This window comes from Gordionus sp. m RMFG-2023, chromosome 2 (genome assembly GCF_954871325.1).
Source record: "Gordionus sp. m RMFG-2023 chromosome 2, tfGorSpeb1-WG-v2, whole genome shotgun sequence".
NCBI lineage: Eukaryota > Metazoa > Nematomorpha > Gordioida > Chordodea > Parachordodidae > Gordionus > Gordionus sp. m RMFG-2023.
In genome coordinates this window covers 21107137-21161122 of record NC_088776.1, presented here as the reverse complement: position 1 = coordinate 21161122, position 53986 = coordinate 21107137, and the positions used below count along the sequence as shown (strand labels likewise).

Genomic DNA, 53986 nt, shown 5'->3' with positions numbered 1-53986 from the left:
AAATTGTATATATAGTCAAGGCAGACATGCAAGGAATGCAGCAATTAATTTATCTATTAGCCGTTCTCTTACCAGGGCCAGAATGCCAAGCATTCTGGAGCCTACTAATTTATCATTAGATGATGGCCTAAGACCAGATGGCTTAACTTCCGTGCCTTGATATTTAAGGAAATCCTTAATTTGGGACTTCACATTCGTATCTTCTTTTCCAAAAAATTTAAATTCTAATCCAGTTGATATAGCAGAGATAAAAAAACAATTATTCAAAATTAACAAATTATTATATTTTTATACCAATATTTATCTCTTCCCTTGGACATATCAAACGGAACTTTAAAATTTTTAAAAAATATAGCAAGATAAGAGCTTACATTACTAGAGAATATTATTTTTTAAAACAAAATCTACAAATTACTATTTTAAAATATAATTATTCATGTTTTTTGGGAACTTGTAGTCCCACTCCCACCTCCGTTTTTATAGAATAAGGTTTTATTTTATTTTATATTTGATATGTTAATTTTCATATAATTTTATTTGATAAATTATAATATAGAAGTTCATTAGAAGAAAAAAAATCGAATCTTTATGAATTTTCGAAATCAGAAACAATTCTTGGTATTCTCGCATGTAGATTTTGATATTTTTTTCTCGGGGTAGAGGGTGTTTGGCCAGAATTATACTGAGCAATTTTTAACTTTGCCAAACCCTGTTGTTTTTCTAAGCCTAAAACATAAATTATAAAGTTTTAATTAGTAATTTTTTGTGTTTTAAATCATTTTAAAATAATGGAGATATATAGATAACTTTTTATAAATTACCAGATGTTTGGGTGGGGATTTGGTAGGAGAGAACTGAAGCATCTATGCCACCTTTCGACGCTATTGTTTGTTTTCGCTTCCCCTTTCATAGTTAATTGGCAACAGTTCCATAGTTTAATATTAGACAGAGCAGGTAATCTGCCTCTTCCAAATGTTTTACCAATGTAATTTTTTCAAAAGCCTCAATAAGAGGCTGGAGTAGCAATTGATCGTTAGATTAAAAATCGTAGTTTAAAGTTTAATAGTAATTCAAATGTTTTAATTACATTTAATGATGGAACAAATGCCAAGCAATATTCTAAGTTGTAAATTAAATATCACTGGCCAAAATGGAAATAAAAACGTTTGCGTTGTGAACTGGGAAACACTTTATTGAAAGCTTTACACTGGCCATTTCGAAATCCGTCATGAAATTTTTTGGAGTACATATTAAGTTGTCACTTACAGCGTCTACATGACAGGATTTACACTGGATGCAAACCCCCTTTAAAAACCTTTGCCTACCCCCATAAAAAATCCTCGCCGCCTTTGGCGGCGGTGCCTCTTTATCATTATTTTTACCTATTTATTTATTGATACTCTTTTCAAAGAATTTATAAAGGATAACTTAAATTAATCTATCTCTACTACCAACTATCGATATTTTGTGAATATAAAGAATTTATTTTTTAGATAATAAATTCAATTAAAACCTCCATTATTTACAATGAATTAATTATTATGGCATTATGAGCTTGCTTAAATATCTAAACCTTTTAAATTACATTTAAAAGGATAGTTTATTTGGAAAACAATGTGTATTATTGTTTGCAATATATAGATTTGGTCGATGAATTGTATTATAATAATACTATATTAAAAGTATTAATTTTTACAGCAATAAATTTTGTCCTATTTCATCTCAAAATTTAATAGATAACCCCCCAAAAAATTTATCCTACCCCCATTAAAGCAGCTTACCCCATACCCCCTCAAAAAAAATAGGATGCGAATTGTTCCTACCCCTCCCGCTCATGTAGACGCTGGTCACTTATAATCGTAAATATTTTTTTTATATGTTTTATAATCCTATTTATTGAACAATATATATATATATATATAAGTGGTAAAACATTATTATATTTATTCCCATGGATTGTATAAATTTGCGTAAAATAAGGTAGCCACGATTTAAATGTGCCATCAGAGAACCAATGTTCACATGAAGCTAAAAAGTTCAAATTATTTTTTGTTCCGAATATGATAACAGGGTCGGGAACCTATTACATATGATAAATAAATAATCATGCTAAATAAGGTTTCTTATCGGGCAGCTTATCTTAATAAAAATTTCGGATTTAAATTATTCAAGAATATATAAAAAATCGTAATGAAGTATGAATACCTATCTGTGATTGAATATTCATGCGGAATTACTAACTCGATAGGGCTGCTAGGATTTTGAAGTGCATGGGGGGCGGGGCAACCCCCCCCCCCCCCAAGCCAAAAAATGCAGACCTTGTCCAACGAGATAGAGTCTCTGCCATCAAGCAGTAACAGCTTTTAAGGAGTTAGAAGAGCCAATTATTTGCTATTATTGAAATATCACAATGGCCTGAAAGAAATATTTCCTCAGAAGCAAGAAAATTATTGGATTCAATTCTTATTCCAAATTTTATTTCTCATTAGAATGTATTATTTAATTAACTATTCTAAGTATTACTTTTCAAAAACATGACATTGACTTGATTAAGAAGATGAGAATAGCGGAGAGCATTTTATCAGAACTCAAGGAAATTAGGGCTAATGTTGATGAAGAATTTCATATTTGAGTCAAAAGCAGAGTTATACGTGTTTAATATTTGTCTCCCTCGACCTGTAGCAAGGCAAGCTCATCGTTAAAACATTAATATAGGATAAGTAGAAGAGTATATCTTAAATACAGATACATTTATAACCCAAATAAATGAATTTTTAATTCATCATGCAGCACTTACTAATCTGCAAATATTACTACCACAAAAGCCTTCCCAACCTTTTTCAGATGGTGATAGAAAAATAATATTTGTTAGATTTTTATTATGAAGATGTTATAATATCTTATGATGCCTTACTAGCTGAATAACTATGTTTATAAGATTAACAATGGTGGATATAGTCCCAAAAAATGCTATGGATGCTCTGCATTATTTCAAACACATTTTAGATTAAATTCCCATAAAAGAGTTTATAAACTCTTCCCATTAGTAAACTAATGAGAGAACATTCTCTTTTTAAAAAGAATAACAGAGACCTGCAGAAGTACCATTTGCAGGGCACAGCCCGAATTTTTTTTAAAGATTTTTTACGGCCCGTGGGTTTTTTTAAAAATTTTCAGGCCCGGCCCGGCTTTTTTAAAAAAATTTTTAGGCCCGATTCGGCTTTTTTTAAAATAAAATTTTCGAGCCCGATTCGGCTTTTTTTAAAATAAAATTTTCGGGCCCGGCTTGGGTGTTTTTTTTTTTAAATTTTGATTTAAAAAAATAATAATACTGTCCAGCCCGGGGGCCGGGCCTGCAGGTCTCTGAAAAACATACCAAGAAGTACAACATCTGAAAGTAGATTGAAAGGTTTGGATCTTTTGAATATTCATAGGCATTTGACCACAAGCAAGGATGAGATAATTGAAAAATTAACTTAATCACAACGAAGATTGGATTTTACATTGTAAATATATAACATATAAAATGCAATTATTCCTAAGAAACTTTTTGTGCAAAGGCTCAAAAAATTCAAATTTCTATTTTGGGTCATTTAAGTGATTCTTTACATATAATTTTTTTATAATTTACATAAATTTAAAATTGTGTATTAAAAATAGTTATTAGTCCTAATAAATTTATGCTTGATATTTTTAAAAACAATAATATTTCTTAAAAAATTTTATTATCCCCCCCCCAGACCAAATTCCTGCGTACGGGCCTGTTGAGGTGTATAGCTATTTGAACTCCGTGTGGTGAATTATACGCTTCATAAGAAAGGTAGTGCCATATGGAATCAAATTGAGACACGTGTTTCGCAACAATAAAGTTTGAAGCTTCCATAGTATCATTCAAAGCTTCATTCTTAATTGAATTAATTATTTTCATGGTATTCAATTCGACTGGATTTTCAGTATAATTATGTATTTACTTATTCTTATCATATTTTTGTAAGTCGTAAAGGAACGTTTAAATATATCTTGGTCAAGGCATCTGTAATAATTTGTCTTTGGGACAACTTTATCCAGGCGGAATAAATAATTTTTAAAAGTTAGGATCTCATTTTTGCTTGATAACAGAATTTAAAAGCACCGAAATAAAGTTATAATATAATACATAGGAAATGACACCAGCCAGACGATTATAAATATTTTTTAAAAAATTTCAGTAATATTTAATAGTTATAATTTATCAAATATGTCAATTTCTAAATAATACTAAATTTATTAATTTCTAGTATAGCTATTTTTTTAATTATATTTTAAAATTATTTAAGCCTTAATAAGAACCCATATATTTATCTCGATATATTATGCTATAATTTTTATCACGCCCTCCACTTACTCTTTCCCCTTTTACCCTAAAAACAGTGACGAGTATAACGATACAAACCTATCCCTTTATTAGCTTTTATTTGAAACCCGATATTAACCTTTCCATCCCATTTTATCCCCCCAACCAGACTCAAACTTGAAACAAAGTGAATTAACTATGAATTAAATTTAAAATTTAATCAGCTTTAATTTATATCAAGATTTATTCTAGAGTAGGTTTTTACAACCCCAATGCCCCAATCTTTTTGTCAATTAGCTAGATCGAAGAACCTAGATGGTAGCATTCAAAAAATATTTTTATCCGCTTTCATTTGATGCCCTTGTCCGATATTTCTTGTAAAAAATATTTAAATCTCTCCAAATCTAGACCCGAGGGCATAAATAAAATGATGAGTAATTTTAATAGCACTCAAAATCATTTTATTGATTTTCATTTGATACCCTTGTCTAGATTTAAAAAAATAGTATCCCCCCCCTCCCCTTCATGACATAATCCTGCATAGAGTAACATTTAATTTTAAAACTGGAAAAATCATGCTTAGGCAATGAAAAAAAAATAGTTAAAATTTCTGAGCGATAAATTATTTTTTGTGATAAATTCAATTCTGTTAAATTTTTTGAAAATATAACTAATAATTTATATCTAAGTAAAGAGAAGAGGTAAAAAGATATCTATAAAGATCTTAAAATAATAAGATTCAAAAATATTTTGAATTGGGGAAATCCCTTATTTCACTTAGATATAATTTATTTTTGAATTGCCATTCAAAATTGACACTAAATAGTAATGTCGTAGTTTTTATTTAGCTACTCTGTTTTTAGTTAGGCTACCAAAACTAGGGCTGTGCATTTGACCGGTCAAATATGGCCTAATTCAATTAAATATTTTTTTTCATATTCAATATTATTATTTTATTTTATATTTTTTAAACAATTTTCTTATTGTAGAAATCTTCAATCAATTTCTGATTTAGTAAGACCAAATTGACCAATATCTTTGAAATTGTTAGTAAAATGCCACTTCTCTTAATAGCCCTGGGGGTCAAAGCTCATTTTTCCCTATAATTTTCTATAAAACTATTAAACGTGCAGCTTGTACTTCTGATTTAGGTATCAAAATATTTTGATCATCACCACCTTGTATGCCCAATTCTTATATTATTTATATTACATACTTTATTAAATTTACTATAAGTAAGATGCTCCCCTTAATGTTGGGAACTCTTTCAGAATATTTGACCGTATTTGACCAGGTGAAATATTCATTGGTTCATTTATCCGGTTAATCGATCGAACTTTCAACATTGGCCAAAACTCAATTATAAATAAATGGCCAAAACAGATTTATAAATTTATAAATATTAAGTCATCAGACAATAAATATTAATTCAACTCTGATAACAATTTTGCCAGTAAGTATCAATTTAACTAATAAATTTAATGATTAAGAAATCTTATTTCCTTGTGCGTGATATAAAATAAGAGCTTCGAAGAAAAGCATAGGACAGGATCGCAAAAAAGTATATTCCAATAACGAGTTTTATAAACCATATATAGATTCATTAATCATTATGTTATTAAGGTTTAAAGATAACCAACTATATCATTGTATCAATGAGTTGTACCTTTAAAAAATAATATTCATTTAAAATAATTATAAAAATATTCAAAATAAAATAGTCATTATTAGCAAATCGTTATATTAAATTCGATAGAATGTCTTCGCCATATATGTTTGAGAAATAATAGTCGCTATATTGTCTTCGCTGTAATAATTTGCTATATAATTTTCGCGATAGGGGTCTCGCTATATTTGTTCGCGGAATAGTATTCACTAATGAGGATTCGCGGAATAGTATTCGATAATGTGGATTCGCGATAGAAGTTTCGTTATATAATTAATTCGCGATAAAAGTTTTGTGAATTGACATGGAATCATATTTTCAAAGGGGGGAGGGGGGCTTTAAAAAATTGTCATGTAGACGTTGACCTCTACTGTTATTATTCATAGTTGCTAAAACAATTGATCCAAAGTAGATATCTACCAGAATAACAATTCTATAATTCGTTGGTTAAAAATATGTATTGTAATTGAAATGTATTAAAATAACCTAATTATTGAGCTTTCTCTTTATTTTTTTCCTGTTACTAAAATAAAATTATCTTTTAATTTATTCTATAGATGTTATTAAAATTTATTATCGATATCTGTAAGAATATATTTATAAAATAATTATTAGAAATATGGGCAATATTTTTAATATTTTGGATACACCATAAATATTAAGTAAAATAATATTTATAAATTACTTCTTATGCTTTTGTTTTTTTTAAAAATTATTATCATATCGTAAATATTAAGAAACATGTTATTCTATCTAAACTTCATGAATATTTAAATGAATAACATTTATAAAAAAAATGTTCACGTGGATTGTTATGCCTATTTGTTCATCCAATTAAAATTGCTATTTTTATTCACGTGTCTTAACAAAAAGAATATTCAGGAGGACATTTAATTCATTTATATAATTTTGATCAAAGATATCAGTTATCAATCATGAACATTCTGAATGTTAATTCAATCTATAGTCTGGATCCCCAACCACTTTTAAATTATATTTATAATTCTGAAGTTTCTCCAATTGATTCGAAGTTATATATTGTATTTTTATAAATAATATATATATATATAGAATGCCCTTGATAGCCTCTAGTAATAATTGTAGCACGAAGCATTTAACTGTACAGCTTGGTACAGGAAATTGGTATTTGTCCTGATGTTCCCCATGCCGTCAATGTCTCTAAAAACAAAACCCCAGAGGGCAACGGCGTGGGGGTTTTAAAAGAGCCCCCTGCTGGGTATAAGGTATATCTAATTTGTAAATATAAAATTTAATCGTAATTAGGATGATGCTAACAATGAACTATCTCCTTCTTCATTAGCTGCTAAATCTTTACCTTTTTTCATTACTTTTCAGCAAATTTTAACGAATTCTTTAACTGTCAAATGGCAAGCTTTGTTCTTTGATAAAAAACTTTATATAACAATCCCTGAAGGTGGTTTACCTGAAGGTTCTAAAGAAAGGTATTATTTTATTGCTAATATATATAACACTCAATTCTAGTTTTGTTAACTTGTTAGAATACACTGAGGAAATATTACATTGTAAGAATGCAATTGTCTGTTTTAATAAAAATAGAATGGATAAAGGTAATTGTTTTATATATACAATTTTATGATAAATTATTTATAGGTTGTTTGATAAAAACTTTTATGTTTTTGGGATTTTCTTTGCTACCACCAGGACATCAATTCACTTTAAAACATTCTGATAAAATATTTATGTCTTATGATATATAATTTTTTCTATAATTTTATTAAACTAATGAGGAAGGTTTTTATTTTATATTGTTAGCATAAAACTTATATTTCAGTAGCTACCCCATTAATTTTATCTTTATTTTAAAAAGTTTCATTATTTCAATATATCACTAATTAATTACTTAATTTGTAATAAGTATTGTTTAATTATAAATGTTTTAATGTTATTTTTTTTTTACATATTACAATGATATAATTGTATTTTCCATATATTATTAAATTTCATTACCAAATAAATATTTTAATCACTGGAACCAATATAGACGTCACAATATTATTTAATATAAATTTATTAGTATAATAAAAAATAAAACATATTGACAAAAGTTATAAAATCAGCAAATTTTCAAATATTTTTAATAAGTAGTTTAGACCAAATAAATAATTATCATCACGGAATTGGCTTTGTAGATTATTTTTTTGATCAAGGAAATCGTGATGCATAGATGTCACATGGGTAAAATCGATCATTTTTATATCACATTTTATGTTTTTAGATTTGATATTAGGGTTATAGCTTGTTAAATTATGTTGTGGGCTAGAATGGTAATCACCATTTCTATTAACTATGTCAAGAGTACCATTTGAATAGCATTCATGAGAATCGTAAACAAAAAGCAGGGAGGATGCATAAAAGCGGAATTTATTTTGCCTTGAAAACCAATCTTTGACATCAACCAATTGAGATAAAAAGCCATGTATGAGTTGTGTTTTTATGTCTGGATTATTGTCCACCGATGACACATATTTTTCAAGACCTTTTAAAATATTCTAAAAATTAGATAAAAATGAATATTTTACATTGCATAATTTGATCTTCAGTTAAACTTTTTCCATATTCTTTGTCATAAAATTCATAAGTTTTTGTCTTGTAATTGTATACCTAAATTTTTTTTATATACATTTTATGTTAGTTTGCAATACCCTCATACCCAGTATTCGAATACCTATACATTCTAACAATGGATATTTGGATTTTTCGTAGCATACTTTATGTGATGGAGCTCCAGGCTCATAACTTTCCTTTCCAATTTTAATGTCTAGAATACAGGGTTTTTCATAATTTGTTGTTATATCTTCCAATTTAATGAAGTTTACGGCTTTATTAATAAAAAACAAATATAAATTGTTTTATATATAAGTTGATTTTACACAAAATATTTTAAAAAATAACACTTACAAATTTTAAAAATTATTTTTTAATTTCTTACACCTAAATAAACATTTAATTTGTTTTCTAACATAATATTTTGTATGATTTTTTTTTTATTGTTAAGCTTGAACACTTATTTTTTTTTCTGAGATTCCTTAACTATACCATTCATTATACTTAATTTTTTGTCAATCATTCTAAACCCAATTCAATTTTGAACAAAAATGAAATTAAAACTAAAGTAATCAAATATTAGAATGTAACTTGACTTTAAATAAAATAGGATTATTTTAAAATTAAATTGGCGTGTAAAAAGAACTCTTATAACCAATCAATTGATAAAATTTCAAAACCTTTAATGAATTAAATATAAAATAAATTACTTCGACAATCTAGTAATTTCGATCAAAAATAGAAATAAAACCCTATAGTAAACAAATAGAGGGATGTAACTTGACCTTAAAAATATTGAAATGGTGTGCAAAAAAATATTTAACATTTAACAGGGTCGGATGATCTATATTGTTTTTTTAACATCAAATTTTAAAAAAATGACTAGCCTTTTCAAGTAAAAACTTAAGGAGATGTTAATTTGCCCCGAATCCATTTTAAAAATGTTTTTTAAAGTTTATTCAAATTGTTAAATCATTATTAAAACTCATCCTGTCTATTTCAATTTTCTCGACTCCAAAATACCGAGGGATAAATCTTCTTAAAGAGAGGATTATTTCATCATGATGCGATTTATCGTCAAAAACGGTGGCATAAAAATGATTTTCGTTTTCTCCTCTGGACGAAGTTTGAAATGGTTTTAACACCGGACCTTGGTCGTGTTTTAAAAGGCCTTGTTAATTTTTTTTTAAAATATTTATTTATATAAAATTTAAAACAAATAACCAATTCTTTAATATATTTTATAATTAAAAAGATTATAATTTAAACTCTTCTCTCGCTATTTACTATTTATTTGTTAATAGATAAAAACCAAGCTTCGACATCATTTCATCCTCATCTTATTTTAATAATAGTTTCCCAATGCTACACGGAAAACTTTTTAATATTTGTGATTTACTTATTTAAAAAGGTTATATATCGGTTTTTAATTCATATTTTAAGTAAATTTGGTTCTTTTTCTTGGGAAATGTCCAAAATCTTTTTAAAATTTTTCTAGAATTAGATTTTGGACATGTTTTCATTTTTATATTAAAAAATATTTATTTCTTTTTTCAAGAGTTTCAAGTTTGCGAATCAAATTTTTTTTATAGTTTGAAATTGAACACGGTCATGTAAAAAATTAAAATGTTATTTTTGAATGAGTATACTTACCAGACCTATATGTTAATTTTTTTAAACATACCCGGGTCGGCCCTAAAAATGCCGAAATCGCTACTAACATCTATAAAAATTGTTTAAAAAATCTAGGCCGATGTAGGATTGTGAATATAGATTCAATATCATAGTGATATTTTGGTATTGTAGAATCAATACCGTATTGATTTTTAAGAGATGTTTTTATCGCTTCAAATATATTGGCGGCCATTAAAATTGTAAAATATTTTAGTGATCTGCATCGGGCCTAATTTTTCAAGCCTGGCCCGAAATTTTTAAAAAAGGTTTGCAGGCCCGAACTTGAAATATTTTTCACGAATTTATTTAAATATATAAATTAGTTTTTATAATTACTCAAAATAAACGATATATGCTATAAAGGGTCTAGTTTCTATAAATAAAATCAAATTTTTTTATCTTACATAAAATTGATAAATTTAGATATATTTAATAAAAATTCTAAAGCCCGATTGGCCAGAATTTTCTTAAAAAATATTAAGCCCGAACCCGATTTTTTTAAAAAAATATATTTGCACATCTCGAAAATATTTATTATATATTTTTCATCGCTTAATAAATATTGGAGACCATTTTCGATTTGTAAAAAATTTATTTGAAATAGATTTAATAAATTTAAATGATTTTCTATTCTTTGTATTCAGGGAATTGATTTATTTTACAATTCTTGATATCCTATATAATTTTTATTTGTTTACTCATTATTTGTAATAATTTTTTCTTATGGTTTATTTATAAATTATATCTGATACTTATTACTACACATTTGAAATTGCCAAAAAACTCTTAAAAATCACTTCAGTGAAAATATTTATCCCGAATTTAATTTGGTTCTTTTTCTTATAAAAATAACTTCATGTAATGTTATTTAGTTTTATACATTTTATATTTCTTATTTAGTTTAAGTGCTATTTATTAATGTATCATATATATAATTATGAGAAAATAAAAGCATTTAAAAATTTTTTTAAATTCATTTAATAAAAATATTTATGCCCTAGGCAAAAAAATTATATTTTTATTATATAAGTTTTTTCTCAAAAAATAAATTTATCTTATTCATTGAAGCATAAGATTACAAAATACGTCATTAATGATATTGATAAAAAAAGTGCACAGGAAAATAATTTAAAAAAAATTTAAACACTTCTAAATATTCGTCGAAAAAATAACACGATGGCATTCATGATCGTGGAGTGAGTATAGACCTAAATTTTAAATTATGCCTATTTATCGTCATGATATTTATGAAATATATTTAAAACAATATCCATATTTGGTCAATCGGAATCGAGCCTATGATAATATTCCAAACAAATGTTTAAAAATTTTAGATCAGGTTGGGCTTGAAAAATATAAATAATTGAAAATAACGTTTTCTCTTCAAAATAAGATCACTAAAATTTATCTGCGAATATGATATGGAAAGTCAATTAGTAGTTTTTACTTCATTGCATTTAATTTATATTTGCTAATTAAAAATTTCGGACCAGGCTGAAATTCGGGTTCAGGCCTAAAAATGTAAAATATTTCAGACTGGACTCGGGGCGAAAAAATTGAAATTTCAGAGGGCTATAATATAATTATTTTAAAACTTTATCCATTAATAACAATTTTATAGGAATTATTTTAGAGTTAGTAAAAAAAATGAAAGATCATTAAATTATATTTGAAATTAATTTGACATAAAATAAATCACCCATTTATATTGAAATTATAGCATTTTAAATCAGGGATTCGAACCGAACCAAAACCCGGGTTTTTGGGGAAAAATCTGAACCCGAACCGAACCCCGTTTATAAAATTATCAAAACCCGGGAATTTTATTTGAACCCAGTTCAATGTATTGTTTAAAATCAGGGATGCGAACCCGGTAAATTTTTTGATAGGGTTCGGTTTAAGATTAAAAAAAAATTGGTGGGTTCGGTTCAGAGAAATATTTTTGAACCCGGGTTCAGTTCAGGTTTAAGAATTTTTGTTGATAAAAAAAATATTCTATATTTAAATCATAATTAAAAAACTAGACATAAATTTGGTATAAAAAATAAATTTTTTATTTTATTTATAGACAAAATATAGTTAAAAATACAAAGCATAGTTTAAATTTTTATTTAGACAATTTCTTTAAATTAACAATATCCAATATAATAATTTTTACTTTGACTTGTTCACTTTCATTTTCCTCTAATTAATAATCTTTGAGAATAAGTTAAAAATTAAAAATAAATGGCGTAAATGAATAAAATTTATTAACAATTTAATAGGAATCTTTGAGAATAAATTTAAAATCTAAAAAATAAAGTAAATGAATTAAGTTGTTTAAAATTTATTAACACTTCACTTAATTGGAAATTTGAAAATATTATAAAATGTCAAGTAAATTATTAATATTTGTTATACAATTATACAAATATCTTATATTAATTTAAGCAATAAACTCGGTTGAACCCGGGTTCAAATAAAATTCCCGGGTTCGTTTCGGGGTTTTGAAAATTTAATAAACGTGGTTCCGGTTCGGGTTTAATCTTTTTCACAAAAACCGGATTTTCTTCTCCATGTTCGGGTTCGGTTCGAACCTTGTTTAAAATCATAGAAGATATTTGTATAATTGTAAATATAAATATTAATAATTTAATTGAGATTTTACAATATTTTCAAATTTCCAACTAAGTGAAGTGTTAATAAATTTTAAACAACTTAATTCATTTACGCCATTTTTTAATTTTTTTAAATTTATTCAAAAAGATTCCTATTGGAGTGTTAATAAATTTTAAGCAATTTAATTCATTTAAGTCATTTATTTTTAATTTTTAACTTATTCTCAAAGATTATTAATTTAAGGAAAATGAAAGTGAACAAGTGAAAGTAAAAATTATTATATAGGATATTGTTAATTTAAAGAAATACGTCTAAATAAAATTTTTAAAATGACTATGCTTGGTATTTTTAACTATATTTTACCTATAAATAAAATAAAAAATTTATTAGTTTTTTAATTATGATTTAAATATAGAATATTTTTTAACAATTCAAAATTCTTAAACCCGAGCTGAATCCGGAACCAAATCCGAGTTCAAAAATATTTCCCTGAACAGAACCCGAACCAAACTCACCTATTTTTTTAACCTTAAATCGAACCCGAACCGAACCCGGGCAAAAATTTCGCCGAGTTTGCATTATTTTAAATAATTTGGGATCAAAATTGATTAAAAATTCTTAAAACTTCAAAAAGCTTTCATTAAAAGTAATCTCAATTTTGTATACATGTAATTCTAGCCAAAATTATTAAGCTACCGAAAAATCCATACCGTAATCCCCAAAATAGATTAACAAAGTTTTTAAAAAAATCACCCAATCATTTATTTGGACTGAAGGTTTGGTTCAGTGTATTATAGTTGGTCAAGATTAGGTAATTTAACATTTTTAAAAGTCTAAGATCTGTATTAACCCTTCGAGGGCTAAGCGAATATTTGTTGAGGCTTATCTATGACCATATTTGTCGGTCCAGCTCGGTTTAAAAAAATTGAGATCTTTTAATCCGGGTGTGGAAATAAAAATCATTGGTTGAAATCAATTTTTTTTATTTCAATTCAACTAAATACAATAATTATCAAAATTCATCACTTGCCATTTTATTAAAAATACTGTTTAAATATTATTTAAACTAATTTTAGTTTTCATCAATTTAATCAGTATTTCTTTTTAAAATTAAAATTCAACAATAAATTAAATATTAAGATTTTATAATCAAAATATATAAAATGATAAATAAATTTTCAAGCTTTTTCTCCAAATCTATTTCTAAATTTGGATTGGGCTAGGCCAAGAGGGGAAACATTCTTTCTGATGCCAGAGTAGCTACTAAACCAAAGAGTTGATTGAAGATTAAGATAAATTTTTTTTATTAATACCACGTGTGCCAATTATTGTTCGAACGAATCTGATTTGTTCGATAATTTTTTTGCAATATATCCAAGGATTTTATTACTGCAGTGGCAAAGCGCCCATTGAAGCAAGGGAGCATTGCTTTCCTTTAAATTTTTCTTACAAAATTCTTAAATAAACTAATTTTTATAAAGTTAAAAAGATTAATATTATTTTTACTACGTTAGGCTGCGTCCAAAATGTTTTTAAAAAATCGTTAAAATTTTAAAATTTTCGCAAATTAATAACAAAACACTTTGGACACATTTAAGTTTTAAAAAAATTAAAATATTTAAAATGCTTGATATGATTCAATTATTAATTATATAAAATTTGAAGATACGACTGATCATAGTAATTATATAATTTTTAAAGTACGATTAAACATAGTGATCATAATTCAGGTTCTATGTTTTTACAACTTCCTCTCAAATTTTCCTATTTTCTACAGAATCTCTTAATTTTAAGTCATTTTTGCACCAGAGGTTCCTGTACACTCTTACTTTCACACTAAAAAACATTTTAATGTAAAAGGCTATAATCGTTTGGGTTAGTAAATTAAAAATTAACAAGATTAAAAATTGTACTTACTAATTTTTTATAAAAATTTCAAAAATAAATAAATTCTGAAAAATGAAATTGGACACCATTTTATTTTTACTTTAAAAATAGCTTATGTTCTTTTTTTCTACAAAATTTATTTTTTTCTTTATTTATATTTTTAAGATTTTGGACGAAGCCTTAAGAAAAATTAATATTAATTTTACTACGTTAAAATAAATATACATTGAGAAGTAAAAATAAAAAAAAATGCATATTTTAATTTTTTTAATAAATAAAAGAGAATTAAATTTTTATAAATTATATTTTTTTCCTTACTTATTTTAAATAAAATATTTTTCCTTTTAAAAATTAATAATTAATGTTTAATAATTGCAATAATTTTATAGAAAATTTATTAATATTATCATTTAGCTCAAGAAATTTTGATGCGAATTGATTATTGAAAATGGAAGACCAAAACTAATTTTACAAAACTTAAAAAATGAAATCGAATTTCTATCGATAAATATAAATAGCTAAAAATTAAAAATAAATATTTTACAAAATAATTTTTCAGTAGCTCACTGGATGTGAATTTTTTAGTTTTCTATATTGTAGGTCATGCCTAGTATTCCAAAAATATGTTTGGAATGATAAAGGATTTTAGGATATGAATAATTTTTCAACGGCAATTAAACGTAAGGGAAAATAAAAGACGTCCTTCAGCACTTTATATTCATTGCTTTGCCCATAAGTTAAATCTTATATTTTCGAAATCTTGCAGCAAAATCGAATGTAAGGTTTTTTTGAAACTTTATTTGATTTAGCCAGTTTTTTTAGTATCATCTAAGCGAACATCGGAATTTGATAAATATGTCAAAATAAGATTACCACGAGTCCCCAACGAGATGGGAATACAATAATCGACTGGTTCAAACAGTTTTCAGTTATTTGAAGGCTAGTTTTTTTTTTTTGAAGTATGATTGATGGAGAATCTGATATTGTTTGAGATAATGATGTTCTAAAACATCTCGTGGCTATTTAGATATCTTAAATGATGCAAATTTCCTAACTTTTTTATATTGGTGGATATACATCTAGCTAAAATTTACGATATATCTTATTGTCTTAAAAGTATTAACGATCAGAAATACAGTTAAATCAAACATAGAAAACTTTGATGTTTTTTTAGAAATTTAAATGTAAAAGAAAGTATTGTTAACAATTTAGATAAAAAACATAATAGATTCGGATTGCTCAATATAAAAGAATTTTATAAAAATTTGATAATTAAAATAACAGATAATATAATCAATGAAATTGATTTTCGATTCGATACATTAAAAAATATAAAATTTCGAATTGTATATTAGTAAATTCCAAATATTTAATCAAAATTTTCCAAAATATTTATATTAGACAATTTAAATGACACTTATTCTCATTTTTTCGACTAACACAAGCTGGAAACCGAATTAAATGTGGTGTTTCTGGACGATGAATTTAGAAAGAAAAAGAATGTTAATGAAATACTTGAATTTTTAATATGTGATTTGATGAAAAGTTTTAAAGAGTTTTTAAATTTTCAAATTCTTCTCAACTTTGGCTCCAATAACAGCAAGTGCAGAACGGGGTTTTTCATCTATAAAAAGAATCAAATCTTATTGCAGAAACTGGATGAGTCCGATTATCGAATCTATCTTTGATTTTCGATTGAAAAAAATTATTAAAAAATTTAAAATCTAGCAATAACTTTTATAATTCAGTACTTGATAATTTTACCCAAAAACAAAGACGATTTCGATTTATTTATAAATCTTAATTTTTTATAGTTTGACTAATAAATAAAAATTTTTTTGATTACTTCCCTAGTAGTAAACTATACACTTCGTCACTGATATTTTGGTTAAAATCTTGATTTAGCCTTTTTATAAATCGGCCAAATGGAGCTGTTTAACATCACTACATTCACTCATAAACATTGCAATTATTTTAAATGAGAATATTAACTTTTGGAGAATAAAAAAACACAATATACTTGATCATTCGAGAAAGTTAGTTGGTTTTTTTAAAAAAACTGAAATATTGATATTTTTATGACATTTATTCAAAGATAGATGGTAAATAAAAATCAATATAAATATCGGATCGTTTTTAATAATTTCGGAAAATATAGGATCTGTGAAAAATTTGTGGATGGACACACTCCTAGAGAACACTACTTATTTCGCGTCTAGTTTACTACTAGGGAAGCAATCAAAAAAATTTTTCAAGTCAGACCATAAAAAAATTTAGATTTATAAATAAGTGGAATTCATCTTTCTTTTTGAGTAAAATGATCAAGTACTGAATTATAAAAGTTATAGATCCTTCAAATAATTCAGCCGACCATTGTATTCCCATCTCGTTAGGGCTACTCGTGGTAATCTTTTTGGACATATTTATCGAATTCCGCTGTTCGCTTAGATGATGTACTAAAAAAATGGCTAAACCAGATAAAGTTGCAAAAAAAACCTTATATTCTTTAATTTTGCTGCAAGATTTTGATAATATAGGATTTAACTTATGGGCAAAGCAATGAATATAAAGTGCCGAAGGATTGACGTCTCTTATTTTCGCTTGTAGTCCATGTGAATCGCCTGACAAAAGCTGCGTCATCGTAACTTTGATGTTTTAATTTTTTTATAATTCTTTTATCATAAAATTGTCTGTATTTTAAAAAATTCATATATTATTCAAATTACAACGTTAACATAGAAGATTCAATATTTAATGAAAACACATAATTTTAAATATCATGTATGCAATATTTAACATCATTCATCAAGGTTTCTTTTCTATATATTTCTTTTTAACATTTTGATCTTCAAACCGGGCAGGACTTTTTTAATTCTTTTTCCAGATTTTTTAAACTATATTTTCCCTTATAAAGATTATTTGTAATTTTTTGCACATGAATTTTGAATTCCCTTTATTTTCTGGTCATTCTTAAATTATCAAGAATATACTTTCATTTTTCAAAATCAAACTCGGATTTCAGCAAGAGCTTTCTTTATTTTACATTTACAATGATATTATAATTAGATACTATTATTTAACAATCATACATGCATGAAACAATAAATTCTGTTTTTGACAAACATATAATTTCACTTAAAATTTTTAACATTTTTATCTTATGAATTAATTAATTGTATTGTTTTCTTTATTAAAAAGGCCTTTATTTTGAAGCATCTTTTTTAGACAGAAGTCATCCTAGCTCATCTTTTATCACAGCTTTTTATAATGTACCGTATATTACTACTTTTTTAAAAAAATTCTGCTGAAAATATATATAATTCAATATTAAGTTCTTAATATATAATTGTATAAACTAAAAAGTATTACGTGAAGTTATATAAAAAACGAATAAAAAATTTTTTTAACAAAAATAATATTAAGAAAAACATAATTTGGTTCCTAAAAAGGAACAATATTTAAATTTAAATATGTTTATTTGTATGTTCTGCCTAAGGAATAAGAATTCCCTAGGTTCAAGTGTTGTAATTTAATTTACTGAGCTAAATTTTAAAAAACTAAAGGTGATAGCAGCAAACAGTCTATTGATAGAAGTTCTAATTGGTGAGTATCTAAAATTACAGGCCTTTGTATTTGTATGTTTTTTAGTCTCTACTAGAGTAAGCTGGTTGCTATTTATATAGGTAAGGAAGGATGAGATAGTAGTCTCAAAATATATAAAATGTCTAAACTCCTGTAGAAAAAGAGAGTTCCTTGCATTTTTAAATATTTGTATTAGTTTTCATAAAAAATCATGTTACATTTTTTTTAAATATTCGAATCCTGATTTTTGGGCCAGATGGGTGACCCTTGTTGAAAAAAATTGGGAGGACTCAGGATTAGATTAAAATTGGAACAGGGCTGAACCTAAGAAAATATGAAGGACATCATCTTATATTTGAAATCTTGTTTTTAATTTGATTCCTTATGGTATCTGGTAAAAGGTGACCCTATTATATCTTAAATTAGATATATTAAATCAACAAGGATTTGGAGATAGTATTTGTAATTTATATATTAAACTTTATAAAAAAAAGGTAAAGGTTTGGGTAGATTCTAGACTGAATTAAAATTTGATCAGTTCAGGTTTGGGCCTAAAAATAAATAAAACATTCAAGCTGGGCTAAAAAATTAAAATTTTGGTCCAGAATTAATTTGAACTGTGTTTTGGTTTATAATTAAAACTAAAAATCACCATTTAATTGTAAAATAATTCTAGCAAAAACACACCTGTGATGTATTTTGAAAATTTGTTTTGCAAAAATATAACAGAATTTTATAAATAAAAAATCATCAATTCCTTTTCATAATCCCAGAGAAATTATTATCATTGTTTTAATTGAATTAGAGAAAACATTATAATATATTTTTATATCAAACCCTGGCCCTATTTGCTTTCTTAAAATTTAAGCCAAAGCATGCCCCATTTAAATTTTTTTTATTATACCAGTGCTTGGATTCAGGCCCTTTGCAGGTTGGACGGTTTACATTACATAGATATCCATTAGACACTATTTGATTAGAAAATAGTCACAAAATAAAATATAAAATAACTAGCCTCTAATTTGGGATCAGGCAGACCAATAAATTTTTTTTGCTGAAACAAATTTCATATTAGTCCCTATTTAGTGTTGTTAATTTGCTTGGTCGTAAAATTTACGACCAAATTTTGTGCTCAGGCCGACCCGGAGTTCATATTAATTTTATATGTTAAATTTTTTATTCTGGAATCTAGACACGGGGTTCAGATAAATGTAAAGTAAGTTAAAATAAATCTCATATCGAATCTTAAATTAAATTATTATTATTATACCTTCTAAATTAATAATTTAAAGCTTTATTTTATTCTCATTTTTCTTACCATTTAAATATTTATAATTTTGGGTGCTTTTGATTGGAATTTGTTAAAACATTCACAATCCGGGTTTCCACCCCGTATTCAGGCTCAGAGCTAGCCTGAGCATAAAATTTGGTCTTAAATTTTACGACCTAGCATAGCTAATTAAAACAACACTAACTGGCTGACTGAGACTGACGCTAACATAACATTTAAACATAACCATATTAATATTATATATATTTAATATTTTATCATTAATTTATATTTGAATTTGTGTTTTAGAAATTGCCAATATTTTATAAATAGTCACTATTTTTCAGTGTTTTTCTTGTTTTGTTGTGCTGTCTTGCTTTTGACTTGCACTTGTGCGTGACGATTTAATAAATAAAGCCCATTGTTGAGATAAAAATTTTTGTTTGTAAAATTAATTATAATAAATAACACATTTATTTAAAAAGTTATTTAACTTTAATTAAATAAACTATATAAATTGATTTAATTTTTTTACTATGTTTAAGATAACACATTTGCATTTTATATATCCAGTAATAAATTTTTATTTCATTTTTTTAAAATTTTTAAATCAAAATATAAATCTTTTTTTTTTGTGAGTTTTAAAAATAATTTCCGGTATTGAAAAAAAGGAATCAAAAAAACAGACCGGTCTATGGGTCTTGGAAACTTTCTTAGAAAGTGTGTCAGCATACCCTGGCTTAATAAATTAGTATCGCTATGCCAATTCCCCTTACTAGTTCAGAATGAGGTGCTAACTTTCTTTTAATTTCATCGCTATTTTTTAATATTGATTTTTTAAATAATTTTAGAAATGTATCTATTGACATATATATTTGATAACATTAGTTCCTAAATTTGATTGAGATAATTAGAATATTTTTGGATATTCGTATTATTTAGGGGGGGGGGTGTGCCTATTCTAAAGTCAAATTATAGTATAATTTATAATATCAATTTATACTTTTTATCTTTTATTAATTAATAAAGTTTAATAATTATTATTAAGGATAATTTATCTTAATGAAGGTCTGAACCCCGGGTCTGTGCTCAGAGCTGGTTTGGTCAATTTTTTAGACCCAAACCCCGGGTCTGGTTTTATACAACCAACCAATTAACAACACTATCCCTATTCAAACAAAATTTAAATATGGTATGATATACCACAACCAGATTTTTGGTATGATTATGATTTCACTGGGGAACTTCATGTTGAATATAGTTCATTTTTGCAAAAAAATACTGATCTAAAAGACCAGAACTTAAGCTCATGTCTTGGATAACATTGACAAATGTCATAATATCTGAGCCAATTCAATTATTATTTAAATGTGATTAAAAATATTAAAAGCTTACTTTGAAATCCTTAGCATGCATACTTTTACTTACATAAATATAAGCAAGGTATATACCACATAGAAAGAAATTATTTATATTTAAATCTAAATATCAAAAAAATGAATGGCTTTAGGTTAAAATGCAAATTATTAACTAGATATTATCAAAAAAAATTATTATTTTTTAAATATAAAATCAGATGCTAAAAATGAATGGCTATAAATTTAAGTAAATTTTTCAAGTGTATATTATAGATTTAAATATATTAGATACATTTATATTAAAAAATTGAAGCATTCAAAATATTTTAACCTAATCCTGTTTTGCCTTTGCCATGAAAATGACCTGCTACTTGATGCAAGAGTGGAGACGTATTGGGAGGATATGGTGGAATTACTTTTTCTTTCTGAGATTTATCACAATCTTCATTATTTAATATTAAGTTATTTATATGATCCATAAATCATTTTTGACACTGACAACTAAGTCTCATCTCTATAGATTTATAAAAATAAATAACATAAACTTATAAATATGATTGGGTAATTGCTTTATTATTCCTCTGATTTTTAGCCAAAAATAAGATTCTTTTAACAATATAGCTGATTTTGACAAAAATACAGATAAAATATCAATTAAATTCTAAGCCAATTTCCCTATGAAGGCACCTGTAGATTTAGCCATTTCAAGAGTTTCTTAGAAACAATAGTAGTTGAAATATAAATAACCCTTCATTTATATAATTAAAAATATCCTGTCATATTAACCAAAAGCAGGACACATTTGAAAATATTGGAAAGAATAACTAATAAATTATGTTTTACATGGAGAAAAATATAAATTTTAGAAATCCTCGCTAAAATTATTAAAGGCTTTGATCATTTATTGAATTAGAATTAACAATTCAAAAAAATTAACATTCATTTATAGTGTAATGTAAACGATTTGCCTAACTTTGATCGTAAAGTCATTTGATCGTAAATTTGGTCCATTTTTTTCTGATTGGTCTATTTAATCGCAGTAAAATAAAATCATTTATAACCCTAACCCTAACATATAAATTGAAAAAATCGTCCATTTTGACCTAAAATGGACATAATGGACCATTTTACTATCAAAATAATACGATCAAAGGAGGCCCTCCCATATTTCCGTGCCTATGATCGTATGGACACTTCATCGTAAAGTTTCGTCCAATTCTGTGATTGGTCCATTAAAGTGCGGGAAATACAAAAGTGTAAACATATTTTTAATTTTAATCATAATAATGGAAATTAAAACGGTGTCAAACAATATCAAACTTCTTCTTGAGAGAAGAATTAATCCCACTATAATTCAAAGTTAGCAATCTAATTATATATAAATAATTTAGTTTTAATTTTAGAAAACAAAATTACTAATAAAAAATCCAAAAGAGGACGTGATATTTTATGTTTTAATGATTTAGAATATACCATCCATAGAGTAATAAATGCCACATCGTATTACAGGTGTAGACAAAGGAGTTGCTTAGGATGGGGTATTTTACAATCAGGTAGGTTCACAGAGATGCAGGATCATACCATAGAACAGTGTAAATCACATATTGGTAAATATTTTTATAAATAAATCACTAAATCAATTTATTTTTAGGCAATATGTTTACTCCATGTCAACCCTTAGTAACACAGAACATGCAACCTGTTAATGCCATATCAAGTTTCACAAATTAAAATTTCTATAATCAATTTAATTTTAGGCAATATATGTGCCCCATCTCAACTCTCTGTAGCAAACTACCAAACAACTATAACTAGTTTCATCAATTTTTATTTTTATAAACAGTTTATTTTTAGGCAATATGTTTACTCCATGTCAACCCTTAGTAACACAGAACATGGAACCTGCTAATGCCATATCAAGTTTCACAAATTAAAATTTCTATAGTCAATTTAATTTTAGGCAATATATGTGCCCCATCTCAACTCTCTGTAGCAAACTACCAAACAACTATAACTAGTTTCATCAATTATTTTATTTTTATAAACAGTTTATTTTTAGGCAATATGTTTACTCCATGTCAACCCTTAGTAACACAGAACATGCAACCTACTAATGCCAGATCAAGTTTCACAAATTAATAAATTTTATAATCAATTAATTATTATTAGGCATTATATTAACTCAATCTCAGCTATTACCAGCATTTAATATACAACCTACAATATCTAGTAATTTTTTATAACTTATTTTATTAAATTATTTTTTAAATAGGTACAGAAGATGTAAATAATGCCCAAATGCTATTAGAATAATTTATTTGATAATATATAATTTTTATTGTAAATAATTTATATTTGTTTTATACATGCTAAATAAATATTAGTTGTTTATATTTTTGTATTCGATTTATACATTTGAAATAATTAACATATGTCATATACATTATAAATTTGAATAATAAAATAAGCTTCTTAATTTGCTGTAAAAATTGTATCCTAGGTTGTTCTTTTGATATTGTATAAGAGCTAAGATAAATTGTTACCATTTGAAACCTGCTAAATATTCTATATTTGAATAATAATATATATTAAATTTTACCATTTTAACCCTATTAATCTTCTTAATTTGTTATAGAAATTGTATCCTAGGTTGTTCTTTTGATATTGTGTAAGAGCTAAGATAAATTGTTACCATTTGAAATCTGCTAAATATTCTATATTTGAATAATAATATATATTAAATTTTACCATTTTAAACCTATTAATCTTCTTAATTTGTTATAGAAATTATATCCTAGGTTATTCTTTTGATATTGTGTAAGAGCTAAGATAAATTGTTACCATTTGAAATCTGCTAAATATTCTATATTTGAATAATAATATATATTAAATTTTACCATTTTAAACCTATTAATCTTCTTAATTTGTTATAGAAATTATATCCTAGGTTGTTCTTTTGATATTGTGTAAGAGCTAAGATAAATTGTTACCATTTGAAATCTGCTAAATATTCTATATTTGAATAATAATATATATTAAATTTTACCATTTTAAACCTATTAATCTTCTTAATTTGCTGTAGAAATTATATTTTGCCATTTGAAACCTGCTAAATATTCTATATTTGAATAATATATATTAAATTTTACCATTCCAAAAGAAATATTAACATTCCAAAAGAATTATTAACATTTAACGTAAGATTATGGTAAAAAATTAAATTTTACCATTTCAAACTTATTAATCTCCATTTTGAACGAATTGGACGAGTTGGACGAAAAATACGATGAAGTGTCTTACGATCAAAGGCACCCCTACCATGTAAACTAGGTTATAGATAGATACTACCAAGTCAAAGTATAGAATTTTAAATACCAACCTAATTTGCTAAATACCGACCTAAAATTTATTAAGATGTAATAAAACCCCTATTATAAAACATATATTATAATGGAATCACGTGGTCGAGTCTGGCCTCCTATATATCACCCCCTCAAGGACAGATTCATCAAGTAAGAAAAAATGTGATCTTTGCTGGTATTCGAATCCAAAACTATCGGATAGGTAAGTGATGCTTGCCGACTAGGCCACAGACGCTTTCCAAAATTCACAATTTTTCAAATATAATTCGGTAGCTATCTAAATGAAGTTTTCTGGCCAGTGAGCTTCAAATATATATTATAATTAAATTTGGTAGTGCCTATCCAAATGATAAATAAACAAAAAAATTTGACAGGTGCTACCTTAAGGCAATACCTATCATTAACTCGTAAATTAAGAATTGACAGGTAAACTAAAAATGATTGGAATTTAATGGTTTAATTACATAATTCAAATTAATCCTAATTAAAATTTATCTGAATAAATAAAATAGTAAATAAATATTAATATTATTTAAACAAATAAAATAATATATATAACTATAATAATGGTAATAATGGTTTCATAAAATGATAGCAATCCCCGATAGAGGCATATTAGATTTTAAAATATAATATAAATCATATCATAGGCGCATAATTTTTGATTAGAATTTATATGATCCTAATTCCTAAGATATATATCTATATTATAATTTTCCAATGTCCTGGCTACGTCATATCATCGACGTCATATCATCGTGACGTCATATCATTGGTATGGTACGTATCTATTTATTTTTATTTAAAAATGCAAAAATTAATAATTAAAAAATAAAAATAAATATTTTATCATATGTTTTGTATGCACAGTATTTCTTCAAATCATTTTATTCTAAATTCAACTCGACAGTATTCAAGTAAAATGGGTCACATGAATTTTCAATTACAATGTTGTGCAGATTTGAAGTAAAATTAGAATTAATGGGTCACACATATTTCTAATTACAGTTTTGTGCAGTTTTCAAGTAAATTATATATTAAAGTATATTATATATATGAATTTTCAGGCGCGTACGCAGCGGGGGAAGCACCCCCCCCCCTCAACCAAAGATAAAAAATGCAGATGCCGGATTATATTTTACAAAAATATTATTGTTAATATTAATTTATATTTGTTAATATTTATTCCTATCTCATATATATATATTTAATTACATTTATTTATTTTATCATATTCATCTACTAAGTTATTTTATCAATTAATTACAAATTCAAGTTTTCCTTAGCATAATTTACTTTTTATTTTCAAATTTATTGACGTATTATTCATCTAAATTTCTAGTCAAATAATAATTATCTCTGAAACTCCTTGTCAAACAGGGAGAAAGAAATTGCAAGCCTGTCCTACGAGATCGAGCCACCGCCATCAAGCAGTAACAGCTTTTATGGAGTTAGAAGAGCCGATTATTAATGCTATTACTGAAATATCACAATGGCTTGAAAGAAATATTTCCTCAGAAGCAAGAAAATTAGTGGATTCAATACTTATTCCAAATTTTTTTTCTCATTAGAATGTGTTATTTAATTATACAACTATTTTATGTAATACTTTTCAAAACATGACATTGACTTGATTAAGAGATGAGAATAGCGGAGAGCATTTATTAGACCACAAGGTAATTAGAGCTAATGTTGATGAAGAATTTCATATTTTATATGTTATTGTTGAGTCAAAAGCAGAGCTATACGTGTTTAATATTTGTCCCCCTCGACTTGCAGCAAGCAAGCTCGATCAGTAGAAGAGTATTATAAAACAAATGTCCCCTCTCTTAGATACATTTATAACCCAAATAAATGAATGGTTTTTAATTCATCAAGCAGCACTTACAAATCCGCAAATATTACTTCCACAAAAGCCTTTCAATACTTTTTCAGATGGTGATAGGAAAAAAAATAAATATTTGTTAGATTTTTATCATGAAGATGTTAAAATATCTTATGATGCCTTATTAGCTGAATAACTATGAATAAAAGATTAACTATGGTTGATACGGTCCCAAAAAATATTATGTATGCCTTGCATTATTTCAAACACATTTTAGATTATATACCCAATGTATCAAAATGGTTATATAAATATATTAGCAACTCTTCCTATTAGTAAACTAATGAGAGAACATTCTCTTTTTTAAGAAAAATAACAGAGCCCTGCAAGAGGTACCATTTGCAGGGCACATCCAAGATTTTTTTAAAAAATTTTTTCGGCCCGGGTTTTTTTTTAAAAAAAAATTATATTTATTTTTGATTTTTATAGCTAATAATGGCGATTTCAAATATTTGGTTTTAAAATATAAAGCTCGGCCCGGATATTTTTTTTAAAAAAATTTTCAGGCCCAGCCTGGGTGTTTTTTTTTAAAAAATTTCGGGCCCGGCCCGGGTATGTTTAAAAAAAATTAAAATACGGTCCGGCTCTGTGGCCGGGCCGGCAAGTCTCTTAAAAACATACCTATGAAATACAACTTCTGAAAGTAGATAAAATGATTTGGATCTTTTGAATATTCATAGGCATTTAACGCCAAGCAAGGATAGATAATTGAAAAATTAGCTCAAAACTTATGTTACAATTCCTTATTTGAATTGTAATCAAATTGTCGAAGGCTCGTGGAAGAGACTTAATGAATTTAATGGAACCTAGTATTAATTAAAAATAAAAATTAAATAATTCGGTAAAATCTTACGAAACCAAATCTCGAAATTTATACCACAAAAATAAGTTTCTTGAATTATAGAACCATACACTGACTTTTATTTTAAAATTTTTTCATTTATATACATTTTTTTAATATGCAAAAAAAATTACAAGTATATTAAAAATTCATAAAAAATAATAAAAATTACAAGTATTCATAAAAAATAATTAAAATTACAAGTCTATTCAAGTTCATAAAAAAATAAATTCCTAGACTGCATATTCAATTTAATATTTAACAATCGTCGATCACATATACACAAACTAACAAATTATATAAAAATATAATTTATATTCAAATTAATACTTAACAATCGTCGATCACATATTCACAAAGCGAATATAACAACATACAAAATATAATTATTCCTAAGAAATATTTTATGTATTAATTTATATTCCCAACATTTAAATTTTTTATACTTTATATATTGTAAAGGCTCAAAAAATTCAAATTTCAATTTTGGGTCATTTAAGTGATTCATATCGTGGTTATATTCACTTTATATTTTATAATTCACATTTATTTTATAGTTTTTCAATGCCGGTTTATATGTAAATTTTTTTTGTAATTCACATTAATTTAAAATTGTGTATTAGAATAGTTTTTAGTCCTAATAAATTTATGCTTAGTATTTTTAATTAACAATAATATTTCTTAAAAAATTTTATTATCCCCCCCCCCCCCCAGACAAATTCCTGCGTACTCGCCTGTGAATTTTAGATATCATTTAAAAAGACAATGGTGACTCCGGGGTTCAGTACATTATTATTTTTTAAAATATATTTTGATTTTAGATAACAGGCTCTGTCTTAACCTCTCTTGATAATTTTACAGAAAACATAACAAGGGGCTTGTTGGGGCAAAAATTTACTTTTACTAGAATCTATCTTGAGATAAATGTATAAAATATTTAAACAAATTTATAAAGGTATAAATTTATGTAAGTGTTTGGGTTATCTCATGATATTTTATAAATTCATTTACAATTATTTTCGGACATATGATGAATTTGACAAATATAGCTCCGACTAACCCTGGCAAGATCGCCTTCGGTCGGATAACGAATTTCATATTACATGTTATATACCATTGAGATCTGCAAATCCTACCCAGGCATGTACCCGGCACGAGCAAGGGTCTATTTTTGAAAAATAATTTCGGTGGCTGGGTCGGGCCTATTTCTTAAAAAAGATCCGGGCAAGGCGTGATAAATTAGGCCCGATGCAAATTACTAATACACTACTTAGCTCAATCACATATTTTATAGATGTATATATCGTCGGTCTAGAATTGGAGTGCTTCACTTGAGCAAATGTTTAAAATGAGAAAATCAACATTAAAGTTTAAAATAAAATATATAAGAAATATTTATTGATCAATTTTAACAATAACTTTGGCAAAAATTAATATTTTTTAATCTAGTTTTTATTTTTATATATTTTGGGAATAAATAAGTTATTATCCACTTCTAACTCAAAAATTTTGAATGTTTAAAATGAGAAAATCAACATTAAAGTTTAAAATAAAATATAGGAAAATGTTTTGAACAATTTTGACAATAACTTTGACAAAAATTAATATTTTTTAATCTAGTTTTTATTATATATATATTGGAATAAATAAGTTATTATCCACTTCTAACTCAAAAATTTTAAAAATGTCTAGTGGAGCACTTCAATTCTAGACCGACGATATTTTTATTATTATTTTAACTTGTGTATTTTATATTTAATCAATAATTTTTATATAAATTTGAAATAAAGTTTAACTACATATTTTTTTATGTAATTTAAATAAGGAATTAAAATGAATTTAAAATTAAATTGATCATAGAAGACATTTAATAAATTGCATTTATATATAAATTACATTAAATCTTGCAAATAAAAGATTTGGTGAGAAGAATCTTTTATTCATCTTTAAGAATTGGTGAGATGTGTCTTTTATTTATCTTTTATTAAGTTCATAATTTTATAATTCTCTAATATTCAATGTGAATTAAAATATATAAATTACATTTATTTTTGTATCTCTTCTTATTTTTTATCAGGCATTCTATATCATCTAAAATAATAAAAAAAACCAATCATTTTACAATGTTAATCATTTTTAGTTAGTGTTAATAAAACAAAACTATTAAGTTAATGTGTATTATAATAATGTAAGAAAGAACCGATAATAAAATTTGTACATAAGTAATGCGTTACTTTATGTTAAAATTAAAGATTTTTTTATATTATTATTTATTTTCGTTTTTATCGTTGTTTTTTTTTCTTCCATATTTTTCACTTGCAGATATTTTTCATAATATATTTGGCCTTTTTCTAAAAATTTTAAAGAAATCTGGACAAAACCACTTAAAATGGTATTGCATGCATATGATGATTTAAATTCTACTATTCCCCTTTGTCCATTGACTATTGATTAAAGAAAAAAAATTTTCAACGTTAGCATTAGCTAGGAAAATTGAAACTTGCTATAATTGGCAGTTTACATATTCGAGTATTGAAATATCATTAAAATACTAGACCCATTGGTAAAGAGGAAGTTTTGTATATTCAACGCACCTCATTTTATTTAAAATAAACAATTTAAGGTTGCAATTGGTTATTTGACTCATTTATAGAAACATTTTTATTATTTAAAAAATCTATAGACTTTTATAAATGTGACTATTTGGCACTTTTAAAGATTCTGACCTAAGATCAACCCATTAAAATTAAATGCAATGTCTATCATATCTTTCAATGCATCTACCTTGATTTTTTATTCATTTTTATTATATTTATTTCAAATATTAACTTTTGCCTTTAAAAAAATATTTCATATTTCTTTCGGTTAACAAATATTTTAATGATTTTAAATGGTTTAACATTTCAATAACTGATTTAATTTTATTTTTCAACTGATTAATTTTTTAATGAAACATATACATCAAGGAAAAGGCAAATCACAGGTATGCATCTGATAATTGGTATATTGTTAATAGAAAGAAAGGAAGATTTTAAGGCTTCATATATTTTAAGAAATGACATAAGGAAATAAAAAATGCATCGTATTTTTGAGTGATAATAAGTTTTAAATCAAGCTGAACGAATTTAGATAAATATGATGGGGATACATGAAAAAAATGTTATAAAAAATATTTTTAAGAGGACATTAAAGTAAAATTAAAATAGATAAAACGGATATCTTTTTGGGGATTTATTATTATTTCTAAAAAATTGTACCCATTTCTCCAATGCTTTTAGACCATTTATATTGGAGTATTCTGGAGAATAAAAAAAAGTAGGGGGTATAACAATCTCCTCATTCAAGATATCGATATCTTTTCCTTCACTTTTTTTAAAAACTATTTATGTCGTATTTATTTTTATTTTGCTATAATTTTTTTGTTGATCATTCCTTTTCCTTATATGTTTTTTTTATTTTTACGTAAAAAATTAAAAAATAAAAATAACGAAAAATAATGGCTCACAATGTTCCCACTTACCGAAATTACAAATTATATTCTATATTATAAAGTAAAAGAAAAAATAAGGGTGGGGTGGGAGTGTTGTTAAAAAGTCCGATTCGGGTCGATTTTAAAAAAGGACCCATGATTATAGCCAAAACAACATTTTGTAAGTTAAAAATTTTGCACATAGCAGGCAGAAATATTTGGACATCTATTTGCCAAATCTCGATGCATACATAATATTATTTTAGCTAAAATCTTGCCGTTTTGAAAACACAAATCGGACTTTTTAACAACTCTATGTGGGATTGTGAAGAAATAAATAAATATTAAATTAAAATACTATTAATAAAGTTGAATAATATATTTTAAAAAATATAATTTTAATAATAATTATTATTTTCCAAAAAAATATAAAACCAGATATTACAGTGTTGTGCAAAATTATTTAACTTGTAAAAATTAATAAGAATATATAAATATGTTATTTTAACAATTTTTTGAGTCAAATAATTTTATTTTCAAAATAAATTATTCTACAGGACACACGATATCGACACACCGAACAACAAACAAGGAAGAGACTCATCATGCAAACTTAACTTAAACTCTCAATATTCACCAAGATATAAGAGTTATTATTTTTTGTTGCCTCACTAAATAACCATATCAGGATTCAGGAACATTATTACATGACATTATATTTCTTAACACTATTCTGCAGGTAACGAAACTAATACATCACCACTTTCGTACTTCTCCCTTCTTCACTTTGCTAGCTGGCTACATAGTGGTACCGTCCACTATAATAACGGGTAGACATCATGTATGGGATCTATATACTAGTGAAAATACATGATGCACGCGTCAACTCCTGGTGGGTGAGGAAATTGCATTTCGTGCAATTTCTGGCGTGGTAATGAATGAATGAATTATTAAATGTGGAAATGCTTTGAATTAAATCTGCACAACATTTTTCAAATAATATTTTATAAAAATGGGCTTAATTCATGTTTTTCCTTAAAGTTTTCGAATAAATATTATGCTATGAACAAATATAAAAAACCAGTTCTAAAGTTTAAATATAATGTTCAAATAATATTTTTATTTTTTATAGATCTTAATACAACTAAAATATGGTAAAAATCATATTGATTTCGGATAAAACTGTTACATATAGCTATAAAATCTAAATAATACAAATCATATTGCCGATAATAACATTTATTGTGCATATAAAATCAGGCATATTGCAAATATAAATTTCCAAAAAAAATTTAGATAAATTAAAAGAATGATATAATTTTTAAGCGATTAAATATCATTAATTTTGAACTTTAGCGCAAATAAACGAAAGTTTCTTCTAGTTAAATTTTCATAAATAATTCTCTTTCAAAGGAAATCATTAATAAGAAAAGCCTAGAATCCTAGAATTTATCGTTTCTCGTATATGTTCTAATTGAGTCGTTTTTTAAAAATGACTAACTCATTATTTTAGTAAGAAATTTCTAATGCCATTACTTTTTAACTACATGCGTAAAAAGTATAAATGTAGAATAAAATTATATATTTATGTTTTGAGCCCAGTAAAAAACTTTCAGCTTGATCGTTTGATGATAAACAGCTGGTATATAAATATAGATTGACGTTTAAATTTTTTTTATCTAATATACATCCCACAACTACCAAAAACATAATATTCGTGTTTAAGAATATTATCGGACAAAATTTTAAAAACATTTAGATCTTAAGAGATGCTATTAATTAGGAATTAAAATTTTTATATTTATGACCCCCACCCCCCACTCATTTTCTTTTTGGAAATGATAATAACTATTTTTAACTCTTCGTTGCACAGATGGGACTATGCAGACCCCTGACATTTTAAAAACATTATTTCTTAATATTCTTTCGATATTTGGTCTAAATCTTCTAATAGCTTATTAACATTTTTAGGTAAAGTATTAATGTGAAAAATTAATTTTGACTTTGTAGATTAGTTCATGAGTTATAAGGGTTTTTTTGGATCTTGGGGTCTGCATAAACACCACCTAATCATCCGTGTAACTTTTTTAAAATCTGTTTTGGCAATGATTTGTTATAATATTATAAAGCACACATATTATGCTTTTGACTGTTGTGGGATGCATTTTAGATAAAAAAAAAATTAAACCAATTTAGAATAAATATTGGCCCATCTAAATTTAAATATATAAGCTATAATGTTGTCAATCTCTCAAGTTGATTGCCTAATATAAAGTTATTCAAACAATCTAATGCGGTCATAAACCATATTTAAATTTATTATTAAATTACAATAAAACAAAATATATAAAAAAAATTAAAATAAAATTTCGAAAGTTTATAAATTAGGATAAATTATTATAGGTCCTTTGTAATTGTTGGTTATATCTTAAGTAATTTCGGATAAGTTATCCACACAATTACCAAAGATAAAATATAAATTTAAATAATAATTTAATTAGTGTTAGAAAGTATCTTGGGATTTAGCAAGCTTCACTAACACTCGCCTTACTAATCATGATTTAAATAATATCTAGACGTCAGAAATATTTGTAAAACACATTATAAATATTTGTAAAAAAAATAAGATAGTTCAAAATTTGTTAAAAATTATTTGTCCTACAAACATTTTCCAAATTTGATATTAGAATTTATAATAGTTAAATATTTCAAAATATTTTTAACATATAGATGGAAAATCTAAGATCTATTTTAGATTAAATTTATATATCGTAGTGTCTTAAATTTTAAAATGGGATCTAGAAGGCAGGTAAAGAAAAAGAAAAAAATTTATTTTAAATCTTTTATTTAATTTATCTTTATTTTTATTACTATTACTACTGAAGATATTGAAAATTTTACAATTATATATATTATTATTTTAATACTATTTACATATATATACAATTTACAATTTGTTTTAAGGTTACTTTAAGAAAAGTCACAATTTACAATTTGTTTTAAGGTTACTTTAAGAAAAGTTATTTTAACGTTTTACTTATACAAATTTTTTTAAAGGTCGCACAAAATATATTTCACAAAAGAAAAAAAGGTCATTAAATAAATTTAAAAAGAAATTTTTTTATATTCTAATTAACAGGATCCACTGATAATTTCTCTAGTCATTTCTTTTCCACTGCCAATTTCAAATGTTATACCACTCATTTCTAATAACAAAAATTTTAAACTAAACTCAAGTTAAAAAAAAGGAATAAAAAATATAGCAATTTTAATTTTTACTAGGTACTCGGATTTTATAGCCTTTATTTAATATCAAACCTATTATCTAGGCTCAAAACAAAGTTTATTAAAAATTTTCAAAATTTACTTACCTCGTGGATTAAAATAAAATGACAGTGAGAACTTATTACTAGAATTCCAACTTTCTACTGGGTTCAAAACATAAATATATATTTTTTTAATATTTCTACATTTAACGCAAGGAATTATAAAAATAATGGCAAAGAAATCTCTCTAAGAAACCAAAGGTCATAGAAAATCTTTGTAGTATCAAAAACTTTTTAACTAGCTTCATAACAAAGTAAAATTTTATATTTAATTTTCCTCGTGGAAATAAATTGAAAAGCTGTATCAATTTAATACTAGTCCCAATGGTTTTGGAACTTCTTTCCAATATGATGTACCTTTTAATGCGCAAACATAAATATATATAATTTTTTTTTATAATTCTAAATTTTACTCATGGGTTAAAAAATAATGGCACTAGAAATTTCTTTATGAACCCAATGTTTTAGAACATCTTTCTAGTATTAAAAACCCTTAACTAGGCTCGCAGAGTAAAATATAATGACAGTGATAATTTATTACTAGACCCAAAGGTTTTAGAAAATCTTTCTAATATCAAAAACTTTCGACCAGGCTTAAAACAAATATTTTTTAAATTTTCATAAATTTTTTTCCCTTATGGAGTAAAATATAATGGCAGTGCTAATTTATTACTAGACCCAAAGGTTTTAGAACATCTTTCTAGTATAAAAAAAACCTTTTAACTAGGCTTATAACAAATTTTTTTTAAATTTCATAATTTTTTTTCCCTTATGGAGTAAAATATGATGGCAATGTCTATTACTTAGACCCAAAGGTAACATCTTTCTAGTTAAAAAAAAACTTTTAACTTTGGCTTAAAACAAAGTTTAAAAAATTTTTTTTAATTTTTTTTCCTCGGGAATAAAATATGAGGGCAGTGCCAATTTATTGCTAAACACAAAGGTTTTAGAACATCTTTTTAGTACTAAAAATTTCAAACTAGGCTTAAAACAATGTTTAAAAATTTTTCTTTATTTCCTGTTGGAATAAAATATAATGGCAATGCCAGTGGCCTAATTGAAATAAAGTTTAGTGTCATTTTTTTTTATAAAATTTGCTTTAAAAACTAGCCTCAGCTTAAATTCTCATACAATATAAATAGAATAATTTTTTTTATTGAAATTACTAATTGTAGTGTGTATAAAATATTGACTAGAAAAATTTTGAAAAACAAGTTTTTGTAACTTCTTATCAATACAATATTTTATAAAAAATTTATTAAATACTATAATTATAATGCGACATATCAAGAATTTCGTTTGTCGTTGGAACAAAATCTCTCTGGTTATTTAACAGAGCTAACCCATTTAGCCGAGATTCGGAAGTAGTATTTCGTAAATAAGTTTTCAACCTTCTCAAGTTGGAAAAGGTCCTTTCATTCGTACATGTTATAATAGGCAAATATTCAAAATATTTGGAAATTGAGCCAAGATTTCCTTACACCGATTGAGCGCATCAATAGCATGTTTAGATATACGACTCGATTTGAGCCGATTTTTAAAAACGGCTAACTCAACATTATAGCCAGGAAAATATTTACTAAGCTTCGAGATTTCACCAATAGATGTTCAATCCTATATGCTCTTTATGAGCAAAATCTTTAGACTTGCATAATATTTTTCTGGATAAAATATTGAGTTAGCCGTTTTTAAAAATCGGCTCAAATTGAGCCGTTTAACAACACTAGATATAATAGGCAAACTTAGTAAATATTTATACCAAAATTCAAATTCACTGATTAAGTTGATTTCAGTATCAATATCATAGGAATACAATTTTCCTAAATATTTAATTTTACCAATAGTGGCATCAGAAAACGAAGAAGAATTTTAAGATAATAAAATTTAAAGATTGCTAAAGACTTGTGTTTTTATCTAAAAACCGTACTTTTTTGTGATAAAAAAATACCTAAGAATGGGATGAAAGTAGATATTTTATAAAATTCTTCAGTTGAGTCAACATTTATATTACATCAGTTGCCTAGGTGCTAGACGAGGTTAAATTAGTGTTATATCATAAGATTTAGCTTTCAATTCAACGTCTAGATAAATATTATGAAAATATTCATCTACATTCATTCTTATTTACCTGTTCATATAAATTTTCCGTCAAATTAATAATCTGAACCAAATCTAAATTTTGTTTTTTGTAAATTTCTACAAAGTAGCGAGCTATATGTAAATAATTAAACTCTGATAGATATTGCAAAATTTTAACTGGGGAGGGGGTGGTGAACGGGAGGGGGGGGTAAAATTTTTATTAGCTTAAAATGATAAAGAAAACAGTCAAATTTGCGATGGGGGTGAAATTTCTCCCTTTACCCCATTAGTTACGCGCCTGGGCAATGCCAATTTATTACTAGACCGAGGTTTTAGAACATCTTTTTAGCATCAAAATTTTTTAACTAGGCTTAAAACAAACTAGCTTAATTTTCAATAAATTTTGATGACCTAGCGAGCCGACCCATAAGATTGATCCAGCAAGCTACTCATAGTGAAGGCCACGCAATCCCACTCATCGGGGCGTCCCGATGGTTGGTTCGGGTCTTAAGTGGTTTTTTTTGGCTCAAACCTTGCTGGGTTTTCGGCCAAGCCGACCCGACCCAGCAATTTTACAACACTACTACTACTGATAACATTTTAATATTTACTTATCACTACATCTTTAGGAGAATTCTGATTTTCAAACATGGGTTATATCTAAGATTCCTGGATATTTAATTTTTTATTTAGCCAAAACCAGAAAGACCCAATACTGTATAAAATTAGGGTGTTTCAACCTTTAATTGATCAAATAATCAAAAGTTGCTGAGAGATTTTCTAAAAATAAAGGCCTCATTGGGGATAAATATACTATTTTTACCCCAAATTTTTTTTTGGATATTGATAATCAAGGAATCGCTAGATATAATCGCTGAATTAATCAAAGTCCTCAAGTAGCTGTGAGAGGAACTTTAACAAATTAAGACTGATAGAAAATAGCTTGCGTGCTAGCCTTAGACAGGAAAAATTAGAAAGTTTTTATAACTCATTCATTAGTATTGAACTCCACTAACTTATCTCCCCGAAATTAATATTATTTTTAAGACGAGTCGGGTCTAGATTAATATTAAAACCCAAATCCGTATTTTTATTTTTAGTTTCTAAATCAGTCTAGCTATAAATTTTAAAAGGGAATACATAATTTTCTATTTTTATTTACTTATTTTTCTTATATTTGCTTATTTACAAAATAGCTGCATTACAATTCACAAATACAATACCAATTTATATTCATTAATTGAAAGTCGTTTTTTTTATGAAAAACACTAAAATAAGATTAATATTATATCGCAATTCCAGCATGTATATTTAATTTCTAGAGTTGGGCTCACAGAAGCATTTCTATTGAATTGTTCTGGAAAGTTAATGCATGTGTTTAAAAGTAGCAGGTAGTGATCTGCATCGGGCCTAATTTTTCAAGCCCGGCCCGGTCCGAAATTTTTATAGAAAAGTTTTGCCGGCCCGGCCCTAACCCGAAATTTTTTTAAAAAGTTTTGCCGGCACGGCCCGAACCCGAAATTTTTTTTAAAAAAATTTACCGACCCAGCCCGGCCCGAATTTATTTAAATATAGAAATTAATCTTTATAATTACTCAAAATAAAAAACATATGTTATATGTCGTTTAGTTTCAATAAATAAAATCAAATATTTTTATTTTACATAAAAAATTCAATATAAAATTGAAAAATTTAGATATATTTAAAAAAAATTTCCAAAATCCGACCTGACTCGGCCCGATTTTTTTTAAATATTAGGCCCGTCCCCGCTCGAACCCGATTATTTTAAATAGACGGGCCAGGCCTAATTTGCAGATCTCTAGTAGCAGGTCTTTTGATTAATGATACTTTCAATAAATAAATGTCTCTTAAACATTTTAAAAAATGTTCTTTTTAATAAACCAAAACCATTTAAAAAGAAAACAGTTTTATAAAAAAAATAGGGGGCACCCGGGCTTGAACCAGGGACCTCTCGATCTGCAGTCGAATGCTCTACCACTGAGCTATACCCCCGATTATTTTGAATTGCATAAATATTTGTTTATGAACAAACGAATGAGCTAACTATTATATTGATAGCAGAATCATTTAAAAACTAAAATAATTAGATAAGGCAATAAAAATATAAACGATTTCCTTATAAGTTTATAAAAACAAACAAATAAATAAAAAAAACTGAGAGATGTAGTTTATCGATGATAACAATAATCTAAATATACAATAACATTACATAATCTTTTAAGGGCTCAAAATGTATTGATTCAATATTTCTAAATATATTTACACCTCATTTTATTTATTAATAAATGAGGATTCTTGGTTTTTTTTCTAGATCCACATTAAATAATGATAATATAAATAAAGTTTTTCAGATGTAAAAGTGATGATTTATTTTGCATGCTATAAATCTTAATATTTATATTAATAAGTTTATATTATACTACAAAGGCTATTATATTCAATTTTATTCTGAGAACTAGTGATAAGATAGAGAAAGTTTACCAGATGTAATGGTGATGATTTATTTTGCATCCTTTAAATCTTAATATTTATATAAATAAATCTATGTTATAAAAACTTATATTCAATAATAATCTAAGCATATTTTTTTTTCTATTTGTTTCAAGTGAAAATCATTTATTATATTCAATGGAATATGAAGAATTTATCCAAGCAAGCAATGACATGGTAATATATGATTTAAATTGTTAAATATTTAACTATATATTTATACTGCAACAGGAATTTTATTTAAAAAGATAGTTGGTTAAAGACTTGTATGATGAACATGATTTATTTTTTTTATAAAAACATAAACTGTAATACTAATATCAATAGTTTTTATTCATACAAATTTTCATTATATATATAAAATTATGGAACAACTTGACTTGTTTATATATTTCATTAATTTTTTTATTTTTTGACAACTTTAAATTTTTCCAAATTGTACAATGGACAGCAGTTTTCACCTATCATGTAAATATTTTAATAATTATTATTCCTTTTTGGTACATGTTTTTCTTAAAAAAATAATTCTTTTTAATTAGTCATATGGGTTATTTAATTTTATATACTTTAAATAAAATTTAAACAAAAAATTTGAATTTGTCAATGCCTCTTTGCCCTTGGGTGTCCAATGTCTTTTTGTCTGGGGCAATTTTGCCTGGATTATGTCCATGACATTTTTGTCAATGATTCAAAAAATTTATAAATATACAAACTTTTTAAAAAATGGGCCTATCTAACTATTTATTCTAAAAAATATTTTATAATCTTAGTAATGACTTATGGAGCAGAAAAGGTAGAAATAACGTCTATTAGCATTTTAAACAGAAAGATAAATTGGTATAGAAGTAAAACAATTCCATCATGACAGACGCTTTTCTATATCTTGAAGAGTTGCTAAAGTATCTAAATAGAAATGTGGCATCTGTATTTAGAAACACTTTTATAAAAAATATCTATATCTACATATTTTTTAGAGATATCTTTATCCAGAGGCGCCACACTTTACAATCTCAGGGAGCTCAAAATATACCTTTTTTTAGTTAACTCAAAATTAATTTTTTTTATCTAACATATCCAATATTACAAATTTTTTATAGCTAACATTTTCAAAATTACTTTTTTTTAGTTAACATGTAAATTACATTTGGTATAACCCCCTCCCCCGCTCTCTAGTGACGCTACTGTCTGTATCTATTAAATACATTTCGATATATTTTTATTTTACGAAAATAACCCTTTCCCTAAAAATTTTGATTAATATTTTTTAATTTCAAATGAATAAAAATGAGAAGATTTTTTGAAAGAACGAATGTAAAACAATAACGCGTCGCCAGGAACGCATTCCTGTTCAAAGTTTGTCAAAAATAAATGGAAAGCTCTTCATCATTTAAAATAAAAACGAACTTCGTTTAGAAAAATTAGATATAGATATATACATTTAAAATGCAATGGACAGAAAATTTATATAAGGAAATTTAACAGATCAAGCCGGATTTTCCATTTTGATGGGTCGGACTTAGAAATTAGTAAAAAATTATCGGACCCAAACATACAAATAACGGGCCAGGTTGGGAAACTTGTGCAAAAGATTTTAGGGGCCGGATAGTACTTTGTAGATTTCTATATATAGATATTATAATACATGTTAAAATAATTTATTCTTAAAAAGCATTTTGATATAAAATATAATATTTTATATAGAGGAAATATATATTATACTATTCTTATATATATATATACACACTCAATATATACACACAATATATACACACAATATATAACATTATATTTATTAAAGCTCTTATAATTCAATGTATTACATTTTTTATAATTTATTTGGGCACTCTTAGTTACAATATTGCCAATATGGTTATGAAATCATTTCCTGTCCCACCTATATAAATTTATGTGTTTTTATTTCTCCGAAATAGACTAAAGGACTGCCTTTTTATTCAGAGGAACCAGACATTAGAAATCTGCAAAGTTAGGCCCGGCCCGTACCTGTCGGGCCTAATTCTATTTAAAATAATTGGGTTCGGGTCGGGCGACCTTAGAAATTTTTTTAAATATATCTAAATTTATCAATTTTATATTGAATTTTTTATGTAAAATAAAAATATTTGATTTTATTTATCGAAATTAAACGACATATAACGTGTCTTTTATTTTGAGTAATTAAAAAATTAATTTCTATATTTAAATAAATTCGGGCCGGGTCGGGTCGGTAAATTTTTTTAAAAAAAAATTCGGGTTCGGGCCGGGCCAGGCCGGCAAAACTTTTTTAAAAAAAATTTCGGGCCGGGCTTGACAAATTAGGCCCGATGCAGATCATTACCAGACAACTTATCAATAACATTCTATCAATTTTATTAAAAGAATACAAAAAAATATTATGAAATAAATTTAAATAGATTATAATTGTCGCAAATAAATATACTTTGTCGAGATTGGTGGGCATAAGGAGATTCTTTTAGCATTGCGTATTAATCTAGCAATGGAAAGTATTCCTTCGCTAGGTGTATTGGTTGCCTGTATAAAAAGTCATTTCCTAGCTAAATTAGCAAGTCAGTTTCGGTCAGGGGCGGACTGGCCATAAGACCAGGTGGGCATTTAGACCACGAGGCCGCGAGAAATGCCGATTTTTGAGGCCGATCAGAGGAAAATATCAAAAAAGTTGGGGGGGGGGGTCGTGGCTACTAATTTGTATTTAGAATACAAATGCTAAATATTTTTTAAATTATTCAAATAAAATATTCGACAGTGTCCCACCCTGTGTATAATAAACATAGTATATAAAATAAAATATTAACTGAGATTTCTTAGATGGACATAATCTTACCCGGGCAAAACTGGGGTTATTTCACGTCATTTAAAACAAATACTATAAATAATATTTAAAAATTAACATTATATTTATATTTTTTGAAATTTTTTTATATGAAAAAATTATTTTGTTTCTTTTATAAATATGCATTTTTACAATTAAAGTACATATATAATATTTTAAAAAAGTATAAAATACAAAATTATATTTAAAAAAAGGGGGGGGGGAGGGTGCATAATTATGAAAAACATAATTAAGTCCATAAAAAGCGCAGTAATGTAGATCTATTTATAAAAGAATATAAATCGAATATACTACTCATTACTATAGCATCATTTGCTTTTGAATAGGCTTAAGCGCGTGTTACATGGATAATTATAATAATTTATATAAAAATATTTAAAATAAGAAATGGTCATTTGCAAAAAGTAACAATTTTGTGAAAATCCTCTTAAAATATCAAACTTAAATCGCCGTGTTCCGAGTTTCTTTTCCCCGGATCTCAATGAGAGCTTCCTACCCCCCCCCCTTCTTATATGTTTTTCTAAATATATTTAAATTGTTTATGATTTTTTATATTACAATTTTTAATTTGTACAAATATTATTTTGATTTTATGGATAACATTAAATATATTTTTTTATATAATTTTATTTAGGTAAAATACCAAAATATATTTTTTTATTTTTTAAATTTGACTTTAAAAAGAAATTGTATTTAAATTAAAATTTCAAGATAAAAATAGTATATTCGAAAATATATCGATTTTTTAATACCATACGTATAAAAATATATCAAAATATGACTATGATACATAGGTCCATTGGTGTCGTTGAGAAGGGGAGAGTGGCAAGGGGCTCACTCACAAAAAAATTCTCACTCAACTCACTTAATTTATTTTTTAGTATAATTTTATTTTAGCTAATTTTAAAAATGAATTGTTCTCAAAATGTTTCGTAAAATAAATTGTTCATGAGAATTTGAAAAAATAATGTTATAAATATTTACCTTTTTAAAGATAATATTACTCACCAACCCTCTAATATTTTAAGTGTTTGGAGAAAAATTTTATCCAACTCTCAGGAAAATTTCAACCTTATTTTGTCAAATAATCATTCGATATTTTTATTATAAATTATAACTAATTTAATTTTAATATCTGAAATGAAAGTGTGAAAATTGGAATCTTTTTATATGAATTTCAATTTAACAAATTTTTTTAAAAATTTATAATAATGAAACAAATTTGCATAATATATTTGGTCAATTATATTCATTGAATTTCTACACATTATTATTGAAATATAAAACTTTTATGGGCACTCTTAATTGACTCTGTATTCTAATGTTGTTCGTGATTTGTAAGGTAAACGAATTTAAAACGGCGGTATCCTATATACACTAGTAGTTGACATTTAAATTATGTTAATATGTATTTTAATAATCGATGTTGTGCACATGTGACCCACCGGGGATAAGGATATTATAAATTTTCTTATATCCTTGCGCCACCAATCCTGGGTGTTGCCCAATCAATACGAGTGATGGACCTGCTAGAACATGATGCTGTACCAAACGATATATTTCGCATCTCGCCATCTAAGGCATAGGAATTATATGCGCATATATTTGATCTGCAGAGTTGTTAAACGCTACTTTTAAAAGTAGCGCGCTATCGCTATATGTTAAAAAAATTAGCGCGCTACCGCTATCGCTATTTGTCAAAAAAAGTAGCTCGCTATTAGCTACTATTTTTTTAAAGTAGCTTTAGCTACTTTTTAAGCTACCTTTTATAAAAAAAATTTACAAACAAATTTTTTATTTTTTGCTTATAATGTTATTGTATAGTAAATATATAAAAATCAACATTTATAAATATTAAAATATAGTTAGTTTTGATTATAAAAAAATTTATGTCATAAAAATAAATATTTATGGCAATTTGTTGCATTTTAATAATAAAATCATTTCAATATTATCATCCCCAAATCTAGAGCGACGATCAGAAAGTATAAGTTTTGCCTTATTAAATAATCTCTCGACACTAGCACTTGAGGGCAAGGGCGTATTTAATCTTATATACATATTTTTAATATAAGATAGATTATCAATAATTTTATTTGCAAGTATATCGTATGTCTGGCATCCTATTATCATTTTTAAGTCTAATGCTACAGATCTTCTTTTTAAAGTTCTAGGGTCTAGCCAATCGCCTGTGATTCCCAAATAAGCTCAAAAATATTTAATCAGATCAATTTATAAATATAAATAAGTTTTTAACTTCTGTTATGTGTTCAACTATCTCCCGTGGTACATATATATGATATCTCTGATAACTCTACTATTAAAGCATCTTTCATCATTTTAAAGTTATCTGCTATTTTATTCATTAGTGTCTGGCGGCATAAAATTGTTGTACCAGGGGATAGAGTTTTAATCATCATGGTAAATGATGGATTATCAACTAAGGGCATTGGCTGAACTGTATAAATTATAAAATCAACAATAACTTTATCAGCCAATTTCTGAGAAATATTGTCATTTGCATTATTAACTAATTTGGTTTGAATTGAATTAGTCTTTTTGGATGTAGAGTCGCCTATACCAAAATTATTTAGACGTTTCTCCATTTTCTTAAAACTCATGAACAGTCTTATAAAATAAATATTATTAGAATGTAAAAATGACAATTTACCATTAGGTGTTTCTTGAGGTTATAGCTACTGGATTGATTTGAGAAAATATTTTTTTTTACATTTTAAACAAATAAATTTGAAACCAGTTTTGGTTATATATTTATTTAAAAAAAATTCCAAATCTAGGAAATGGGAAATTTGTATTATAGCTATTAAGAACATTTTCTTCCCTGGTATCTTCCATTTCATTAATATCATTGTCTGAATCACTTTCAACGATTTGGATAACCATAGGCGATGACATTTTAAATTATTAACACGTAATTTAGGTTTATAATACAAATGAAAATATGAATTACAAATTGGAATTATATTTTAATTTCAAAATTAAATAATAAATCATAAAAATTTTAATTAATTATATTATATTTAAATTTTCATGTTTACACTTACCTTCATTATATTTTTTAAAAGTAGCGAAGTAGCTTAGCTACTTTCAAAAAAAGTAGCGCGCTAAAAAATTAAATATGTACAAAAAAAGTAGCCGCTATTGCTACCAAAAAAGTTAGCGCGCTACTTTAACAACTCTGTTGATCTGCTAAATATTAATTTAAATTTTTTTATGTATATTGATTGAGAAATTTATATAAAAATATTAACCTATAACATCTTAAATTTTACCATAAGACCAGAATATACGGATCAAAGCATTACTAAATGACAGTTCTGGTAAATAGAGGAACAATCTGGGCAGGAGGGTTCCAATTGAAATATTTGTATTCAGATTTGCATTGGTTGTATTAGTTTTTACAGTATATACGAATAACAATATAAATAACGGGATAATAATTATATTATAAGGCATAATTTATTTTAAAAAAGCAAATTGTTTGACACCTTTAAAATTGTACTCGAATTTTAACTTTAAAAAAAATATAATTATGCTAAATTTTCACATAATTAAACCATAAAGTAATTTTTATAAATCGAAATAATTTTATGACTTAAAATATATAGTTCATTTTTTGGAGGGAAGGGGTAAAAAAAACCTGTCTTCCAACTTCATAACCGATTAAAAAGTCAAGTAACTCGTTGCTAGCTTACATCACTATGTTCAGTAGTTATACAATGCTCCACCCCAAAATAGGAGTTGGTTAAAAAAACACACCTCTGCTCCTTCCTTTTCTTCATCTAATTGAAAAAAACGACATGCCCATCAGGGTTCTGTCTCTGAGGCCTAATAGCAGTTCTAACTTGCATTTAATATTTGGGTCAGGTCAAATGTAAAATTTTAATAACTGACAGATGGTAGCCTACTTTGAGTCAAACTACATCGCTTCATTTCTTAATTCCTAGAAAGACTTATAAACGAACTTTATCTCCATTACATTCTTAATATCTGAAGTGGTCATACTCTTTTTTTGAAGGCTTGGTTCGATTTGCTTTGGGCTTGCTAAGGTTTGAATGAACGATTTTTTAAATAACCGATTGGCTTCATTTGTCTGGAAAAAGGGGGTGGGGCTTTGTTCGGCTCGATCCAACTTTGTTCAGCCTCGGGTCTGTTTTTTATATAGATTTTTTTCTGTTCGGCTCGCGGTTCTTATTTTGTCTACTTCGTTTTGTTTGACCTAGCATACCTTAAGGATTTGTTAAACTTGGCTTAATTAGGTTTGGCTTTGTCAAGCTTAGCTTTGTCCGGATACTCTGACTGACTTGGCTTTGTAGAGATTTTCTTTGTCACGATTGGCTTTGACAAACTTGGTTTTGTTAGTCTTAGCTTTTTTAGGATTGGCTTTGTCACTGGTTTTATCAGGCTTGGCTTTGTTACGATTGGTTTTGTCAGGTTTAACTGTGTCGTAGTTCTCTTTGTCGTTGGCTATTTCCTGATTGGCTTTGTCAGGTTTGATTTTGTCATACTTGGCTTTTTCAAAATTGGCTTTGTCAGGCAGTGGCGTCAATAGGGGGGGGGGCGCGCAGGGGCTCAAACCCCCTGAAAAATTTGAAGAACACCCTGAAGCAAAAAAAAAATTTTTTTTAATGGTTCCTTAATATCCCCTTAAACTAAAAAGAACTTTTTTTGATTGTCCCCTGTTTATTATAATTCTATTAAGTAATATATAGATTTAATTTTAGTATTTAAAAATCAATAAGACTATCTAAATTTTATTAGATTAGATTAATACATATAAATTATATTTTCACTATGTCAGCTTCATCAAATTCTATGTTAAAAATAAAATATCAATACCATGCATAATGTTTAAATATCAATTTAGCATTAACAGTTGAAGTTTAATTGATTTTTATTAATTAAATTATTATATAACCCTAATTAAATAAATATAAAGATAATTGAAAATTAACAAATTTAATATTGTAAGCCGAGTTTAAAATCACTATTTAAATAAAATGACTTTGCGATTTAAAAATTTAAGCATTAAAGACTTTATGAAAAAAACTAAAGATAAAATTAGCAATAATCTTGAGGACCAAACAAGAGGATTCAATAATAAAGCTGGTGATGAACAAAGTATATTTTATACAGTTTTTAAAATTCAAACTTTGATTTAGTTGAAAGACGATTAATTGTAGTTTTAAAAGATATAAATATTGAAAACAAAAATGTTAAAAGAAAGAAAATAGGTAAATAAATTTATATATAAGTCTGTGTCCAAAATGTTTTGAAAAAATCCTTAAAATTTTCACAAATTAATAACAAAACACTTTGGACATTTAAGTTTTAAAAAATAAAAATTTATTAGTTAATTATCTATTTTAATGGAAGGTTTCTTTTTCACTTGATCATAATTGAAGTTATATGTTTTTCCTATTTCCTCCCAAATTTGCCTAATTTCTATAGAATTTCTATTTAAGTCATTTTTCACCAGAGTATTAAACAATATTGATTTCTTTAGTTTTCAAGTTAAGCAAAAATTGCTTTACAATATATTTTCACCTTTCAGGAGCAGGACACTAGAAATGGAAAAATTTTTAAAAATTTTTCTATTATAATCACATAAGGTGATGTCAAAATATTAGCTAAATAAAACATAGTAAATATTTTCTATATAAATAGTCAATATCTTAAAAAATCATACACTATTATTCTTTTTACATTAATAAAGATAATATTGGCTAAATTGTTTACTCAATCATTCTTTCATAATTTGATAATTATATATTTGTTTATCCCAACTTAATAATAAACTATATTTTAATAAAAATGCTAAATAAATTTAGAAAAGTTTGCTTATTTATATATATTTTTGAAAAATAGACACTATAATATGGAATATTACTTTTTATATATTATATTTACAAAAATAAATATACTGAAAAGAAATACATTTTAAAATTAATCTTATTTAGATTCATTGAATAATGAAGAAAGTATTGTGAATGACATGATTGTAAATAATGTAAGTACAGAAGGAAAGAAAATAGGTAAAAAATTAATTTATACACAATAATTTTCTCGATTACTTATCTAGCTTTCATCATATCATGTCATCTAAGAGGAAGCTCTAACCACCATATAGTTTTATGATTTGGATTGGTCGTTTATATTTTCTTCAAGAATTGTTGATTTGGTTAGGCCTATAAATTTTTCCTTATTAATCCATTCTATAAAACTTTGTCTAAAATGGTAAGAGAGAGTTATATTAGTTTTATGACCTTTTGTTAATGTTAGTTGCTTAGAATTATATTGCCTTATGGGGTTTTTAAAAATATTAACAATTGAGGCATATATATGAATTAATTAATCGGTTTTATCACTTGTAATTCTTTAGACGCGAAATTTTTTATATCAGCAATTTAAAATACTTTATACTGTAGTAAATCGATTTTGTATTGAAAAATTTGTAGAAGTGTATTGTTTTAATTATTTAAATTCTAGTTTTTATTTATATTCTAGTTTTAATTATTTATATTCTAGTCTTAATGATATTTATATTCTAGTCTTAATGATCAATATTCTAGTCTTAATTATTTATATTCTAGTTTATTTTGTACGTATAATATAATAAAAAACAAAATATGAAAATAAGAATAATCCTTCAAGAGTTTAGTAATTTTTAAAAATAGGGGGGCTTCGCCCCCCTTAAATTTTTTTTAGTTGAGCCTACTGAGATTGTAAAGGGTAGCGACGCCCCTGTTATCAGGCATGGCTTTGCCAGACTTTGTTTTATCATGATTGGCTTTGTCAGGCTCTGATTTGTTAAGCCTGGCTTTGTCAAGAGGCTTACAAAAACGAAACAAAACAAATCGAAACAAAACGCTACGAAACAAATGCGAGACAAGGCGAAGCATAACAGAACGAAATGAAACAAATCACTGTGAAACAAAACCAAGCGTAACATAATAAAGCGAAACAAAACGTTGCCAAACATTGCGAAGCGAAACAAAACGACCCGAAACAAGAAGAAGCCACACGTAACGCTGCAAAACAAAACGAAGCGAAACAAAACGAAGCGAAACAAAACGTTACGAAACAAAACAAGCGATAATCTAAGCGAAACAAAACGTTGCAAAGCAAAACTAAGCGTAACAGAAGTAAGTAACAAAAACACTGAGAAACAAAATAAATCTAAACAAAACGAAGCCAAACAAAACGAAGCCAAACAAAACGAAGCCAAACAAAACGAAGCCAAACAAAACGAAGCCAAACAAAACGAAGCCAAACAAAACAAGCCAAACAAAACATTGTGAAGCAAAACAAAGCAAAAATAAAAGCTACGAGACAAAACAATCTTAATAAATTTAAACAAATGCTCTAACTATAAATCTATAAATGAAAATCTTCAAAAATTGTAATGTAGCAATAAAAAATATTTAAATAAAATATATTTTAAATATTGCTACCTTAATAAAGTAAAGTAAATAATTTACTTTTCCGTTACATCAATTCTCTCAACCCAGAGTCTGGGACTTTCACATTCCCAATATCCGCCTAGACCTAAAAATTTATATGGTTCCCAAAATTCTTTTCAATTCTTTATAAGAAGTAGATTATGTAAACCAATTCATGTTTAAAATATTTAACAATCAATTGACATAACTTTTAGAATATAACTAATTAGTTTTGGTAATAAACTGTCCTGATAATTAATTGTTGTAATAATTTGGTATATTTTTCAACATCACCTCTAGACAGTGTGATTTGCAAAAGCAATGTTGATCGGAATAAGATACAATAAAATCTCTTTACACCTAATCTTTGAGAGTTTCGAGCATTTAAAAATTTAATTTTAAATCCTGAAGTCTCCTAGATTTAAGGTGGTAAAACGAGTTTGTTGATTTAGAAATTTTAATTATATCATTATATGTTAAAAAATCATTTACCATTTTAATTTTTTTTAAAAATAGTCATTATATTTCTTAGAAGAAAGTCAGGCGAATAAAAAATTCTTCAAAACAGGAATTCATACTTTAAAAATCCGATATAGTAAAATGGACACAATTTCTTACAATTTTATTAATAAAGATTACAATCTTGTAGGGGTCAAGTTATCGTTAGTAACATAAGTGTACTAAGCTTATTAATAACACTACGTGTAATAACAATTTTCAAATATAAGCTTTTGATTTTTGATTTTTAGCCTGTAGAGTTGGTTTGCATTTTACCTTCTAGCTTTGTTGACAAAATTTATCACGGATAACTCGATGAGAGCATTCATTATAACCACTGAAACCTAAAATCATTTATAGAATCAATTCGATATTATATCGAGATATATCTGAAATTAAATTAGCTGAATGTAGTAAATAATAATTTATATCATCATCCTTCACATCATTGTCATCATCATTTTTCTCCATATTACGTTTTAAACAGGGGATCTAAAAATTAAATGTGATTATGAATATATATTTATTTTCAAAAATAATTACAATTACCTTGAGAACGCGCTTTTTAAATTTTGTGATTTCCATAATATAGCATAAAAGGGTTCTAGTCAATAGAATTATTTAAAATATATCTCATGAATATCGAGTTCAGAGCTCTTTCCATTCCTCTTTAATAGGGAAATGACTTATTTTGAATAAGTTTATGGGAGACTGGAATTTTAAGGTAGGTAGATCTGCGATAAAATGTTTTTTGGAGAATTAAAGTTGTATATTAGAAAACCTTCATCATTAAGGCTACAAAAAACCAAACAAGCCTTCCTTCAATACTCTGGGCGTTATATAGGATTTAGAAAAATAAACTACAAACACAAATATTTTCTTTTAAAGAAATCGATCAAAATGATAAACTGTATTATTTTTCATAAATTTCACCCCTCAATGAGGACATAGTAAAATGAGTAATTTCTGGTGCAACTAGAATGTACCAGGACGAGTTTTAAACAATATTCATTTTTCGCTTATATTTTACTACTTTTATAACATTAAAGGCAAGCAACAAACATAGTGTCAAACCTTTTTTATTCTAGAGTTTTACATATTAATAGGTTATTTTTATAAGACGATTCTGTTATAAATTTGGTTATTATATTTTTTTTAACGGATTAAAGTAGGGGTATTAAGTATAGCGAGAGGAATATTAAATTCTAATTTAAATCCTAGGGAAAGGATAGATTATTATATCTACAAATTATCGAAATTGGATAGTGATTAATCAATTATACAAGCATTGTAGATGTGATTATGCTATTCTGGCCAGCTTTTTTCTGTATTTATACTTGGATTATTGTCATCCATAATCCCTGGATTTTTGCAATTTAATTCTCTTAGGGTTAGTAAGCTAAGATAAATTACTCCAGAGATGCATTTAGAGTGCTAAAACTCCAAACTAAATTTAATCGGAAGGGAATATATCACGTAATTTTAATAAATTTTGAGAGAATAATTTTGCCTCAAATCAAAAAATATCCAAAAATGTCTTTTGTGATAAAGGGACCAAAAATTGTTTTCAACATTCTTTGAACATGGACCCTCACTTTTAAATAAACATATGGTAAATAGTATGTATTTGTCCTTTTGCTGTAAAGAACATAAAGTGATTGTTGTAAAACTTTTTACCTCAATTGCAAAGTAGCTCTGACCAGGCGCGTACACAGGAATTTGGCCCGGGGGGGGGATAATAAATTTTTTTAAGAAATAATATTGTTAATTAAAAATACTATGCATAAATTTATTAGGATTAATAACTTTTCTAATATACAATTTTAAACTAATGTGAATTAAAAAAATTATATATATAAACCGGCATTTAAAAACTATAAAATAAATGTGAATTATAAAATATAAAATGAATATAACCCACGATATGAATCACTTAATGACCCAAAATTGAAATTTGAATTTTTTGAGCTTTTAAAATATATAAGGTATAAAAAATTTAAATGTTGGAAATATAAATTAATACACAAAAAGTTTCTTAGGAATAATTGTATTTTGTATGTTTTGAGCTAATTTTTCAATTATCAATCCTTGCTTGGCGTTAAATGCCTATAAATATTCAAAAGATCCAAATCATTCAATCTACTTTCAGATGTTGTATTTCATAGGCATGTTTTTCACAGACTTGCAGGCCCGGCCCCTGAGCCAGACCGTATTTTAATTTTTTTACTGAAAATTTTTTTAGAAAAAATATCCGGGCCGAGCTGTATATTTAAAACCAAATATTTGAAATTGGCATTATTAGCTATAAAAATCAAAAATAAATATAATTTATTTTAAAAAAATTCGGGCCGGAAAAAATTTTAAAAAAAAATTTGGGCCGTGTCCTGCAAATGGTACCTCTGCAAGACTCTGTTATTCTTCTTAAAAAAGTTAATGTTCTCTCATTAGTTTACTAAAGAGCTGCTAATATATATATAACCATTTTAATACATTGGGAGTATAATCTAAAATGTGTTTGAAATAAAAAGCATCCATAGCATTTTTTGGGACTGTATCAACCATAGTTAATCTTTTAATCATAGTTATTCAGCTAATAAGGCATCATAAGATATTTTAACATCTTCATGATAAAAATCTAACAAATATTTATATTATTTTTCTATCACCATATGAAAAAGGTTGGGAGAGGGGACATTTGTTTCATAATACTCTTCTACTGATCCTATATTAATGTTTTGACGATGAGCTTGCTTGCTGCAAGTCGAGGGGGACAAATACTAAACACGTATAGCTCTGCTTTTGACTCAACAATAACATATAAAATATGAAATTCTTCAACAACATTAGCTCTAATTTCCTTGAGTTCTAATAAAATGCTCTCCGCTATTCTCATCTTCTTAATAAGTCAATGTTATGTTTTTGAAAAGTATTACATAAAATAGTTGTATAATTAAATAATACATTCTAATGAGAAAAAAAATTTGGAATAAGTATTGAATCTAATCATTTTCTTGCTTCTGAGGAAATATTTCTTTCAAGCCATTGTGATATTTCAGTAATAGCATTAATAATCGGCTCTTCTAACTCCATAATAGCTGTTACTGTGGCGGAGACTCGATCTCGTTGGACAAGCTTGCAATTTCTTTCTCCCTGTTGGACGAGGAGTTTCAGAGATAATTATTATTTGACTAGAAATTTAGATAAATATTACGCCACTAAAATTTGAAAATAATAGGCAAATTACGCCAAGGAAAACTTGAAATCGAAATTGTGATAAATAAATGTAATTAAATATATATATATATAAGATAGGAATAAATATTAACAAATATAAAATAATATTAACAATAATATTTTAAAAAAATATAATCCGGCATCTGCATTTTTTGGCTTTGGGGAGGGGGGGATTTGCCCCCCCCCCCGCTGCGTACGCCAGTGGCCCTGACCCTTCAGAAATATATGATTGTTTTAGTTTTATATATATTGTTTTGAGTTTGTAACGCCCATTGAATTTATATTCAACTATGAATATAGTGCGCACAAATTGAGCATTTGCGTTTGCAGTACGTTTTTTAACGTAATGCATCTGTGTTTAAATTGAAAGCAGTACGTTTTTTCTTTGTTTAAAATTGAATCGTGATTTTATTTTTATTAAAATATGGACATATTAAGTTTACAAGATAAGCAAATTATTGCTTTATATTTAATTATTAAAAAACCAAAATCTACTAAGACGAGAAGGAGGACTACTAAAATATTCATGGATAGAAATTTATTCAAAGATTTTTTAAATTCATAAATGATTTTTAATGTATAGTATTTAAAAAAATCTACACACATTCTACCTTAATATATTTATAATAATCTACATATTTAAATAAAAATGCTAAATAAATTTAGAAAAGTTTGTTTATTTATATATATTCACCTTAAATAGAATAAGATATCTATTATATAAAAATAAATAGATTAACAAATAATGCAAATAGAAAAATTTTAAATATATTTTTCTTTCTTTAAGAATAAAAATGATCACTAGAACATGTAAGAGAGTATTAAATGTCATATTAAAATAATACAATTTTATTTCATTTAATTTATTATATTTACATAAGGTGATGTCAAAATAAAATATTGGCTCAATAAACCATAAAGGTTATCTATATAAAAGGTCAATATCTTAAAATTACAAACACTATTATTTTTTTACATATTCTGAAGATAATATTGGCTAAATTATGGTTAAAAAAAATGCAAGGATACATTAGATTTATACTTATCCTAGCTTGTAATCTTTTTAAAATATAGTGGTATTTTTTAGATTAAAAAAATATGTAAATGAATTAAAATCCTAGAAAGGCTTCAAATTTAGATCTCTAAATAATTATTGTTTCAAAATTTATAATATATATACACACTACTACATCTTAATAGCTCCCAAATTTTAGCTTATATATTTTTCAAAAATGGACACTATAATATGGAATATTACTTTATTATATATAAATAAACACACTATAAAATTTATTTAATGTTAGATTTAAAGTTGTTTCTGTTGAATTTGTTGGTGATAATTCAATAGTATTTTGATCCTTTGATTGCTCCATCAATGTATGATACAATCTTGATACTTCACAATTGAAAAAGTATTTATTTGAATGGCTCATACTTTCCAAGCCTTCTGCCATTGATTGTAGATACAATCTAAAATAATATTAAATTTATAGATAAAAAAATATATTTTACTGGC

General features: G+C 26.0%; 2 protein-coding genes, 1 long non-coding RNA gene and 1 other non-coding gene across 5 annotated transcripts; 2 read left to right on the top strand and 2 right to left on the bottom strand.

Annotated features, from left to right (window-relative positions):
• Positions 1-6856: 6856 nt before the first annotated feature.
• LOC135925517 (uncharacterized) lies at positions 6857-8015 on the top strand. Its single transcript, XR_010571660.1, has 5 exons — positions 6857-7029; positions 7071-7243; positions 7284-7462; positions 7503-7588; positions 7632-8015. It is a non-coding gene; the product is annotated as an uncharacterized LOC135925517 (long non-coding RNA).
• Positions 8016-8071: 56 nt separating this feature from the next.
• Positions 8072-21971, bottom strand: LOC135925516 (inositol polyphosphate multikinase-like). Of its 2 annotated transcripts, none has more exons than XM_065460888.1 (6): positions 21928-21971; positions 21286-21468; positions 9571-9756; positions 8684-8859; positions 8561-8642; positions 8072-8517 (listed from the first exon to the last, which is right to left on the bottom strand). In XM_065460888.1, exons 2-6 carry the CDS (start codon positions 21431-21433, stop codon positions 8087-8089), a joined length of 1023 nt encoding a protein of 340 aa, XP_065316960.1. In that variant the 5' UTR covers positions 21434-21468; positions 21928-21971; the 3' UTR covers positions 8072-8086. The 2 variants fall into 2 exon arrangements, with proteins under 2 accessions (XP_065316960.1, XP_065316959.1); XM_065460887.1 differs by lacking the exon at positions 21928-21971 and adding an exon at positions 21798-21917.
• A 186-nt stretch (positions 21972-22157) lies between these two features.
• Positions 22158-23267, top strand: LOC135924166 (uncharacterized). Its single transcript, XM_065459215.1, has 9 exons — positions 22158-22313; positions 22358-22561; positions 22606-22671; positions 22712-22768; positions 22809-22874; positions 22915-22971; positions 23014-23079; positions 23124-23183; positions 23227-23267. Exons 1-9 carry the CDS (start codon positions 22241-22243, stop codon positions 23265-23267), a joined length of 690 nt encoding a protein of 229 aa, XP_065315287.1. The 5' UTR covers positions 22158-22240.
• Positions 23268-37857: 14590 nt separating this feature from the next.
• Positions 37858-37929, bottom strand: Trnac-gca (transfer RNA cysteine (anticodon GCA)). Its single transcript has one exon. It is a non-coding gene; the product is annotated as a tRNA-Cys (tRNA).
• Positions 37930-53986: the final 16057 nt, after the last annotated feature.

What these genes read in the sequence shown, in the direction of transcription:
- LOC135925516 (XM_065460888.1), bottom strand. Translation starts at nt 21,433, where the DNA reads ATGGATCATATAAATAACTTAATATTAAATAATGAAGATTGTGATAAA. An exon ending in CAAAGGCAAAACAGGATTAG is followed by an intron (nt 9,757 to 21,285) that starts GTTAAAATATTT and finishes AAAATTAACAAG; the next exon opens with GCCTTTTAAAACACGACCAA. An exon ending in AATTGAAATAGACAGGATGA is followed by an intron (nt 8,860 to 9,570) that starts GTTTTAATAATG and finishes TTATTAATAAAG; the next exon opens with CCGTAAACTTCATTAAATTG.
- LOC135924166 (XM_065459215.1), top strand. Translation starts at nt 22,241, where the DNA reads ATGGAAATTAAAACGGTGTCAAACAATATCAAACTTCTTCTTGAGAGA. An exon ending in TAATCCCACTATAATTCAAA is followed by an intron (nt 22,314 to 22,357) that starts GTTAGCAATCTA and finishes TTTTAATTTTAG; the next exon opens with AAAACAAAATTACTAATAAA. An exon ending in ACAGTGTAAATCACATATTG is followed by an intron (nt 22,562 to 22,605) that starts GTAAATATTTTT and finishes ATTTATTTTTAG; the next exon opens with GCAATATGTTTACTCCATGT.